Below are 66,079 nucleotides of genomic sequence, written 5' to 3'. Positions count from 1 at the left end.
CATTTAAGAAATAATCTTCTTGTGAAAGCACAGCATAGTTTAGAGTTTCAGCGCAATAAATCATTTTAATGCTAAAACAGTTACTCCTATTCTATCATTGTCCCGTAGCTGCAGAGCAAGACTCTCAGCCAGCCTGGGATGGCTTATTAATGGGTTTAGTAGGGGCCGGCTTGTCATAGAGAAGGACCTGAGAGATTTGTGACTAGAAAAATGGCGCCTGAGGCCTAAGGGCTTGGAGGAAGTTTGCTAATGTGTCCTTCAGCGAGGCCGACTGGATCTTCTCAGAACCATTAAAATGGATGTTCTGTCAGGCCAAGGTGCTGGAAGGAAAATGGTGCCTGTTAATGAAATTACTGTACAGCTCTGGGGAACCAGCCAGGGCCAGGTACATGTTTGTGTTTTTGTGTGTTTCCATTGGGGTTAGGTGTGTATCATTCTTGCGTATGTATGTGTTTGTGAGAGTATCATTGTGAATGTATGGGTATCCATGCATGTTTATGAGTTATTGAGTGATTTTATGTGTCCATGAGTGGGTCCATGTGTGTGTTTGCGCGTTTGTGTATGTGTGTGTGTGTTTGTGCCTCTGTGTGTGTGTGTCCATGTCTATGTGTGCCTCCATGTGTGTGTGTTCCTCCATTTGTGTGTGTGCCTCCGTGTGTGTGTGTGTGTGTGTGTGTGTGTGCATGCTTGTTTGCTGACCAGCTTCCCAGTGTTTTCCATGGCAGGTCTGCTGGCGGGTTTCAGTGGAAGTTGGCCTCGCGGTCTCCTGGTTGCAGGGGCTGCGATTCATCAAGCAGCCAGCGCTCATCCATCCCCCGCCCCCCCCCCCACTCAAGCCCCGACCTCCAAAACCTCAGCAGAAACTCTGCAAGCTTGTCTAGACCCATGAGGCCCTTCAAGTTTCAGTCAGCAAGGTCGTAATGTGGCTAACCATCACTCCTTAAAGTAAATCTCCTAATGATCCACGCTGAGGCCACTGCACAGCCAGTGAATCTGGCCTGGAACCAGATCCCAAGTGGTCCCCCCTTAGTACCCGGTCCCTGGCTCAACCCCTCTTCAAACCCCCCCTCTCCCCCCCATTCCACACCTTGCGGAGAGGGGGGGGGGGGGGACAAATACCACGGAAGGCTTGTATAGCTGTCACTGTTGTCGTCCAAGCTGAACAGAAGAGTTCAGAACAGAACTCTAACCCGAAGAACCCCTACAATCCGACAGACCATTGTTGGATTGGCCCACATCCCGCGGTTGAACCACACGGAGAAGCCCTTAAGATCGGCTGCTAAACCAACATCCTTGAAGGGTCGGGCAGCCAGCCAAGTCATTAGACGCTAACACGCCATTCAAACACACACTTACAATTCAATTTTACTTTCAACGGCTACACCGATTGAGTGAAAGGCTTCCCTGGACGTACATCATGGATGGACAGGATCAGAAGCCAGAGGCCCCCCCCCCTCCCCTTCCACACAGAGACACACATACACGCACGCACACACACACACACACACACACACACACACACACACATACACACACACACACACACACACACACATACGCACACACATACACCCCCCCATCACACACACACAAACACACACACACAGACAAATTATTAAATGAATGGGGAGGATGATTCCATTAATCATGCTGACACGAAAGGCTGGTGTACAGAAGAAGCTCTGTTTCTTGTGAATCTTCCTCCCAATTTGGGCCGGTGTGGTCATGGCTGGAGCACTACAGGAGAGGATGCAGACGAATTCCCTCAAACATTCTCAGCGTTTGCGTCTTTGACTGGTCCTCATTCCGCGTTGTCTTTCAATGTCCGTCTGTGTTTCCTCTAAGGTCCCAGGCTTTCTATGGCTTGCCTGTCTGGCAAGCCATAGAATCAGGGTTAGGGTCTGTCTCTGCATGGTGTATGCTGGTCCAGCTAAGTCTCTTGGCAGCAGATGAGAGGAAGATGAGGGAGGAAGACACAGAGCACAGTAATTGAAGTGGAAGTGTTTTCAAGTTGTCTCGAGATGGTTCCCATGAATCCCTTCACAGTCCTTCTCTCCCAGCCGAAGACCTTGGCCTCACTCAAAAGGGATTGGTCGACATGCAAACATTTCACTAATATTTAGCCAGATTCTTGTTTTATGTGTAAACCAATGCTAAGAATACCATTTATTGGCTTGTGTGGGTTGGTGTGTGTGTGCGGGGGAGGGTTAACTTTTAAGGTCAAAGACTTTACTTATCCTGTGTGTGTGTGTGTGTGTGTGTGTGGGTGTGTGTGTGTGTGTGTGTGTGTGTGTGTGTGTGTGTGTGTGTGTGTGTGTGTGCGTGTGTGTTAGCGAGAGGCAAGAGTGAGAGCAAGAGAGAGAGAGAGAGAGAGAGAGAGAGAGAGAGAGAGAGAGAGAGAGAGAGAGCGGGAGAGATAGAGAGAGAGAGAGAGAGAGAGAGAGAGAGAGAGAGAGAGAGAGAGAGTGAGAGAGAGAGATAGTGAGAGAGAGAGATAGAATAGCTGTGCTGAAGTGTTCAACGCTCAGGCCAATGTGCACAAAAAAGTAATTTGAGGACAGAGCGGTCAGTCATGAATCAGGTGTCATACCTGTGACCAGGTTCAGCTCGGCGCCAAAACAAACACTTCCAAAGTGGAGCTAAGTCGGCTTGGACAGAGAGCCAGGCGCCATCACCACAACCTCTTGGTTCAACCTTCTGTATGGGTACTAGTGTTGAAGCCATTAAGCAGGTGTCCATGTCCTACCTTCCCTCTTCCTGTTGGAAACACATCTACTTTGACGCTGTGATTATAAGCATGTCGGTGTGCTCAGACACAGACACGCACATACACGCTGACTAAACTTGGCTAAACTCTCTGTTACAGTTTATTTTTTTACACTAAACCCTGTTGTTAATTCAGGACGAACTAAAAATGAATTAAGTTCTTCCTCAACGACAAGGGTAACTGTAGTAACCAGAGCTCTGCAGTGGAAAAGAGTTTGTTATTTTGTAATATGGTTGGCTACAAAGGTTCAGACTTGCCTAGGAGACAATTTTAGCTGCCATGGCTTTTTTCCTGAGGTGAGGTAATGAAGTTATGAGTTGTGTCCAGAAACAGTCGGATTATGCCTGCTATAAACTGATTTACATCCCTTGCCTTCACTTCATATCCTTTGACTTTGAGACTGTGAGTGTTGTCTCCAATATTCACTCCGGGCCAAATGCCGATTTATTTCTTGTAATCAAAAACGCTTTACCAGGACCAAGAATTTAAGCTAATCCACAGAATAATAAATCTATTTAGATCGTTATACTTAAGAATGGGAAAAAAAATGCTTATTCATTTTGGTGAATACGTACGAACATCCTGAAACTCTAGTACATATTTATATCAGCACAACAGGCCATTTGATGAATAAAACTGAAGTAGAGATGTCAATCTCTACTTCAGTAGCAGGCTGATTTCTGACATGGTTGATTTCTGCACCAGGTACCTTGCTCCATGTAATGTGTCTGGGAATCTTCTCATATCCGCCCCCTCATCCCATCCCTCCCAACTTCAGACATAGTTTGCCCGGCACTAGGATAGCAATCCAATATCAAGGACCAATGACATTTAGCTTTTCAACATTAACAAACCAAGTAACTGCAGTACTGGTCAGCCTAGTACCTATATTGTCCAAACTAATCAGTTTAGATTCCTGAATATATGGTTGTGTTTAGAAATACAGTAATCAGATCCCTCGCAGTATTATTGCACCTCACAGTGGTGCAATTTTAAATTGTCAGAGCTGATTTGTTGCTGGGTTTTGCTGCAGCTGGCAACTCGCTCAGCTTGTGTCTATGTGTGTGTGAGTGTGTGTCAAGTTGTAGTCGGACTGATTAATGAAGCCAACTGGGAAGGAGAGCTCTTTGACAGTTATAGGTTTCACTGCCGATACGACCTGCTAGTTTTACAGGGCAAGACCGGGCCAACCCGAGTGTGGGTGTGACCTCTTTAGCGAGGTTACCTTGTTCTGATTAGAAGCCCACCTCCCTTTAAGGGGTGTCTGAGCACACTTGGTCACAGCCGTTTAGACGAGGAAGTGGGATTAAGTTCTGTACGTCAGTGTCATGTTGGGGTGAATGTCCCCGATTTGCAATGCCCCCTCCACCCCATAACCCCTTTGCCTCCCTACCTCTCCCGACCCCAGCACTGTCTCTGTTTCTATGCTCACCCCTCACCCCTACCTCAGCACTGTAAAGCCCTGACTTCCATGTGGGTGCACATTGCTCATTCCCGGGCCACTTGGACCCTATGTGACTGCAGTAAATGTCACCTGAGTTGCATTCCATTCACTCTCAACAGTCGCTCCTTTATAGACCAGCCCCTTTAAAAAAGACCCACGCTCACAGTTCATGTTTTCTCATTTTTACTACGTGCCAAAGACCCCTTTTCCTCCTTATATCCATCCAGCTATCCGATAACAGCTCTGGGTTTCATGTGAGTGCCTTTACTTATTTTCTTCATGAGTTATGTCCTTTTCTGTGGTTGAAAAAGATACATTGTCAGGTTTTCCGCTAATGATGTATTTTGGGGAGAGTTAATGTACACTGATCTAATGGTTCACTTCCAGGACAACCTGTAATTGTAGCTGTGAAACAAACAATTCAAGTCAATTCAATGCGGATTTTCTCCTGTGCTAACACCGCCCCCATAGTATTCAATCCATAAGAAAGCCATGAAGACCGCATACTAAAGAGGATAATATGGCGAAAGTACCCAGCTTTGTTTTGCTTTGGCTTTACATTTGGAGTGAAGCACGCCAAACTCTACATTTCCAAGTGTTTGCTTGGCTGCAGTATTCACCAGTACTGTCCCTGAGGGCCTCGGTTTGGCAGTGACGACAGAATGAGTAATGCCTTGCTCCATGCCCTCCTGCAGCTTTTTTAGTGGACATCCATAAAGTGAAAGAAGAGCGCCTTTCAAAAGCCAGCTAAGGGTGCTCATCTGAGTGGAAAACTGACAGTAAGGCCATCAACACCTTGTTTATGGATGTGCTGTACATCCAGACAGATTAAATAAATACTGGATACAAGGACCTATGTAAAAAAGATTGTGAATAAGACGTTTCCATCATGTGCGCCATTCGAGATGAGCGGAAATGTCTTATTTACATTCTTTTTTCAAACAGCTCCTTTTATTCAGCGCTTGTTGTACAAAGCGCTGGTCTTGATTAAGCCAAGTAGGTGTAGTGGTCGTTATAGGAAGGAGTCTCCCTCGGAAAGCCACTTGGGTTGTTTTAGTACGCTGATTAATCTTCCGTCAGCTGTTATAAAAGAGCCCAGTGTGGACTGTCTGTCTTTACCCAGCGCTTGCCAAGGACCAAATGGTCAGTCTGGGTAAGAGGAAACCCATCTTGGCACCCTTGAGCCGTGTCCGCTCCTGCCAAGGTAAGCTATCAGAGTGTAAAAGACAAGCCTCTCGACAAAGCACAGTCAGAGAATGGGCAGTTTAAGACTCTACCAGAGAATATCATACAAACATGGAGTTTCCTTACAGGAAAAACTCTGCCCTTTTTGTATTATTCTTTCTTCCTTTCTTCCACTATAAATTTTATAGTGGTTATATGATCGTCAGGCATGTTTAATTCTATGACACTGAAACATTGTTTAGAGAAATCGAATGCCCACAAATGACTGAATGAATGCCTTGACTTGATTCTTGGTGTTTTACATGTGCTTTATTATCTTCAAGGACCACGTATTCGATATGCCTCTGCATGTCAATGGTACGTGTAAACCTCAAAGTCACCAACACATAGAACAGAAAGCCAGGAAAAAAGTATTCATGCAAAGCAACCTTTTAAAAATATATATAGCCTATGAGTTGTACCTGTCGGTTTACAAATGAAATAAAAAAAATCAAAATTCAATTGAGATTCAATCTTCCACACTGTGATTAAGCAACGGGCAAAATACAATCTAAAACTCCTCAAGCCAATCAACTATTGCCACGCGTGCACATCCACGTCCCTCACACACTGATCTTGGCGTAGCAAGGCGAGCAGTAAGCCTTTCCCTTGTGCTCGTTGAACCGTCCCTGGCTGAGTGGATGCAGGCAGAAGCTGCAGACAAAGTGCTCGGGGTGGTACTTGCTCCCCAGGGCGGAGATGCAGCGGCCGGTGATGGGCTGGTGGCAGCCTGTGCACAGCATCCCCTGCCGGGTGTGGAAGTGCAGCGAACAGAAGGGGCGTCCATCCAGCTCCATGAAGCTGCCTCCGGCGAAGGGCTTCAGGCAGTCCTGTTAGCAGGAACAGAGGCTATTCACCCATTCAGCTGGGAGAGCGACACAACTGTTTGAGTCACTGTTGGAATGGATCTGAAGTCCCTGCGAGTTGCTGATTCAAGATTTCCCGACAGTAATTCAGACAGACGACATTAAGGAACAGGTAAGGGGTTATAACATCTGGTTAAAGGATGCCTATAGGTGGACTGAGGACAACGGGGAACCAATCAAACCCAGAACCTTTCAGCAGAGAGTGAAACACTGACGACTATTCTTCCCCTGGTCAGGATATAGAGAGAGCAGCTATGAAACATGTTCTTTTTTATAGAGGCCTCAAAGGAGGATAATATATATTAAACCAATGTTCGTGTCTCAATCAATTTCCAAAGTGATGTTTTTTAAATGAAGTCTCATTAATTATTACTCCTGGTCACATTAATAATGTTTGACATTAATAGTGTTGTTGCAACGGAAGCAAAAGTGCAAATTCGGTTAACTGGGACCAGGTGTAAGGGGTATTCAAGCGTGCCTATGGATCTCATGTAAAAGATACCTACTACACTCTTGATTTTAATTGCGACATTTCACAGCCTGTTCATCGGGCACCAGGTTTTCATTAGCCTAGGGGTGGTCAAAACTTGAAGCAAATGAAAAGGCATGTGACTATCATTTCCATTCTGCCCTCCATCTTGGACCGGAGCCATACCAGGTTTTGTGTGTGTGTGTGTGTGTGTGTGTGTGTGTGTGTGTGTGTGTGTGTGTGTGTGTGTGTGTGTGTGTGTGTGTGTGTGTGTGTGTGTGTGTGTGTGTGTTTGTGTGCAAGCATGCATGCATGTGTGTCTCTTGTGTGTGCGCATGTATGTGTGCGTGCGTTGGTGTGCATGTATGTATGTGGGTGTACATGCATGCGTGCATTTACGTGCATGTGTATCAATTTGCATATCTGATGCTGTGACCGTGTGTGTTGGTGTGTGTGTTTGTGTGAGTGTGTATGTGGTCTGTGGTGAAGGACTCACAGCGCAGACAAAGCACTCTGGGTGCCAGGTGCCGTTGGCTGCATTCAGGTAGTTCTCCTTCACCGGCTCACTGCAGCCGGAGCACTTGGGAGCAAAGAGGAGGTAGAAGTCTCTGTTACAGTACGGCTTCCCGTCCTTCTCCAGAAAGCCTATTGGATAACAGGAGGAACCTCATTGGATGGCTGGCTGATTGGATGTCTGCACCTTGGGTTAACCATCCACACCCTACTTTGTGGAAGCTTGCCCAAGACAAAGCACAGCTCTCAGAGCGCAGCTGGCAACACATAGTGTGTGATTGCATTACCTCCGTCTGTGCCCACATGTACATTTGACTCTTGTGTTGGTAGGGTACAGTGTTAAATGACACAGTGTACACAAGTTATAACCGCAACACCTGTGGTTAACCGTGTGACCAGTGTCGAATGAAAACATTGTTTTTATGATTCTAACCAATATGTTCCACCGAAGAGAGATGGATGACAGACAGACAGATAACACGAGATGACAGGCAAACAGCTAACACAAGGCAATGATATAAGATACAGGTTATCTGACCTTCCGACCCAAACAGATTCCCACAGTGGGTGCAGAAAAAGTGTTCAGGGTGCCAACTCTGGTCTAGGGCTGTCAGGATATTCTGCCAGAAACCACAAATGTTTGGGAAATCAAGCATCAGTTTGTCATGTTTCTTGTGAAGTCATTTGTTGATAGCTACATCACTATAAGTAGAGGAACCTCCATGATTGGGCCCTTGCAGTATCCACAGCGAGGGGAAAAGAGACGATGGTAGTCCTTCTCACAGTAGGCCTGTCCTTCTCTCTCGAAAAACCCTTGGGTGCCCAGCTCCTTGTTGCATGACATACACACAAAGTGCTCCGGGTGCCAGACCTCGCCCAGGGCTTTGATGATCTGAAAAGACGTCAGAGAAAGGACATGCAGAGATTTAGAAGGAGATGTGGAACCTCCGTCTGTCATGCTGTGTGTGTTTTCATACCTCTTAGCCAGCCACACGTAAGCTCAATAAACTTAGTAAACATCTTGAAGCACCAGTCAAAAAATGATAACTTCAATTTGGCATTAATTAACATTTCATAAGACACTTGAAAAGCTTTTAATTCACTTTTTTTTTCCAATGCTGCTTGAGTGCTTTCTCTGCTGATTTTATTGAAGTAATCAAATAAAAGTATTTAGAGTACTTCAATCGCCTTACCTTCTAACTTGTTGAGTAGGCTACTTACACTTGCTGCAGCGCAAAGACATACATTTCAGAAAGTGAGATACCTTTCCCAGGATGCTCTTGCCACAGGAAGCGCAGTTGCCCTTAGCGACGGTACGGACGCCAATTTTCTCCAGGTCAGAGCTCAACCCTCCCAGGAGGTCATCAATGGCGTCTACTTTATGATTGGAGGTTGAGGCCTTCCTGTCTGCGGCTGCCGCGGGGGACGCGTCCGCCTTGTTCTCGTGCCGTCCACTTTTCGCTTCCCCCTTCAGGGACTTCTTCTTTGAAAGCGGAGGAGGGCGTGAAGGCGGAGAAGACGGAACCTAATTGATGAAAATATAATATAAATGTTGTTCTTTGTTTTATTTGTCGAGTACACAACGACCTGTTGTGTAAATGACCTGCCATGTCATTTACATTTTTGCTCCGTCATTGAGCCGGAGGGTTATGCGCGGCAGTGTGAAGGGCCAGGCGTTTTCAAAAGCGGCTGCTGCTGTGCCCGCCGCCGGAAGTTTCAACACGGGGATAGCTGAGCGGTAGGGCAAAATCTGTGCGCGTTCACGTGGGCGGCAACCGCTTCCTGGTTTTCAGCCGCTTTTGTAACCGCCTCCCCTCTGCCGCCCTTCCCTCATTGAAATGAATGGAGGCAGAAGGGACGCTTCTAGGAACCACGTTGAACACTTTGCGAATACTGCCCTCTTCTGAAAAATCTGGGTAATGTGTCCAAAACGTTAAAGCAGTTACAACCGTTCAATGATTTGGACTATATTATTGCTCTTGTACCCACAGTAGAGGCCTGAAAACTCTTCAGGATAAATTACACCCCCGCTTCCTCAAAAGCACATACTGCAGAACCATTAAATCTCTTAAAGGACACATACCATAGATGAGCAATGTTTACTTCAGTCGACTGGGTAGGCTGGTAGACTGATCTATCCAGCACAGATCTAGGTGGACACGCCCACTAGTGATGTCATATGGGGCAGATTTTCGAAACTGCTTGTAAGGCTAATCACACTCACACCTGGTAGCATATGTCTCCTTTAACAACTCTACATCCCTACACCAGTATATCAGGAATGCAGACTCCCGCAGTGGCCCTGTATAGTATAATACGCACAAATCTCTACTCTAATTATTGTATTCACTTTTGGTGGTGTTTTGAGTTGTGGGTGGGACCAGCGAAAACCTGGGGTTTCTGTCCTGTTAGGGGGGAGGGTGTGACGGCTCTCTGGCCTTCGTTTGTCCTAATGCCTAATGCCTTCGTTTGTCCTAATGCCTGTGATGTTCTTGCTTCAATCAGGGGTGTGGGCATGGCTTATTAGGCTGATTGGGCGCCCTGCAGCCTCCAAAAGATACTCCGCTCTGCCCACCGGTGTGTGTGTGTGGGGGGGGGGGGGGGTTGGGCAGCAGGGCCACACCCACCTGACGGCTAGTTGGTCCTGTGCCTTTGTCGGAAGGTGGACGGCTACCGTAGCTCATTTTGTTCGGTTGTGTTCGTATTCTGTCTGTTTTGATTTGGCGCAGACGTTTTGCGCATTTGTGGTTTTGTTAATCATTTGCACGCTGGGAAGACAAAATAAACCATTGTTTGTTCATGGTGAACCCTACTCTCGCCCGCTCATTTATGTTGCGTCCTTCTCGGCTGTGCCATGCAGGATACTGCATGGATGAAATCATGTTCTATGTTTTATGTGTCTTTTGTGTGGGTCTTTGTTATGTACTGTCATGAGCACACTGAAACAAATCCCTAGCAACTTGTAAAGAGTTGTATGTCAATAAAGTATTGAATCTTGAATCTCTCTTCGTAGGCAGTAAAAAATTGTCCAATTGAATGAAATTCTGTACGTATTTTTTACTAAGCTCTTAAAAACGTGTACATATGTGTTCCAGTGGGTGCACGCTTTTTATATTGGAAATATTTCTGGATCAACTGAAGGAGTCAATACTCTTACCCCTTGACCAAGTCTGTGCAGTTCGTGCAAGATGGAATCCAGCTCTTTATCGGCAGAGTCGGGGCTTGGTGCTGCCACCACGGGGGATGGCAGGAAACTGCAGAGGCAGAGGCAGAGGCATAGAGAGCGAGCGAGAGAGAGGGATAATAATATAACATGTTACATTTGTACACACATAGGTTACGTCTATCATTATTCATATTCATACTTAAGGTCCAAATCAATATGGTTCAACATTTAATTTAAATGAGCAACAGAAGCAACCTTGAGTTTTAAAGGTTAGTCTATTGTTTAGATGCATGATCAGTGAGAGAGTTACAACCTGTACACATTTGAAGCACAGGGTTTTCTGCTTTTTTCAAGCACACTGGGAGGCCCCATGTCAACACCAGCTCCTGCACTCTGAGATCATGACATATCATGACACATGTGGTGAAGTTTAGGAAGGCAATCTCATGATGCATATTGATACAATAAATTGCATTTTTAATCATTAAGAGATTCTGTATTGATTTTTGTACTTCTCCATGGCCGGAACTGCTTGTATTCAGTGGCACCGTTTCAGCAAAAGATGAATTCACAGCCAACTGCTCCAATAGCAAATCTACATTCCGAAAATAACGTAGACTATGAGAGTCAACACATACATGCTTTTTTGTCCCTCCCTTTCTCGCTTAAACTATCACTGAAAATAAAAATGTACAAGCTGTGGTTAAATGACCCAGATTGTTAGTTGCTTGCTCTTGCAATTGAGGCTGCTTCCTCAGGAAGTGACACAAGTTGTAGGTAGAGAAGTGAAACGTTCCAAGATGTTGCATACAAGATTGTGCTGCCTTCATTACACAATCAGCCATTAAAGGTTAAAAACAGATTTCATAATATTTTTATAAAGTGGGTACATTTTTCCAAAGGGGAAGTTGACTGAAAGGGTGTTGTTCTTCTAGAGGCAAAATATCAGTCTAGCTCCATCAAATATCTACAACATCTACATCTACAACATCTATAACCATATACATCCACATCAAGATGTAATTCAGTTATTTTCTTGACCTTAATCGTTTTGGAAAGATTATGAGGTATCCATCCCAACACGTGAAGTAATAAAAAGCAGTACCAATTCGTTTCAATTGGAATGCTGGAATGTAAGTCAATTTTTCTATACATTTTTTACAAATGAGAATGCATTCTAAAAAAAGGTTAAATGACATACATAATCTGTATAAAAATACATGGCTATTCATGAACCAATAATAAAAAATACATATACTGCTTAGCAAATAGAAGAAAGATATGAAGTAAAACAAAACGTCTTACCAAGTTCATCCAAGTCCATGTTTGCACTTTGTCTTGTAAGCCTACATGAGTTGGCTTATATATACTCATATGCTCATATCTCTCGCTCTAATTTTCTCTCTCACTCTCTCTGTCGCTTTGCCTGTGAGTTAGTCACAATTTGGTTTCTGCAACAATCACCTGACCATGCGCACACCAACACAAACAGGATGATCTGTTAACGGATCCTGTTGTGTAATTTTGTTTGTTTGTATGTATGAATGAATGAATGAATGAATTATTAATATTATTATTATTATTTTTTTTTATTATTATTATTATTTTATATATATATATATATATATATATATTTAAAAAAAATATATATATATATATATTTTAAGTATATATATATACTTATACACACAAAACACAAAAACATTAAATATATTTGTTTTGGTGTGTGTGTGTGTGTGGGCGTGCGTGCATCGTGCATGCTTGCGTGCGTGTTGTGTGTTTTGATCGCACATCCATGCGTGTGTTAATGTACGTGTGTTTACCTTGCGAAGCAATTAATTCAGCTCAGCGTAAACTCGCACCATCCTGGTTTGAACCATTGCCATATAATGGGGAGGCTCATATGTGATTTTTTTTGCATTGTTTTGAATTTATCCATATTTATAAGAAACGTTTTAAATTTGACACTGAACTTACATCTAAATATTACTAAACGTGTAAAAAAGAAATAGCGTGACTATTATTGTCGAAAGTATTAACTTCCTTTAACACTTCGCTCACCTAGATTTTGGTTCAGTCGCAGTCGGTTTGACCGGAAGAAATTGTGTTTACAGCTACACATCAGGCTTTGCACCACGTTAGCATTGCTGTCCGTCAGTCAACTCCTGTATGTTGTTTGAAATAGTAACCGTTCGTCTCACACATTGGACAATTTCTTGGAAATATTAAATGTGGATTATTTACAGCTATCTCCTCCGCTGAAGAGAGACTGACCATCATTGCAATGACTTGGTGGCTAACGTAGCGGAGTTAGCCAGCTAAAGCTAGTAACTTCTCGGAGCTAAGGTAGTTTACATACAGCTATAACAGGTAAAACATGTCATTGCACTATACACGGCGGGTGTATTTGTTACTGTTCTAATAACCCTCGAGCTGCGTCAAATGTCACTGCTATATATTTATCGGTCGTGCTTTTCAGCCTGGACCTGGGGTGAGCCACAATGGGCGCAGAGAGCAGTGCTGTGAAGAGTTGCACTCTGGAGGAACCTCTCCTCACTCTGCCCTCTGGGCTCACCATGCACTCGGCACTTCTCCAGGATGGCAAGCCCGCGTCGGTGTTTGTTCACAAGCAGGGAAATGAAGACAAAGTCAACAAAGCTGCTAAAGTAAGGCTCTCTGATATCAATTTTTGCTTACCGCCATACAAGTTATTCCGAGATGATTCATTTGACCTAGAAACATATTTCTTGTTTCATCAGCAAGATTGTCGTATGATCTTAAATGGAATTGAATGTCTATAGTTGTAATTTTGATATATTATACTGTTTAGTTATTCAAGAGATGCAATCATCCGAGGCTACAGCTATTGCACATACATTTGATTTCAGGTGGAAGTTGCAGCTGGTGGTGGATAGGTATCTTGCTAAACACTGGCATTATCAGGCAGGATATGGACATTTGGGGAATCAAATCCAGATAACACACCATAGCACAGTTTGAATCAGTCACCCAGAAGACGACTCAAGTTTTGAGTCGTTTAGCCCCAGACCAAAAAGTCGACATTTGTCTTTTTGATGTTGGTGTCCTGAAGTCAACATAGTAAGCACTGCATTCACTTATCTATTATCCTGCTATAGAAATCTGGTTGGTCAGACCCTTCTCTCTCTTCTCCATCAGCACCTGAAGACCTTGAGGCACCCGTGTCTGCTGCGCTTCCTGTCCTGCTCGGTGCAGAACGGCGCCATACACCTGGTGACGGAGCGGGTGCGGCCCCTGGAGCTACTGCTGGACAGCCTGTCCCCGGAGGAGACCTGTGCCGGCATCTATGACCTCCTGCAGGCCCTCGTCTTCCTCCACGAACGGGTGAGGGCAAAGTGTGAGGCTTAGTTATGAGACGAAGGAGATGAATCCACTGGGATTGCTGCTAACTACTCTGTTGACAAGTCTGTGTTTGTTTTCCGCAATGACGCTTATTTTACATTTTTTGTTACCCAATTAATTCACTGTCTGTACACACTAAAATGGGCTTTGATTTCCATCTGTGTTTTGGAGCTGGGTTTCCTGGTGGAGGAGTTTGGACTGCACTGAGAATATCATTAGAGAATTTGTGTTGTTGTAAAAGACTTATTAACAATGTCAGTGAAGAAATTGATGAAAGTTTAAATTCAGACGGCAATGACAGACATATGCCCCAGTCAGGACTAGAAAATGATTGTTTATACAATTAGTTATGAGCCTAGTCACACAATGTTGGATAATATCCTTGCTGTTAATCATTGGTCACGTTTAGCCTACTGTTGCAGCTTCTTATTTAACCACAAGGTGTCATTAAAGTCCACGTTTATGAGAGCGAATGTACTGACCCCTTGGAAACTGGAACTGGGTTCCCTCACTGGGATGGGGCACAGGGGTCTCTATTTTGCCATTACAGTTGCCTGGGTGAAATCCAAATGTACCCAGACTTAAATGATGCTGGGGGATCTAACAAATGCCCACGCTCTGCTCGCCGTTCTCTACCTTACCGAGAATGGATTATTGCTTTTGGTAAAAATATTTGTGTTGAAGCAGATGCACAAGAGTTTAAGTTACAATTGCAAACCCTTTCAGTGGTAGAAATGGGGTCCCAGGCCAAAAGAGGTCAGTAAACACGTCAAGGAGTACATTTTAAGAATCTGCTTTCCTTTGTCTCGTTTTTGTAGGGAAAATCAAGTCACAACAACGTGTGCATGTTGTCCGTGTTCGTGAGCGATGATGGCCATTGGAAGCTGGGAGGGATGGAGACCGTGTGCAAGTTCTCGGAGGCGACCCCCGAGGTAAGAGGTGGAAGGAACCCAGAGGGGCCCCATCGTGGCCCCTCCTTGTATTATGTTACCATACGATTCCTGGCTGGGATATTGGCTTATTGTTTGCGATTTATTATCGCAATGTATTATCGGGTTCACACTACTATCAGTTACTTTTTTACTGTGGCATGTAAAACACTTGAATACGTTTTATATAAATCGATTGCACCTTGTTTATATTAGGGATGGGTCAGAATATTCCCGGGGGTCAAAGCCGATTTTTAACATTTGGCCCGTTAACATTTTTTTCCATTCAAATAAACAAGAATTAACGGACGGAACTAATGTTGGTTCTGTAGCACTATTAGTATTTTTATGATTATTATTAATCATGTACAGAAAAACAATATACACAATCATAAGTAAGGGATAATGCCCGACGAGGTGTCCATTATCAGGAATTAACGGATGACGAACGGTTGCCACCATGAAGTCCATTCATTCCTGATAATGGAATGAATGGAGGGCATTATCCCGCTTATACCATGATCACTTGCCAAAGAAAATAAATTAAGACCATTCATATATTTTCATGCGTTTTACAATCCAAATATAAAGTTTTTCACAAGCCATAACTTTTTTTCCCTGATAACGCCTGAGGGTTTGACTAATACCTGGAACAATCATTACCCTCCCGTAAGGTTCTTATGCAACGGAAACGTTGTTCACTTCTCCAGTAAATAGGACGGCTACGACTTGGCAACGGGAGGTATTCTAGTCCGCTCAGCTATGAGCCAGAGAGCTAACGTTATGTATTCTACATATTTATAATTCGAAATTCATCCCAGGCTTTATACCACAGATACTCTAGGGCAGGGGTCGGCAACTAAGTTTGGCCTCGAGCCATTTTTTCCAGCCAGTAGGTGGCGGGCCAGAACATTATCAAAGGCTAGTTCAAGAAATTCATTAATCAAAGTGCATCTTGAACTGCTACGCAGGCCTGTCGGCTGGCTTAGTCATATGCCTACCAAGCACTAGATGACTCTTAAAAGACGTACATATAAACAAGTGTATGCCCTAATCAGGTAAATGTCATGCCTGATCACGTTATAAACAGAAAACGCGATTGTGATTATGCATTAAAAAAAAAAAGTTATTTCATAATGTAGCCGAGCGGGGGACATTCCGTTGGTATTTGAATGACTTTATTTGCTGATCTTGTCCCCCAATAACTCTTAGTCTTAACCCTAAATATGAAGATAAAGTGAAAAAGTTGTGCAGTTGTCAGCCTGGTTCTCCAGCAGAGTCTGCTAGGTAGAAGTGGCCGTAGAAAGGGTCTCATATGGCAAGGGCCACGCATAAAGCCGCTCCTCCTTTCCTGTCGGCATATTTGGCAGTGTATATGCCGTGTTATGCACACCTTTTTCGCTGTACGGGGGGGGTGGGGGGGGTTAAACAGCGGAAACAGTGTTGCTGCGCTGTTTCCACAGAGACAACGCAGCGAAATCATCATGAGCAGTTCCAACTGGAGAAAAGTGAAATCCGCAAGCTGCTGATCATGTGAGAGAAGGTGATGTAGTCGTATTAAACAAAGACGTTGAAAGATGGTGCGATCTACGAGAGAGACGCAGAGGAACTGTCCTTACGAGGCTTTTGTCGGGATAAAAAACAAGTGGTCAGCAAAATAAAGAATATGGCGTTTCTGCAATTGTAAATAATTGCGTTTGTAGCCTACACTCAAACGTGAACTCATTCTTGCATGCGGGTGTCTTCATTTATAAAAAAATAAAGACATTCGGGAATATGCAAATCATTCTAAAGAGGTCAAGACTCCGTGCGCAGCCCCACCTTCTCCAGTGAACCAAGAAAGCCTGCGCCGTGACGAACGGGGGATTTTACCCCTTGGTTTTACACAGGAAACTTGAGATAAGATGGTGAAATCGTGCCAAGCTTCGACCGAACCGGCTTGGCAGTGTAGAAAGGCCTTATGCTGGAGAGAGGGCAGTAGTGCGCACCTAAAAAAGCAGCCAACCAACAGTTCACACAAGACACACACCACGGCGGGTGCTGACTGACTGCGCGCACACACACGCACACGCAAATATACACACACCATGGCGGGTGCTGACTGACTGCGCACACACACAAACCTCCGTTCCTACCCTACTCACCGTTAGAAGAGCTGTAGGCAAAGTAGCCTCATCATACTCTACTTGCGTTAAACAGCAAAATCTCAGCTTGGCGTCCTAAATCTTTTGTGGACTTTTGTTAACAGCTCCTGCCTTTCTCTGCGTGCAGTACGTAATGCTGGGTCACCATGGTTGTTGTATATAGGCCATAGAGGGGGGTTCCGTTTCATTTAATATTGCATAGTTTCCATTAACTGCCGCTCAGCCCCTCGCAGCTTACGCGTGACCGTGACGAGTGTGTCTCTAACCTTCCGGGAGTAGTAGCAGGATTTGATACATTTAAACTCAAAAATGGTTGTGAAGTAAAAAAAGTTCACTGTATCCGGCCCTTTACTTTTAAGCTAACAGATATAGATATTCGATATTCAAAAAAAAAAAAATAATAATAATATAACTTCTGAATACTCTGGCGGGCCAGATATTATGTCTTGCGGGCCAGTTATGGGCCGCCAGTTGCCGATCCCTGCTCTAGGGTCTATAGCATATATAACCACGTTGTCTGATTACAGTTTAATTCATTTTTCATAATTTACCAGCTCTCATTTGAAGACCGAATCACCGCGTCATTCGTTTCAATGGGAATCGCGACGGTCTATACTTTCAACATAAAGTGTACATATTTATAATTTGAAATTAGTCCCAGCCTTTATACCACAAATACTATAAGGTCTATAGCATATAAGCGCGTTTTTTAATTACAGTTTAATACATTTTTCACAATTTACTAGCTCTCGTTTTGAAGGCTGAACAGACAATTTGACTGGAACTACTTAGCAGGTAGTTGTTTATTGCGTTTAAGATAGTAAGTGATATCTTGCCGATGATCCATGGCTGCCTTTGTGAATGGCGGCACACATCAAATTATTCGTTCATACCACCAACTGATTATTTGACCATGAAAAATTTGAGTTATTCACATCCCTAGTTTATATTTACTTGAGCTTTATGAATGATACCTAAAATAAATATCAGATTTTGTTCTTCATGTTAGTTCCTCAGCAGCATCCAGAATGGGAGAGATGCCAGTTCTGTTCCTCCAGAGGAGCAGGTGAGGAGACGGCTACATGCTGCTTTAACGTTCTTCCTTCAATATCACCCCCTTGTCTTGAATAGAGCGAGGATATATAAAGCACTTTGTATTTTACAGGTCGAGGGCTTCAAAACACTGCCTGATAAACACGCACATTCTCGGGACTGTTTCTCCTTCGGCGTGATGGTGGAGACACTTCTTCCCCTTCTGAATGGCTATGGTGAGTACTGACTGGCTTGTCCTTATTACATTCATCGCTTTCCTCTTTTAATGGAAGACAGGGAATCATGCCCAAAGGATATTATAAATCCAGTGTCCCTTGCTATTTTTCCCACTGTGTATTCTGCTGATGTTCAGTGTCGGAGGAGATGTCGGAGAGCCTGAAGACGACCCTTCAGACCAGCCTTTTGACCTCCGACCCTTCCTCCCGGCCTGCCCTCCGCTCTCTGCTGACTCACAACTTCTTCAGGTTTGTCTCGTACAACTTTCCCTCACTGCTCGGCCGCAAATGGAACAAAACAACGGAAAGGATTGTAATAACAAAGCTGTTTTTTTTTACGCCTTTTTTTTTTAGAAATGACTTTCTGGAGGTTATGAATTTCCTGAAGAGCCTCACCCTGAAGACGGAAGAAGAGAAGAATGAATTTTTCAAGTGAGTGAAGAGTAAACAAAAGTAAAAAAAGGCATCATCACACACACACACACACACACACACACACACACTCACACGCTCTGTTGATGTTGGGGCATGTCAGCTAATTTTCATGGAGAACAAGTTCCGTCTACTGGAGACATTATCCATGGAGGGTGTTGTGATTTATTGCTTTTGGTTTAGGTTTTTGTTGGACCGGGTCCAGAACCTTCCAGAGGAGCTGATCGCCGCACGACTCGTCCCCAAACTCCTCAACGGCCTGGTGTTCGCAGAACCCATGGCAGTCAAAAGCTTCCTGCCTCATCTCCTAAAGCCAAAGACGGGTAAGTAGTCAACGCCAACAAAGCAGCTCCAAACAACCCCAATTTGTGATGACTCTTAGATAACCTCATACCCCCCCCCCCCCCCCAAAAAAAAATCCATAGTGCTGATGTAAATTAGTTAGTTCAATCAACTAATGAAAAATCACCTCATCAAATTCCCAACCATATTCCTCATTGGTTTTGTTGGAAGAAATTCAACAAAAGCTTTTCTGCCTCATCAATAATGACTTATAATGTCAAAGCATCCCAGTTCAACCCCCTATGAAAAACTTCAGTGGACAGGGAAACGGGCTGACCGTCGCGTTTTAACCCTCTGGCAACCGTGATGTCCGATCCCTTATTCCTTATCCCTGGCGGTAGATCCCAGCAGTGGAGAGAGCGACGAGCAGTGCCTGCTCTCCGTGTCCCTCTATCGGCGGCACGTGGTGCCCCAGCTCCTCAAGCTCTTCAAGGTCAAGGAGGAGCACGTTCGCACCGTGCTGCTGGCCCACATTCACGTCTACGCCCAGCACTTCTCTCACGACGAGCTCAAGACACACATCCTGCCTCAGGTGAGAGGCTCGAGAAAAATCGAGGTCTCGCACACGCTGCGGGTTTTGGTCACTCTGCTGTTGTCACAACTGCGACGGCTGACTGCACGCACGCACACACACACACACACCACGGCGGGTGCTGGTTGACTGCGCGCACACACACGCACACGCAAATATACACACACCATGGCGGGTGCTGACTGACTGCGCACCCCCTCCCCCTCTGACGGCAGGTGTTAGTGGGAATGAGGGACACCAACGATTATCTGGTGGCCATGACGCTGCAGAGCTTGGCGGTACTGGTGCCCTTGCTAGGCGCCCAGGTGGTGGTGGGCGGGGAGCGGACCAAGGTGTTTAAGCGCACCACGCCGAACTTCAGCAAGTCCACGGAGGTCACTCCTGAAAGTAAGCAACGCAAGCCACGTCGAGTGGAAGAGGTTTCTCGTTTCGATATTTGGTGTTGGTCTTCATGCCGTTCAGAGAATGGCGCCGCCTTCGAGTAGGGCTCTTACAAGTGTTTTGGAATCACTTGAGCCCTTGCCGGGAGCAGAAGAATTTGTTGTACACAGCGTTTGCCGGTTTTCAATGTTAGCTGTTTGTGCTTGGGAAAATACCCTTTATAAAGATGTACTTTTTCATGGACATCATGCCTGTGTTCCATCTCATGACGTCCCTTTTCTTCTCCAGCATCTCCTATCCATATAGTTAGCGGGCCCCTTCCCCAGATTGCACAGCCTTCAAAGGTCTTGAATCTGCTCTCCAAAGCGATCAGCGTTGGGGGGCCGGTCCTGGGGGACTTGAGCAGGCTACATGATGGTAGCGAGTCCCATCGTGGCTCCCCGAATCCAGGCCAGTCAAGTAAGCAGACCTGGCCCGTTTACCATTGGCACAAACGTCGGATTCTTGCCAACACCTTTCCAGTGACGTAATTGCCACAATTTGTCTTTCAGCCATCAGCAGGGACATGTCTCTCCCACTGAACGGCTTCCGCCAAGACAGTGAGCTGGAGTCCCCGACCTCCAGCTCCGACCAGAAAGAGACGGTGGCTAGCCAGCGTGACGACTGGCCTGACTGGAGTGACTCGGAGGAGGGGGAGAAGGGGGAGACCGGGCTGCCGGTCCAGATTCACATCCAGAGAGATCCTTCAGCCAAGCTGCCTCTCACACCCTGCCTCGTGGAAGGGGAGCCCTGGGACGATATCGAGGACGGAGAACCAGCATCTGACGCCTCCCCGACGGCTCCCTCACCAGACCCGATCATCCGCCCCGCACCTGCCGGGGGCCCGACGTCCTCCGCACCTTTAAAACAAACGGTGGAAACCCTCCGATTGGGGCTGGCCTCCGCCAAAGCCCTCAGACTGAGCTCCTCCTTGCAGGCCTCCACACAGAGCAAGGTCTCCTCATCATGGGCCAACGGGTGGAGTGGAGAGGACAAGGACTTCCAGAAATCGCCCCAAAACACTTTGTCTAAATACAGAACCAAGGGCGCGGCGCCCAGGATAAACGGGGCGTCGGTGGGCGGGCTCGGGGAGGAGTTCACCATCGAGGTGAAAAGGAGGCCGGACAGAGACCCAGAGCTGGACCTGTTTGCGGACATGGTGCCGGACATCGTGATGTCCTCTCCCACTTTGGTGCTGCCCGTTGACGGCGGTTTTACAGACTTTGGAAAGGTCACAGCTGGACTCCACGGTGGGCCCACGCAGCCCGACACATCCGTCACAATCACTGGCAGGTTCGCAGCGACGGAGACAACAGAGGTGAGTGTAGACTGGACCATGTTGTCCAGTTGTCAAGTATTCATTGGTGTGATGGGAACGGGCTAAAGGGAAGCGATTCTGAGTGATGAATAAGTCATGCATTGAAATTCAGTGATATCTGAATCAAAGTTGAATTTTTAAGTAAATTGATTAATTAAATCAGTATTCTGCGATTTAAACAAAAAATGAAATGCACTATGAGCACTTACTGCTCACTTACACATTTCTGCACATTTTTCTCCCCACAGACTGAGACCGAGGGCTGGGGTGATGGAGATGACCTCAACTGGGAGGAGGAGAACGTTTGGTAGTGACACTCATCCAGAATAACATTATGAAAGATGAACCACTGGAATTACAAATGTCCAGGGCGTGTCTGCGTCATCTTAATGCAACACATTGCTCTAATAAGTCATCAGTGAACAGTAATTTTCCTCCCAATATGAAAGGTGTTCGATCATCGTTTGAAATGGTGATGCAGTGCTACCAATGATTGGTTGGTGGTGTAGAATGCTTACATTTTGCGACATACTGTACATACACGTATGTATTGATGCCAGTGTCAACATCAGGGTACTACAACTTTTTGTACTGGAAAGAGAGGCTTGTGGTGGGGTATAACCAGCTAGACTGGGACGGGTATAAGATGATATTTTAGTTTTTTGCCAAATTATGATTAGAGCTATAAGATATATGAAGAATCAATACTTCAAGTTGGGCTTAATGACTTTGTTTTCCATCTGCCTTGTTTCTTTTGTGCCATAAATGGGATTAGGATAAACTTGAGAAGACATGGCTTGTCCAAGGTTAATTGAACGGTTGGTGAAATGGCACTATGAATGTTGATTACAGAGATGGATTTAATTTATTAGCTTTCTGGATTGCTGGAGAAATAAACTTTATGGTATAGGATACAACGTTATTGCCTCGTCTGTAACGCGTCTAAAGTCTTACATTTTCGTAATCGCAATCTATATCAATGGATGCATTTAACAAAGTTTGGTTTTAACTGAATAAAATGTGTTTCTTCAAAACTAGTTTGTAAATTGCATATAATGTATTTAGTGTATTCATTAAGCACCCACTAGAGAGATCAAAGTTGAGCTGTGAAAACGCATGACTCTTCTCAAATAGACGGTGGGAAGACGTTTATTAAAGTAAACAACCAAATCAATAAATTAAAATGTTTAACAATTCACTACATGTCATTCAAGACTGTCAAGAAAAAAATGAAAAGCAATAGGTAATATCCTGTAAAATGAAAGTCACGTTCTTGAGCATATACCCATAGGTAGTAGGGGATCACAATGGATCCATAAAGGAACTCTTTTACTTGCCTTAGATGTGTAATTTGATATTGGGGGGGGGGGGGGGGAATCATGGCCCTGGGCTGATCTGGGCTATCAAAGTCTGCAGCTCTCGTAGTCTGGCCCCAAGCCACTGCGGAGGCTGTGTGGCAGTGGTGTCCTGGCTGCCTAGGGCCTGCAGGGCCTTCAGAGCGCTCTCTGCTGTCTGGACGTAGAGGCTGTACTCCTCTTCTCTGCCGGTCTCCTGTCGAGCTCTCTTAGGACAGGGCTGAGAGAGAGGACAACCCTGTGTGATGAACCAACTACATCTCCAGCTAACATCAGGCAGACAATCTAAATTATATTTAGTCATTCCTATTTTAGGAATAGCCACGGCTAAATGGAAACCCTTTTGCCTATTCAATGAACACTAAACCTTATACCCCGCTATAAAATAAAGTGTGTGGCACTCAATGGGTATTAGTTATTCATCCTTCCTTTAAACAACCACTTGACCTGTCAATGGGCATGCATGTTTATTATAGCCTTACAGGAATGATGCATTGCAAAGCTTGCTGAAAAGGTGACTTAAGGTCACTTGTAGGGTGATAAAGATTTTGTGGGTGACTAAAAGAATAATTATTTGAGTAAGCAGAGCCCATTGCTGTTGTGTTTCTTGTTCTTGTTGACTAATGCAATGTAACGGCTGTGCAAAGTGGCCAGGCAGGAAGCTGGCAGAATAGGCAAGAGACACTCTGTGGCGGATGAGGAGGCAAACACTTTCCCTGAATAACAAGTACCCCCTCACCTCTGAGTCAGCAGGGGCAATCACGGTTGACCCACTCGAAGCACCGTCCAACTCTGTCTCCAGCCTCCTATTGTTTTGTTCAATCAAGGGTGACTCCATCTTTAGCCTGTCCAGCCGTCTCCCCCCCGCTTCCTGGGTATTAACGGTCTGACGAAAGAACATGTTAAGAGTCTCCCGGGCGATGCCCTTCTATTGTTCCCATTACCGTGGAAATTCACTCACCTTGCTGAGATAATTCACCACTTTGGCCTTGGTCTCTTCGACGGACAAGCTGTGGGAGATCACCTTCTCATGATTTGTGATCTAGGAAAAAAGAAGAGCACAAATTGTCAACAAACGTGTACGCTTTATTTGTATTTAGTTATCCAATCCAGGGATTAAAATTAACGACGTCCCGGGGACGTTAATTAATTGTCATCGGGAGGATTTTTATTCTCTCTCGGGTCGACCTCGGGACGAAGAGAATTTTGTGGGCAATGACTTCATTTTTCTGTTTAAGTGTTCAACACTTTCTGCGAACCAGAACGTGTTCGCGGTCGGTGGAAAAGACTTATTTAATGGAAAAAGGACTGAGCTTCGTTCAATTGGCTGGCGCACTCGCGTTTGTGTTGTTCAGTGAGACTTCTCAATGCCATGGAACGCTCCGTTCACTTGCATGGGCCCTTCACAACTTCCGGCGGTGAATTAGAAAATATAATTCACCGTTGCTAAGTATAATCATGAGTATAATTGATCGCTGTCAAGGAAAACAACAGATTTTTCGCATTTTTCAGAGCAGCAGGCTCTCGCACTGCTTGCCGCTCAAGCAGCGCGAGACTGCCTAATATGCCATCTTACGCCTTTTTCGCGGCACGGTCCACAAAACTGTGGTCACGTAGACCACAGTTCTGCGACTGAGGGTGTTGCTTGTCATCTGGAAATAAATATATTATTTCATCAACGTAATGTATTGTGTTTTTATTATATTATCAGTAAGAAACAACTCAAAATGAAAAAGATTTATGGGAAAACATTTTTGAACCGGAGGTTGACGGTTCAAAATGTTTTTCGGGACGTTTCCGGGACGGTGGTGAAAAAAGTTAATTTTAACCCCTGATCCACATCAGCTGATTTAGTTCCCCTCACCTCTGCAAAGTGAGCAAAGGCCTCCAGGGCGTGTTGGTGTAATAACCAGGACCTCTCGGCCAGCAGGGATCCGAACAGGCTGCCCAGCCAGGGCACAATCTGGCCCTGTGGGCCAGAGAACCACAGGGAGGAGGTTGACGTGAGAGATATCTTTGTTGAGTGACGCATGCATACTCAAAGGGTAAGTGAACCCTAGAAATAACTTTAAGCTGGTTCAACTTTTTTTTTTAGATTCGGTCTCAGTGTTGGTGAACAACTCTCTTACTTTTCTCAAATACATATAGTTAGTAAACAAAACTTCTTTCCAGCAAAAAAAAATTACTTTCCCAGGTTAGCAGTTTTATATTGGCTAAACTGTGCCCCACAAGAGGGGGACTGGATGCCAGTTTTTTCAAAAACTTTACGACAGCGATAACTGCTTAGATCACATTTGTTCAAACTTGTAAACAGGGTTTACTTACCCTTTAAGCAAACAATTTTGATTATTTTCAACCTTGAACCAAAGTCAATCCTGATTCCCTTGCACACCATTACAGTCCATGCCAGTACCTATTTAACAATTATCTCATCACTATCAGTGAGCAGATATAAATCATTGCCGTTTTGCTATACATTTCACAGCAGCATGACAGTCAAGTGTAGAACTATGACAAAAGGGCAAATGCTTTTAGTCCACTGTACCTGGCTGTCTTGGGAGAAGAACACGTTGCCAAGGGAGGCCAGGAACTCTAGGGCAGCCAGCGTCACCTCATCCGGACACTTCTGAGAGACTAGCGATGCCACACACTGCAGGGCCTGAGATACACCGGGGTGTCAACACGCAAGGATTCCCTCCAGGATGTCTCCTATATACACACCTACAGACCTACTGCTACATTTTAAGACTGCTTAAAATTGTCCATTCACTATTTAGTCATTTAGCAAATGGTGAAAAGAGAGACCTGATGGATGGTGTTGTGATCGATGGTCTTCACCAGGCTGGCTGATATCAGCAGCAGCCATCGCAGGGTACACTGTAGTACAGGATGGGCCTGGACCTGATGTGAAGCAGACAGATCCATCCATGGGTCTTATGGGTGTGAACACCATACATCAGTGCAGGCAGTACAAAACGAGTGACATGACGTGTGCAAATGTCCTACCTGCACAGGACACATGCGGGACCACAGCCGGGTGACTAGACCCCTCGCGGCTGCGGACACACCCTCTCCCCCCGAGGATGGCTGCCCGCGGACCACCACTCTGAGGGCCTTCAGAGCGGTGTTCTGGGAGGGGACACGACGTTAACATGGAGCTCCTGCCAATAAAGGTCAATCTACCTGAAGGAGGATCTTAAAAAGGGACTCGGTCAAGAAAACACTAATCTATTCCCTCATAATTTTGTGACTTGTTTTTTTTGCAGCCAGTGTGTCGAATCCGACCCCTTTTAATCCTGCCCCCGACCCCCCCTCTTATTATTAAAGGTCCCATACTATATCACCAGCTGTGAGTGTGATTAGCCGTTACAAGCCGTTTTGAAAATCTGCCTCTTCTGACATCATTGGATGGCGTGTCCGCCTAGATGTATGACGGATAGATGAGCAACGTTTGTTACAGTCCACTTGGTGGGTTGGTAGACTGATCTATCCAGCATACATCTCTCTACACGCCCAAAACAGCTTTTAACAGATAATCACAACTGGTGGTTTAATGTGTCACCTTTAAAAGGAACTTGGGCAAGAAAACACTCAACTATACCCTCATGATTTTATGACTTGTTTTTTTTTGCAACCAGTGCGTTGAATCGGATCCCCTTTAATCACGGCCCCCACTCCTCTTCTTAAAATAATGGCCGTCGACTGTCCTCACCACTTTCTCTACTTGCCCCAGCCGGTAGCCTCCGTCCCGCCAGTGATCCAGGGCTTGCTGGGTCAGGGCGGTGACGTCCTCTTGGAGCCTGAGGCTGGCGTCCGGGGACAGGGCTCTGAGGAGGACATGGTGCCACACGGGGAGGTTCTCCACCTGGGACGGCGGGAAGCGCTCCACCAGCGCCATCTGTGTGATGGTGAGAGAACAAGAGTTTACCTCTTGTTCTCTCACGCCGGCGTGAGAGAACGCCGGCGAATCAGAGCCGTGGCGGGGGGGCACGCGAACGCCATATGTCAACCGGGTGTAAGCCTTCCCTGGGGTGGGGGGGGAGCGCCACAGGGTGGGACTCGGCGCGGCGAGGGTAAAGACTCTGAGGAGAGTGAATGTCGGAGGGCATGGATTTCTCACTGTAAGACCCGTCTTCTTTGTAATAAACAGGGTGGTTTTGATTGAATCGTATCTTCATTGTGGCTGAGAGTGGCTCTTGCCTATTTATGAACGGATCATTGTTTGTTCGGTGATCATGTATACAAAGAAAATTAATCGTTTTATCCAAAATATAGAAATATGATATTGAAAACTGAAATTCTCCAATCGAAGAAATTTGTTTAACCATGGTTAAACAACGGTTTCACAGTTTTATCACGGTTTTCAGTGATAAAAACCAAGCAGGTAACTGATTCCTGTGGACTATACGGTGATCAAGGCATGTTATCTATGGATGTTTAACAAAAGTGTTCATTCTCATTTCGATATTTTCATATTAGCATATTCATGTTTGTTTGTTTCGGAGCATTACCACTAAGCCTTTTATGGACATGTTGAGTGTAACGCAACTAGTCCGATCTGCTTTGAGTCTTTACATATTTTTAACCTCTGTAAACTACAGAATACTTTTTAACCTGGCGGCAGTTGGATAAGGACCCTAGGGGATGTGAAAGGTTTGCATTGGGGTGTTTTTGTTTCTGACCTGGTGGTGGGGTGTCATGAGGAAGACCATGCGTCTGAGCAGCAGGCCCAGGTGGGACGACTGGTACACCCCGCCGGCACACACCTTCACCTGGGGGAGGGCAGCAGAGGTGAGGGCTAGAGTCAGCGTGTTGGCCCAGGAGTAGAGGAAAACCATCCATAAAAAGGAGAGGAGGTGGAAGAGGCCAGGGAGAGGTGTAAATGTGTGACTTTCAGGCTTATTGTGCTGCAGTGTTGCACAATGGGCCGCGGTTAAGGGACAGGTGTCACCGGGCCCCCCCCCCGGGCCCAGAGACACCAATTGTCACCTCGGCTGGAGAGCCGCACAGAACAAAAGCCCTAAGCCGAGTTTAAACAGGTTTGGAGATTCTTAGGTTGTTCCGAGGGGATGGCAAGAGACACCTACAATTTAGATACTAAGCACGAATAAAAGACAGGTAGTATTGTAATAGACTAATTGTTCTAATTCATTTGCACATAATGTATACTTTTTATTTATGTCAGCTTAAAGCAATAGTTCCTTCTCTTTGCCAAATCCCATTTCAAACATTAATATATATATATATATATGTCTAAAAAAGGTACACTTATTGATCAACAAGCTGTGTTATAATGTCCCCTGTAGACCTCTACCCACCAGGTGAGCTATGAGCAGGGTGTGTTGCAGACAGAGTTCTGCAGTTCCGTACCTGAGGACAGAGAGCACTCCATTAGCAGTGGAATAAGACCCCAAGTGGAACCTCAAATTATGTCTTAGCTTTTTTTCTAATGTTTGTACTTTGTTTAGAGATACTTTCACATTTATTTTCAAAAGAATAATGTGTATGTTCATATTCGTCCATTAAAAAGTGAGAAGCTAGAATCGTCCGTAGTTTGCCAAGTAGAAAAACCCGTTGGGAATCACCGTGCTGTGAAACACCAGACGTCAGTAGCAAGAAGGGCTGTCTGCCAATCAGACTGCAAGACGGCTTCCACCAAACAATGCTCCTGGTGGGGACAGGAGAGGAAAAACCCACCAATGGAAAGTGGTGAAAAATACACCAGACATAAAATAAAATGAAAGTAAAAGCCACTAACATTGTTATTAGTAGGAAATCCTTTTAGAAACTCCCACTGCTTTTGATCAGTGGCAAGATAAATCACGGATCCAGTCTTTATTTTGGCTACCTCATAGCCCTCGTGCACAATCAATTCTCCAGCAATCTTAACAAAAGCAGCCCAGCACTCTTTTATTCCTATAGTTTCATGGAAGTGAGGTGGTTTCCATACCAGCCCTGGGAGGTATGATGGTGGGAGTGAGGCGACGCTGGCACACAGATGCACACACATGTGGTGATGCAGGCTGACTCTTCCCTGGGCCTGACCCTTCATCATCACCCCTGGCAACAGCACGGGTACCATCCGCTCAGTGCAGCACACCCGGAAGACGTTCATGATGGCCTGATAGATGGGGAACCTGCAGTAAACAACACGCTTTGTGTCATGGTAAAGCGCCACAGGGAAGGTATTGATCAAGAGGGTGTATAGCCCAAAGTTATAATCAATGGTGTGACACGCCACAGCATGCAAAGTAGCTGAGCAGTGCTACAAACGACAACCAACACTTTGACTGTACACAAACTTCAAAAGTGAGCTTTCTGGTAAAGGAAAAAAAAAGATCCTGTTTGAATATATGTCAAGCTGCCTGGGGGTCTACCTGGGGGTCTCCTCAGGGAAGAGGTTGCCCTGGTGCCAGAGCTGCAGGGTCTCCTCTGGCTGGGGGGGCAGGTGACCCAGGACGCTCACCAGCAGCAGGCACTGAGGGAGCTGCTGGTCAGCACTCAGCTCTGTGCAAAAAAAACAGTCAACACAAAAACCCATTGCAGTTTCATTACCTTGAATAATATCATGGTAGGATTGCAAAAGCACACTGTATATACTAGCACAAACTAGGTTTTTTGGTGTTTTTGAAGAGCATACTGCAGAATGATGGTTTGTAACTGAACTTTCGGTTCCAAAAACATTTTCAAACAAAGCCCACCATGGACCAACAAAGCAGCTATTCACTGAAACAAGTGAAAAAAGGGACCGGCATTCAGCAATAACAGGACTGGCGCCAAAAACCACACAGGAAGGGACATGAGGACGCCAAGTCAACAATCCAACTCACGCTGTTTTTTTCCGAGAACAGCCTCCGCAAAGGGCCGCAGGGGCAACAGCTGGATCAGGAGGGCCTCCATGGGTAGCAGTGCTGCCACACTCAGCTCCTCAGACAGCGCTGGATACAGGCTTGGGGCACACAGGCTGGGCGGGAACATACTGAGGGGAACCACACAGCCTGGAGCTCAGAGGTTGTCTGTATGGTGTCCAGTATTACTGTATATATAAGGTAAATCCCCCTTCCTTAAAGTGTGATCGAATGATATTAGATCTCATCTCATTTGTAATATATACAAATATTTTGTTCAATACATTGACCTACCTGGTCATTTGGAGGTAGAGCTGATGAAAGCGGCAGCAATATTTTGACACGAAAGAGCTGAATTCCTGTTAGAGTGACATGGTGCAACTTGTAACAACATCATTGGTTTTCTATACAAAACATGAAAAAAATAAATAAAAAAATTAGAGAATATCCGGAAGTTAAAAGAAAGGCTGTGCCAAAGGCCCAACATTTGTCACCTTTATGTAATGGACTAAAGTGTTGGCAAAGAATCTGCACATCTTCAGGTTTTTCTGAAACAGCTTGTATTCCGCACATTGGGTCATCTCCTGAGATTACATGAAAATAAACAATGGTGTCAGTTTGTGTCCTTTACTTCACCTGACGCCTGACCTCAGGTTCAACACCTCTCACCTCAATCATTGTACTCCAGAAAAACAAATGTGCATAGCAAGCACAGAGCAATACTCAGAAATGAAAATATGTCACACTGTATGGTGAAAAGTGTTAGTTAGTTAAGTTAACTAACCTTTTTGAACAACTAGTCTATAATGTTAACATTGATCTTATTCACATTATAGACATTTCACTAAAGACCATACACTTTTCGGCATCAAAACATGCTAGCCGAAGCAGGAATGGCTTCCCAAACAGTCCCAAATAACAGGGACACGAGCAATGTTCCTGTGGGCATGACCAAAGTGGAACAGAAGCCAGCGACCGGTCCTCTACCTGCACTGCGATGTGTCTGATCTGGTCACCCAGCTCCAGACACGTGCTGAAGGATGCCAGCAGATTGTCACACAGACAGCTGCTGATGTCACCGTGGCGAAGATGCTCCTCCACAAACGATTGGTGCTTCACGCTCTGTCTAGACCACAGGGATGGCACTCGTTTTATTCCAGCCATTGCTTGTCATGTATTACTGAGGTGATGGGATGATGGGGACGCGGTGGTGCTTACTTGACTATGAATTTCCACGTGTTGGCGTGCAGCGCCATGTCCAGGTCCGAGATCACATAGCAGAGATCAAGCAGGCTGTGAATGACTAGAATCAAAAAGCAATGGTAAATATCTTTGGAGAAGTAACCCCCCCCCCCTCCCACACACACACACACACACACACACACACACACACACACACACCTGTGACAATGTCAGTGACGTCCTCTTCCGTAGCCTGAGTGTCCAGAGAGATGCGATCCAGCAGCTCCATAAGGCCCTTCTGGAGGGAGTAGGCCTCCTTGAAGAGCCCCTGCAGCAGGTCTGCGACCAGGGACAGGCGGCCACAGTACACCTCCTCACTCTCCTGGGAACCAGTCAATCAATGTGTAAATCAGTCAGACCTCATTCCTAATATCTGTCAACTAGAAACCGCTTGAATTCAGCCAACAAGCGCTGGAGGCTAAATGCTGGTTGACCAGGTTATAATTAGATGGAATGTATTAATGATGCAATACAACATTTAATCATGCACAAAATATGTGCCTCGTTTAACCAGCATCAATCTCAGTGGTGCAATGTATGAAGGGAGGTTGACGTATACCTTGCAGTGTTGGAAGGTCTGCTTCAGTACTTTGAGGATACACGATGGTAGAGAGCGGATGGCGTCCAGTTCTAATGCTTCGTCAAACAAGCAGACACGACGAACACAAGCAGACATCGCTTCGATGATCTGCACCGTTGCCTGGCAATGAAAAGAGTAATGTCTTTCATATATTTATTGATATTGGCCTATTTGTTTTTTGATCAATAGTGAAACTTATGCTGCTATAGGGCCCTCGTTTTCTTCTTCAATACTGTTTAGGAAAACATTATTGTAACAAAAATGTAAATATACATCCCAGTATGGCCCGAGTGCTATAGTATGTTCCTGTAAGATCAGTGTTTTTCAAGCTGTCATTGCAAAATGCCTGCATTGACACAAAAAGAACACGAGTTGTGTAATACAAGAACACAATCCAATTTTTCTGTTTTTGGATTGAGTAGAGGCTGTTTGGTTTAGTTTGGTTTAATAGGCCTGGGCTGACTGGCCACTTTGTAATTCTGGGAAATTACAGAAGGGCCGTCAGCCTGGCCCATGCAGCATCAATCTGCATCTAATTTGATTTTTTTATTTATTTATTCTTTGATTAATTCATTAAAAAGCCCTAATGCAAAAAAGTTACAATCTTACTTTTTACAGGAACGCCCTATGGAAAAAATATGTTTGAATGATTGCCAATAACACGTTATTATTTGAAATCATTTGGGATCTTTCTTTGAAATCATTTCTGGATACTAATTTCTTCTTCTGTACTGAAACACATAAAATACAAGGCATAGTTAATTACAAATGATAGTTATTAATAAAGCACCTCCAGGAGTTTTCTCAGTAGGGTACGCAACTCTGTGTTTTGACTGGACATTCCTCCAACTTGGTTTGAGATCTCCTTCATCAAATTGTCAAACATGGTGACAGCCTACAAACAAAGACAACATGTGTGGGATATAGAAATTGCCAGTTCATGTAAATGTTAAAAGACAATGCCCCTCTGATCCCTGACACACAACACTGATGTGATCAGATGATATTCACCTTAGGCAAGACTTTGGAGAGGCACGCTTCCACTTCCTTCAAACCAATGTGAGGGAGGAACATCTCTGTGATGACTTTAAGGATACCTGAATGGAATGGCATTGCTATTAATCCTCCGAGACGTAGGTAAATACAATCACCCTGATTACGACGAACGAGCGGTTTACGGATCAAATAAATGCACTTACGAATATGCTCATCCCAGCTCTCAGACTTTTCATGTAGAGAGTGCAAATGGTCAAGGAAGACCTAAATGGTTTGACTCTTTCTGACATGTTAGTATTTATTCACGACTCGTGTACAGTGTTTAAAAGCATTCTTGAGACTTGCATAACTATTGCATGTGGGAAAGTACACATTCAGGGTTTCCAGCTCCACAAAGGAAAAAATGAAATTAGATGTATTAGATGCTTGGGTTCAACTGCGATAATTGTCATGTTTTGGAACACACAATTAAAATAATCAGTCAATTAGTCAAACGTGTTGTCACAGTGTACTCAACATGGGAGGATATGGTAAGTTCAGGCAGGACAGATCTGAGCTCTTTGCGACAGGTTTCCTGACTCCAGTGTACCACCTCTTCCAGAAGAGTGGTCTGCGACATGTTGGGAGGCAGGGCTGGTCCGATGAGCTGCACAAACAATGAACATTAACGGAATCAATGCCGAATATGACCAATTGTAATAGTTTGCCAGATGGTGTTAATCGTTATTTCGCTGGTACGTTTTGGCATAGACTAACGTTAATGATAACGTTAGTCTTCTAAACCGCGTCAGAGTATACAACAAAAGTTACTTACCATTTAACTTTTACTTTCCATCAAAGGCGAATATCCTGTATTCCGTAGTATAAATTATCCGCTAACTCTGTTTTGTAGTTACCATTGTATATGGTATGTAAAGGACATAAAACAATGTAAACATTAGATGTACAACGTCAACTAGTCGCATATTCCAATGGTCGTAAGGCGCGCTGTTTTTCGCGGAAGTGACGTAGAGCAATAGGGCTGTCTGATTGGCTACAACTATTAAAGCTACTACAGAAAGTTATTATCATGAAACATACATTATTTGATGGAATACTTAAAAAATAAAAGTAATTCTAAACAAAACAGATAGGTTTGATTATTTATTGATTAGAAAGCTTTACACATCCTGTAATTATAAATTGGAGAATCACTTGTCATTCTTTGTGCTAAACATTATTTTATTTTTTTTAGGCTTATAAAGAGTAATAAGCCTAACTAGAGTTATCGCGCTCAAACTCTAGTTGTAATTAACCCATAGCAATAATGTGGAAACCCCAGTCGATAATGTAACAATTTTTGAGCGCATAATATAATTACATTTAACCTATAATTTTACAACGTATAACATTTGTTCACCACAAACGACTCTTAAAAGCAGTGCCAACATTTAAATATTTTTTAACCATTCAGCGAACAAAAGGCAGCAGGCTGATTATCATTTAGGGGGCCACTCAATGACATTCAGATGCATCATCAAAACGCCCACTGAAGTGTTGTGAGAAATACCGACCTTCTACTACTCATTCACATATAAGGTAATTTATATTTCCTACAGAGAAAATACTACCTCAGGGGAGTATTATTCAGAAGATTTTCAGGGTACAAATGTCAGGATATGTTGTTCACACATACAGCCCATCAGGATATCAGGACTTACACGTGTGTCTGAAAGCAGCTAGTGTGTGAGCATTTGATAACATTATAAAATTAGTCAATTTATAGTAACAGGGGTAATTGTTTAATGGAAAGTGTAGTATACTGTGCATGCAAATCAATTATTAAATAGCTTTGACTGTTATTCAGGGATGAAAAGTGTATTGACATTTTAAAATGCAAGGCAACTACTATTGGTTAGTTGAAAATAATAATCATCATTGAGATTAAACATCTCTTCCAGTGTCCTGGCCAAGACAGGCAGCTGTAGCCTACAGTCACACATAGCATACACAAAAAATAAGAAAAATAAAACAACTAAAACAGTCTGCAGGTGGGGATATCAATATCGCAAGACATTTGGGGAGGCTCAAGGAGGCGAATAATAGTACATTAGAGTGTAGTCTTGTGGTGGACGCTATCGACATTATTCACCATACTGTGTTATTGACGTGTTTTCGTTCTGTGTTATTAGTCTAGCAGCAGAAGCCCTCAGGTTTTGAGATACCCCCACCCGACTTAGAACTAAACGCAACCATCTTTTTTCTTATCTTTAGGGTCCCCCATTAATGAAATGGAGTGTTGCGAAGTTTTCTTTTGGGGGAAAAATGTGGTTTTGAGCTATTCTTTAGACCTACCCCAATCTCTGAAAAAGGCTAATCCGAATAGGACAAAGTTGACAAAAAGCCTATAACATGAGAATGCCCACTCTTATCTCCATCAGAACTGCTGAGGTATGAACCAGGTGTCTACCCTACATCACCAAATAGTCAGAATGTAATTTACCTGAAGAAACACTGATACATAGTCCTTTAAACATACCATTGTTTAGGCGGAACTGTACTTTTGTGGTGGACTCCTTTACCTTATCGCATTTGTCATGAAAACATTTAGATTTATGTCAAGTAAGCTGTTACTGCTTTGCCAAAGATGCTGTTAAACAACAGCCAGTGATTGTGTGGAGAGATCTTGTACAGTTTTATTGCAAATCAGACTTCTTTAGATATACCATTCTCTGAGATAGTCAAATTAAGTAACTTAATGGAAGATAGTTGACATACGGTACTGTAAACTAAGTTGATGATGGTCATTATATTTTGCTAAAGAAAGTCCAGGTGCTTGTACACTCAGAATGTGAGTAACCTAATAGGGTAACTACATTTAAGGTCTATGAAACAAAGACAGAAATACAAGGCATGCATAGACTTCTGAGTTTTATTGAACCATTTAAATCAGCATCTCCTATCTCAATGTCATGTTGATAAAATACAAACAAAAATTATAGTGGGTAATAATAATACTAAGGGTAATAATAATAATAATAATAAATCTCAACGTGCCTTATGCCATTTCAGAAAACACAAATAGGAAAATCAAATGTAAAACAAACAAAACATATTTTTCTTTGTGTGTGTGTGTGTTTCAGTCAATATTAGGCTCTTCACTGTCTTCTTCATACACATTTGGTGACACATTTTGACATTCTGCACAGCAGTTGCAGAACTCCGTACAGGGAAGGCCAACATAGAGGCACTGGCACTTTCCACTCTCTCTACAATTTTCATCTTTGCAGTACAAATGAGTTATGTCTCTCACCTCTGTAGGTGCGGGGGGTTTCTTAAATAGGACTGCTTCAATGGCTCCATCTCTGACAATCCATCCGTTGTCAATAGGACTCCACAACGTGGGTTTAGGGATGTGACTGTGGCACCATATCGCTGTCTGGTACATTGCTCTTCGTACATGTTGTTCAAATGCATCCTCTGTTGGTGGAAGATTTGCAGAGGCTGCATCTGTTGTTGATGCAATTATGAACCTCAGTTCATCCAAGTTGGTGCACATTCGTCCATTTTCTTTTTTCTTTTTGCTGTAAAGTCGAAGTGCATACTCTCTTGCTACTGGAAGGGACTTTTCCAAGCTTGCAGACACTCCAACATGGGCCAGATCTTTGAGTTCACTGAGATGAGACTTCAGTTTGTTGAAGGCTGTACTTTTTCCAATCCTGTACAAACTACTGGTGGTGTCACAGCCAGTGAGTGCATGACAGGCTGGTAGACAACTGGACAGGTCTTTTCCAATTTTCTCAGATATGGTATTGATGGGAACATATCTCTCCTTCATTCCATGCCCTGAATGCATGAACACTGTAGATGAGCCAAACATGCCTTTGCTTGCATAATAAATGAGCAGTACTTCCACATCTGTGTCATCACATCGCACAATGATGCGAGGATAAGACTGTGCAAGATCTATAGCATGTAGCACCATTCTTGTGTCCGCCTCCTCTTGATCACTGTACAAAGATGTCAGACTGCTCACTCCTGCATTGCATATGCTCTTCACCTCCTCACCTTTATCAAATCCACCTGCCAAGATGATGGAGTCGTCAGAGTGTAGTCTCTGTGGGCCTGCAGTGATGATGTAGTTGCTCACGAACATGCACAGAGCAGTCTTGTTTCCACTACTCTGCAGGTACTTCCTGTAGTTTGGAACATTTGTGTTGCCAGTGATGGCATGTGTTGGTCTTCCATCAGTTGCACCTCTCCTTTTCCTCTCCAGGCCTTTGATTGACAGTGGGTTGTCATACCTGTCAAATACCATGACCACACATTTCATTTCCTGTCCTCTTTTCAAAAGGTACAAGATCTTCTTCAGGATACATTCCGCTAGGTCACTGAATGTCTGAAATGCAGAATCATGGAGACTTTGAAGCATAGCCATGCCATCAATTACACATGCAGATTTATCTGTGCTGTCAGGCAGCCCCTGCACCACTTCTACAACAGACTCCAGTTTCTTTGAAAGGTCTGCTTTAGTGGTCTTTCTCATTCCGCCATCATCATAGAAGAGAGAGGGTGGGACAGCAGCCAGTTTGTGACACATAACCATCTCCAATGACACGTCTCTTTGTTTTGAAACTGCCAGGAGTCTCCTGAAGAGCACATCTGAATTCAGGTGAACTTTATTTGTTTGACTACTTGCAAGGCTTGCTTTCATATCTCCAAATGTTGCCAGTTTCTGTCTTTTTTCTGAGTCCCAGAAACTTTTGGTTGTTTCACTCTTCAGTCGCTCATCGATGAAAGCTGCATTTCGTGTTTCTCCATCTTCCAGAAAGCTTGAGAGATCTTTTGCCACCTTTTGTGATGCTACTTGTCCACTTGCGATGTTAATTAGCTCATCTGGAACAGTATTTAAGTCAAATGGGTTCTGCCTGTCTTGCACATACTCCATAATCTGTAGAATCTCCCTCTCATCCCTGTCCATGCGGGCTGCTCCGTGCTCTTTGTGGGATTTCTGTGCATGTGCCACTCCATCACAACATCCATTCATGGCTTCAGCATATTCACTGGTGACATGCCTTGTGATGAGCCATCTCGTCAGAGCTCCCTTTCGGTGTGTGAAGCCCACAATGCCTCCTTGACTCTTTCCTTCTTTATTTATCGTTTGTTCCAGTGCTTGATCAGTGGCAACACTGTTGAATTTTCGCTCCTGTGTGTGTCGCACAACAAACCCTCCTTCCATGAGGAATTTGTATGAATCTGGTTGGCTATTTTCAAGGGCTTTCATTTCAACTATGTACACTGGCATGTACTTGGAGTAGTTTGTCCTGCCAGCAGCCCGGAACCATGGTATTGCTTCTGACATGCAGTTGAGATGAAGTTCAAAGTTAGCGTCACGCTCTGAACGTAGCATTCTGAGTAAGAGATCAGCCCCTTCGATGAAATGTAGCCATTACTTGAAAGTTTCTGATTGTTGAATTCCACTCTCTGAAAACTGCTGTATTTTAGTCTTCAGATCAGGAAGGCTGGTCTCCAATTCTTTTAAGAGGTTCATGGCAGAGGCCTTATCATTGCCATGGAAGGCATGCTGAATATCTTGCAGAAGTTGTTCTTGTGCATCAGTCATTAGACTTTGGCCTTGCTTGTCAAGCCAGGATGCCATCGCTGTCCAAAAGAGCCTAAACAGAGCCTCTGATACGAGCTTGATGCACCTAACACCTCTTGCGAGTTGTTTCCCCTGAAGCATCTGTCGAGCTGATGCCTCAGCATACACACCAGACTCAGTTATGATGTCAAAGAGACCACCGTCAGCAAAAACCTTTCCAATGCTTGCCAGAAAGGCCATGGTTATGTGCATGCCTCCCATTCTCATTGTAACCTTCCCATCTAAAGTCTCAGGTTTCCTCCATATAATCTGTTGCGCTTTGCTGTAGATGGCAAGATCAGCAGTAACAAGAATGTGGCTCTGTCCAAGTTCTTCAGCAAGCTTTGTCAGCTGCAAGAGGGATGTGTATATGGTGGACAGGTCAGATGGTGAAGCTCTTATGAAGGGCATATATAGTACCGTGGCTACTGGGATGTCTGACATCGATATGTATGCATTGAAAGCAGACCATCCAGGAATCCTCTGCTCTCTCTCTTTCGCGATACGGCTCACCTTCCAAAGCAAGTCTTGGTCCTCTGCTCCTTGAGCTTTGGTTTGGTCTGACTTGAGGAGTTGTGGCTGAACCGCCGGAGGTTCAGGTCGCCTTGGTGGCTTGATGTACCTGAAATCAGAAGGAAAGGATCTTAGCATCCGATACATATGACATGAAATAACAAGGACAATGAAAAATATTATATTTTGACATTAATAAAACTTAAATTTGCTTTAATAATAATATAATCTTTATTTATTTATATTCATTTTTGTAAATAGATAACAATTTGACAACAACATTTACCTATGAACTTCTTCAATGTCCAAATCACAGTTTAGAGATGTGAGAGATCTTTCTGGAATTCTCTTGATGGGGTTGTGTACTGTAGTAACATCACCTCTTCTGTACACAACCATTGCCATGGCATGTGTGGTATTCTTTCCATCCAGTGTCTCTTCATTCTGGTCAAAGTTGTCAATAGCAGCATCAATTATGCCATGATCTGTTGTACTTGACAGGCCATTTGGGATGTAAACGCCTTTGCTCCTCTGCAATTGATCTGCTGCTACAGATGTGAGAAACTGCCGCACTTCAGTGTAAGAGACACAATGACCCATTGTGTGTAGCTTGTTGATAATGCTCTTGCTCCCAAACTCATGATGGATCATGACGCCCAGTCCAAGTGTGATAGGTGTACGGATGTTGCAGCACTGGGCAATTAGTTCATGACAAAATGTTATAACACGTATGTTATCTTTTGTCGCTGGGTCATCATTACAGGTCAGCACTTTTTTAAATGCATGTGGACTAACACACCAGTTCACAAAATCATATAAAATGTCTGGTACATATTTACTGCACTCGACTGGGGACATCTTATCACTGCTTATGTAGAATTGAGGCTCATGCTCTACATTTTCCATAGCTTTCCTTAATATACCTGCAGCCTGGTGTAGGATTTGTGTATCAGTTAGAGACTCTCTTCTCTGTGGCGGCAATGTCTCCCTATCTTCTGTAACTTTTTCTCTGAGAAGAGCCGCTTCTTTCATTGCTTGACCAACTGTAATGGCACCAGAACAGATCAGATCTGATTTTCCAGGACGTTCAATGAAGATAAGTTTCTCTCCATAATGTTGGTTCAACTTTGCTTTGAGTCTCCAAGCTGGATACTTCGCAGGTTCTTGAGTAGTGCTTATTTTTCCCACATAGCTCTGAGTTAGAGCACTTAGTGTGGTAACTGTCATCTTCTTGGAAAACAAGGTCTTACTTAATTCTTCAGTTAGCTCAATGAAAGCTTTTTCATGTTCATTTAATTTATTTTCTGAAAGATGTTTGTTTCTGGCTGCTGTGATGTTATTTTTTGAAATGTAGTGTCCTAGGCAGCTATTGTGGTACTTTGCATCATACGCAAATAGGTCGACATGATTCAGCATGCGAAGATGAATTTTCTCGTCAAACCTCTCTGCGGCTGCATCGAGGACCTTTGACCTTGTGCTTTCTCCTGTACCAGTGCTTATAGGGGTCAGGCCTTCTTTCTTTGTGGCTTTCTGGCTGCAAATGAAGCACTGGCTGCGGATGTCAAATCCTGGCTCTCTGGTCAGTCTTTTGCTCTGATATTGCCCCTTGGCTGGTTCTTGCTCAATGGCAGTATGCTGATAGTGACTCGAACTAGAATAACTAGCCCTGCATGACTTGTGATATGAAGCTTTAAACTTAAAGGACAAGATGTCATCCGAGTGGGGGGATATCCTCTCATGGACTTCATCACCACGTTCCTGAGCAACCTTCAATATTGTTGTGAGTGCTTCTAAGGTAGGTTTCCTGACATATGGATTCTTCTTATCTCCTTCTAGAGGCTTTTCACATATTAAGCACAACTTGTCATCAAGTTGTGCATTGCTTGCCATCTCTGTTGGATCCATTTTTACTGTGAACTGTGAAAAATATAACTATTAATTTTACTCATGTTCTTGGTAACATAAAATAGGCCTCAAATTTAAACTTTTCAAAAAGAGTAGTATTACATTTGTATAAATTTGTGTCTTACCCATTATCGGTCATCTTATTGGTGGTCCTTGGTTAGATTTTCCTGGTTAGATCAGTGCATATATCTCCTCTTGGACAGCCAGGTGTAATGATTTAGCTAACAGCTTATTTAGCTAACAAACCACAGTTCTTCCCCTGCTGTCATTGGTTGAACTGAATTGGCTTCAATTTACTGCTTAAAGTAACTACTAAATCTCAATCATCTATTTGTGATTGGCTCTCTGTATTTAGGCCCCTGCAATTCTCTGTGCACCTTTGGATAAAACATATATTACTTCTGAAATCATAAATTAATATTTCCACTATTTATTACATGGCTTTATGTTGCCCCTGCCGCATACATCATGTGTGATTGAATATGGCATTGTGCTTTGCTCACATATATAATTGCCTCAATCCAGGGATTGAGTACTGTATGTAATCCAACAATGTCAACTCAGACAGAGAACAGTTAGTCTCATTTTCTATGCACTCAGTACAAGATATCTTCACACAACCAACTTGTTATTGTTTAATAGCATCCTAGGTGATGGAGTAGCAGCTATTTGACATAAATGTATGGTTTATCCGCCTAAACTAAAGTTATGTTAAAGGACTGTTATTCAGTATTCCTTTTGGTAAATTACATTCTGACTTTTTGGTGATGTAGGGTAGACACCTGGTTCATACCTCAGCAATTCTGATGGAGATAAGAGTGAGCATTCTCATGTTATAGGCTTTTTGGTCACCTTTGCCCTATTCAGATTTGCTTTTTTCAGGGATTGGGGCAGGTCTAAAGAATAGCCCAAAAACACATTTTCCCCCCAAAAGAAAGTTTCGCAACACTCCATTTCATTAATGGGAGACCTTAAAGATAAGAAAAAACATGGTTGCGTTTAGTTCTAAGTCGGGTGGGGGTATCTCAAAAACTAAGGCCTTTTTTGACATCTTGCTACTTGACTATATAGGGACACTGTCTCTTTAAGATTCCGTGACTTATGTGTTGATATGCCGGTCGGTGCGATGTTGGAATTTAACGTTTTTTATATGACAATGGTGGAGCCATTGTCATCGACACACTGCGCGTGTGACGATGGCAGAGCCGTTATTTTTAAATACATAACGTCTTATTAACTCAGCGAGTGTGTCGCTGCCTTTGTCTTGACTTACGGTGTGTGCGAGTGCGTGTGTGTGTGCGCTTCCGTGTATGTGCTGCTGCCTTTGTCTTGACGTGCGGTGTGTGCTCGTGCGAGCGTGTGTGTGCGTGTGTGTTTGTGTGTGTGTGTGTGTGTGTGTGTGTGTGTGTGTGTGTGTGTGTGTGTGTGTGTGTGCGTGTGTGTGCATTTACATGTATGTTTGTGCGCATGTGGGTGTGTGTGCGGGGTGTGTGTATGCGGTGTGTATGTGCATGCTTGCGGTATATGTATGTGTTCGCGCATGCTGTGTGTGTGTGAGAGCTGCAGGCTGCTTGGCACATGCGCACATGAGTAACTTGAGTAACTGGTGCGACAGGCCTTCTGTTATAGTAGTAGGGTAACATAAACCACGGAAAGAACCTGCTCTGGCAATGTTTATTCAAATCTTTACACAACGTCTGGAATATTAGTTTAGAAGTCTGGAAACCCCATTGGCTCTTGTCCCGGCGACTTCATGTGGCCAGTGTATCCAAGGCTATTGTTTGAGTAGATAAGATCTTCATGAAGTGCACGTAAACCAACTCCCATTTTGTCTTTCCTTTGTTCCCGGCAATCGGAGGTGATGGCTGCTGTTGGTGCAGGAAGTGAAAGTACAGAAAACTCTAGTCAATTACGCAGTGACTAGTCCCTGCAGATTAAACTTTTGAATCCGTATGGCCACATCTGATTATCAATATAAAGCCATAATAATAATGACATGTATGAAATTTGGACAAAATGTTTAACAATAAATTGTCTTCACATTTGACCCCCTTATTTGACCCCCTACACAGAGGGTGTAAAACTGATGCCAAGTGATGCCAAAGTTACGAATGACGTGCTTAATAATTTTAGCATGGTACAGATGCTTTATAAAAAATACTCTCATTACACGTACTTAACTTAAAATGCATTGCTCCTAGATTGCAGAAGGGGTATGATCTGTCATATTTATTTATAAATAAATATAAATAAATAAAATACTATATATGTGTGTTTCCTTAGATGTGACCATGAGATTTTTATTTTTTTTGTTATACAGTATTTCTCAGTTATTCTTATCACTAAATGTATTTTATTTGGAATGAACGTAAAATATCTAATCTTTTCTGCGGAAACAAAACTTTCAAACAGAGGTGGGGATCTGGCAATGCCACTTATTTCTTGGCAAATGGAAAGGACATCCCGAGCAGGAAACAAGCTACTGATCTCCTGGGGAAGGAAGGAAGATGTATTTTTTTTTAAATGTGGTTCCAAAGGTGTCCCTTTGAAGGTAAGGGTAAAGTGGACAGCGTTCCATTTTTTTTTTACTTTTGTTATGCTAATGTAACCCAGGCCGTGCGAGCTCACGCCACTCCACACCCGGACTCTGCGTTGTGTTTGGTGTAGGTGTTGGGGGGGGGTGCGGAAGGAGGGACACACGGATGGTTTTCTTGATTTATGGCTCGGACCACGCCGCCGTTTATTTCTCTCATTCACAGCTCAAACGTTCAACCTTACGGCAGAGAAACAAACAACTGACAAAAATGGCGCTTGCGCGGGCGAATCCCTGCAACAAAATGGTGGCCTGTAAGGCCAAAAGGCCACAATCGCTAAACCGCTGAGGACCAACAACAACACAACAGCGCCATCCATGGTCGCGAAAAGGCAACTACCCTACACTAACATTGTTCCAACGTATCAAATGCATCAAAACAAAAACACTACATGAACAAGGCTTTTGATTTTAAAGAAGGGAGGTAATGATAAGTATTCATTAACTGCACTTTGTATTTTATTCTAGAATTATCTCCATTAACTCAACTTCAAACTTGAAATGCGACATCACTAAAGGAGATGTAAAGTTTGTTTTATTTTTACGTGATATCTGTTTAATCAGTGCTTTATAGGCATTCACTCATTATTTTTCCTAATGAGAAAATGGTGAGGGAGTTATAATTACATTTGAGGTAGCCAACCACCTAGCCAAGATCTAAGTAATCACTCACAAAATCTCCCTTTCTATTCTGCAGCACATCTGATTAAACCTAATCCGTTACAATTCAGGGATTCCACACAATATTTATGAAAGGTAGTCCAAAGTCAAGCTTTCAAATTGCTGTGAATATTGCAGTATATAGTATGGTTTTCAATTGAACTGATCCCATCTTTTGAAACATTCACAAAGAGTCTCAAATCAAATAAGTAAGAGCATTTTCAAAGAACTTCGTCATTTTTTTTATGAATGGTCTTTTTTTTTAATCAAATCGTAACTTTCCCTCAAAGTAACAGGAAATGTTTTTTTATACTATCTCACTCAATCCTTCCTGTGTGGATTTCCTGCTTGGCTTATATCCTGATTATTTGACAGTTGTTGGCAAGTTGCCTAAACGTAACACAAAGGAATGAGATCTGTCTATATCTTTCCTGAGAAATTAGACAATACTTGCACGTCATTTAAAGGAAAATCATACACCAAAAGGCCAAGAGTTTTATTTGATCAATTTACAGTGTAGACCACAGGCCAGAAAGGTGCAATAGTGGATACTAACCTTTCTGACAACATAATTACAATTACAATTAGGGTATACTTGATCACATCTGTGATCAAGTATACCAAGAAGAATATCACAAGATTTATTTGTCCGTCTATTTCTTGTCATCAGACCAGGAGACCTCATAGTCACTGTAGACACTCTTCAGCAGCTCTACGGACACAGAATGATCGGCTTTTCCAAAAGCCTAAAGAGGGGTAAAAATAAATATAAAGAGGATTGCAATTATGAACCGAAACCACGCCCACTTTAACTGTGAGCCCGTGTGCACACGCAATTATTTAATCATTGAATCGGTCGTGTTTCCCTCTTACTCCAGCCATGACTTACAGTTGATTCTCCAAAAACTCTGAGTTTTCTGTCTGTGCTGTTGTTCTCTATCTTCCCTCCACCGAGACATTGACACATCAATCCCAAGGACTCCATCGCTGGACTGACCTTCTCAAATATGTGATCTGAAATCAACACCGAGGTAACGTTAGAAAGGTATATACAGGCCAACAAGACACTGGCGGGTACAAAATCGAAGTGCCTACATTGTCTATCCGGTTTAGACATAAAATGTGGTCAAAGTTAAGACGTTCAGTGAGCATAAATCTGTCGTTTGGCCGAGTTTCTGCGATCAACGTAGCATGCCTGCAACAGTGAACTTCAACTTACTGTGATATTCAGCACTTTTTGTGCCTCTAATTATATTTTTATTTACGTCTCCATCTTTTACATTTACTCTTACTAATATATATTTAAAAGTTCCTTCTGGATCTATCTCTACATTGGGTATTTTTGCCAAAGCTTCAGCCATTGCCAGTGCGACTGCTTTCTCTGCGATTGGCAAGTGCGGCTCCTGTGACTCGACGGATACCGATGAGGACCGCCGTAAATGGACCTGCGGGACTTCTTAAAGAGACAGACAGTGGACAAGTGCCATCGGTTTCCAATGGGGAAATGAACGATATGCTTGTATTGATAGTCTATTGTTTATAATCGGCCAAGCATGCTTATGGTGTAAAGGCGATAGATATCTCGAGACTAATTAGGCTACCAACTCTCTCAAAAAATAATCATTAATGAGCAAAGTAGAACCGTTGCCATTTAAAAACGTATTCATATGTACTTTTAATCATTCTTAAAACACGGGGACATTATCAGAAATGGGGACTGTCCCCGGAAAACGGCGACGTCTGGTCACCCTTTTGGTATAAAGCTTATAATAGTTGATTGCTCATTTAAGCGTTACTTTAGGTTTGGATGTTGTTAGTTTATCATTTCACACTCGCTTGGCAATATTATAGGCATAGTTGACCCATGATTTAAAATGGCAAACATGTCATCAGTCTCCGGGTTAGTACAAGTCAGACAGGAAGGATATGACTAGAAGGAGACAAGGGCAGGCGCCTCAATTACTGTCCCTTGACAGTGACACTTTACCGGTCACACTTTCCCATTTCCCTGAACTCCTAATAAAATGCCGGGCTTTGTTTGATCTTATTTTAGGAATAAGCAAATACTTACATTTATTTATTCTTGTACTGAGAACATACATAACACCAGCAGATATAATTTTAGTTTTCCTTGTTTGCAGAATGCAAGAGGTCCCTAGCCTTTATTTCTCCAAATGTCCGCACTAAATTGACATATTTGTTATAAGAGAGGCTAAACTGACACATTTGGCATTTCCCCAGCACAACATTTATGAGCGCATTTTCCCAAGTTGAAGAACAAACTGGAGACATGAACAGGACTTATTAATTCTCCCATTATCTTTAGTTAACTTTCTTGTTTACATTCTGTTTTCATTGCCTTGTCATCTGGTTATAAGCAAGCACAATTTAACTACATAATAATTCCTATCACTGTTGAAATTGATCTTGACCCTGATCACAACAGAAACACAGGGTTCTTTCACCTGTTTCCAACGTTATCCCTCAATCGAATAAAAACGGGTGAACGAACAGTACTTTCAAGAGATTAATAAAAGATGTGATTGTGTAGCTACTGAAAGTGATGTAATCCGTGTATGTCTAAATAGAATTAAACGTTATGCCTCAGACACATAAAGGGCTGCTGCTATAATTAAAACACCATCTCACTTTCTCTTTTGCTACAGACACATGTCAGGGACCATCTAATGAGTCACAGTCTGTTTTGGGAAGAGGGCTGAACACACTGGGGGACGGTTGTGATCAACATCCCAGAGAAACACAGAGGCTTAATTATATGTATCTTAAGGTCTGAGCTGTGCAGTGTATCATCATCTCTTACCTGTTTCAAACATTCTCGGATCCTTTGCAAGACACTGCTCTAAAGTATCTCTTGAAACATGTCGGCTGTCAGTGAAACATACTTGTGTATTATTTATTTTATAATTACTATTATAGTTATTATTAAGTAGTAGTACTGATTGGAGTAGTCTTGTAGTCTTAATGCTGGTAATAATAAACAATAATAGTTATCATATTCCTAATGATATGTTAGGGTCTGTATTTTAAGCCTTATGAGAAGAAAGGTGGTGGGGGGGGACTGAGAAAGAAAGTTAGGATGGGGGAATTTCCAGCGAAGTAACGTCCATCCTGGTAGATTCCCAGAACAGCTGACCCGGATCGTGTATATAAATAGTCACAAGAGTTGAGCAGGCACAATAATCTTCTCTGAGAGTCTAGAGCGTTAGACAAGCTGTTCTTATATTTATTTCATACAAGCCAACAGCAAGTTATCTTTCACAAATAGAAAATGGTGAGTGCGAAACCGGTTTAACTTTTCCTAACACAACAAATGGTTATGGGGGATTTTGTTGTTTATCGATATTCTCCTTTCTTTGTACTTGTAACGTGACCACATTTCTTTTTCATTTGCAGAAGTCTTCCTTTGCCTCAAACCAAGCAGGTGGATCTAAACTCATAACCTCATGGATCATCTATCTTCATCTAAGTAAGCAGAATATTGCGTGGAGCATGTCTATACTTTACTGTGTGATGTGTTTATTGTCATGACTCTAACCAGGACCATTCCTCTGTCTTTACCCCAGTGTTGTGCATGTGGATGGGGGGGGTGTCCGGCTGGTCGTACTTCTACTCCAGCACCACCATGGACTGGGGATCTGCCAGAGACTGGTGCCGGGAGCGCTACACGGACATGGTGGCCATCCAGAACCAGGGGGAGATTGCACACCTCAACAGCATGCTGCCCAGGATGCCAACGTACTACTGGATAGGGATCCGCAAGGTGGACAACGTGTGGACCTGGGTCGGCACCAACAAGAGCCTCACAGACGAAGCCACTAACTGGGCGATGGGGGAACCCAACAACGCCAAGGACAGCAAGACGGGGGGCACGAGCGAGGACTGCGTGGAGATGTACATCAAGCGGGATATACAGGCGGGAAGGTGGAACGACGAGCGGTGTGACAAGTTGAAGACGGCCCTGTGCTACGCAGGTGAGCCACGCTCGTTCAACCTATGACCTTTAGTTTGTTTCGAAGGAGGAGACCTTATTTGCAATGGATGGGGTTGGCTTTGTTAAATTTATCCATTCACTCAAAGTTTGCTGGAAGATTCTGTGCCCGTTCAACATTTGAACATGTTGCCCCTTGCTCTTCCACCACCAGCTGCCTGTCAGAATGACTCCTGCCTCCACGGGGAGTGTGTGGAGACCATCAACAGCCACACGTGCCAGTGCTTCGAGGGCTTCTACGGAGACACGTGTGAGCAAGGTAAGACAACGACACCTCCGGTGGGCATTTTTTAACCACCGTTCACTCAGGCTTACACTCAGAGAACGTCAAGTCTAATCATGTCTGGTTTTATTTTAGTCGTGCAGTGCGATCCGGACGAGGTGGTGGCTCCAGCCAAAGCAAGGGTCAGCTGGTCTCACGCGCACGGCAGCTATGCATACGGCTCCCTGGCCACCTTCTCCTGCCAGGAAGGATACGAGCTCAGCCATCCTGATCCGATGAGATGCACCGCAGCCGGCTCCTGGTCGGAATCCCCCACATGTGAACGTGAGTCAGTGCTGCGCACCGCGAAAACAGCATACATTGCTCCACACTCGCGAAAACAACATACATTTTCCCCATCAAATCGTTGTTTGTTAACGCCCTTGTGTGTGGTTTCACAGTGGTTCGGTGTGAAGAGCTGTCCCGACCGAGACACGGCGCCATGGAATGTGAAAACCCACTCGGAAATTCCTCTTACCGGTCTTCCTGTGTGTTTTCCTGTGAGGAGGGTTACACCATGCTCCCTTCCCAGTCTGACAGCCTGCTCTGCGGAGCCTCCGGTCGTTGGAATGACTCGGTGCCAGTGTGTGCTGGTACGGACCCATTTCCTTTTCACTTCTGTTAACAATACTGTTTGTATTGTAAACAGCTTTACAATATTGTTTGTTACTGTCTGTTCACTGGAATTGCAATACAATGGCATTAGAAAGGCCAGATTCGGAGGAAGCATACTGATATGATCACCCTTTCATGATCCGCAGCTGTCCAGTGCCCTGCTCTCTCGGGGACGGACAACATGGCCGTCCGGTGTGAAGGGGACACGGAGGATGGGTTCGGCTATGGCAGCAGCTGCAGCTTCACGTGCACACGGGGCTACCGCATGCGGGGCGCGCACACCACCAGGTGCACGGCGGCGGCGGCGTGGAGCGAAGCGGTGCCCAGCTGTGAACGTGAGCACATACCTATCAGGCATTTATCTTATCAACCATCGTGCAGTTTGACTGTGTTCATTTAGAAGCGGTGCGTACCTTTGATGTAACCTTCCCGTTTTTTGCGTTTCAACAGGCATCACCTGTGCGGTACCAGAGGCTGATTCGCAGCACACGCTCACCCAGTGCAGCGACCCACTGGACCAACTGCAGCCGGGCTCCACCTGCAGCTTCAGCTGTGACGTAGGCTCTGAGCTCCAGCTCCAGCTCCGGCCTGTGATTCAGTGCACTGAGGATGGGACATGGAACGCAAGCGCACCCACCTGCAAAGGTGAACAAAACAACCGAAAAGTGCATGCATATCTATCATGTATTATTTTTTTAACCACTTGAACTGTGCACAGAGCAGCCGGATCTTAATTATCCCTTGTAAATTCCTTGTTTGTTTCTTGGTTTTTAGTGGTTACCTGTGATCCAGTCGAGGTACACACTGCCGGACAGCACTACATCGCCCGGTGCTCCACGCATGGCAGTTTCCCGTACGGCACAATTTGCGAGTTCTCGTGTGAAGAAGGGTTCCGGCTTAGCGACCTATCCCAGAACACCATGGAATGCACAAACAAAGGGACCTGGTCACAACCACCTCCTCTCTGTGAACGTAAGTGAGGTGGAACTGTAGAAACAAACTATACAAAAAAATATTTTTATAGGATGATGTGGAAGGGCTTTATAATGACATTCTGCCGTCGTTACTACTTTCAGCGCTGCAATGCTCTCCACCCGTGGCTCCAGAGTGGGGTCAAGTCAACTGTCAGCGGTCCCTCTCTTCTGCCCTGCCCTCCTCCTACCCGCAAGGCTCCGTCTGCAGCTTCGCTTGTAATGCCGGCTATGACCAAGAGGGGGCGCTCACCACCAAGTGCACACAGTCAGGCCAGTGGAGCTCCCCACCGCCTACCTGCACAGGTACTGATGCCAATGAATGGACACAGATTCTTTTTGTTTTGGTCCGATTTATTTGAAAAAACTTCAAAACAAGCTTTTGTTCTCACAAATTACAAAAAACTCTTTCTGTCTCATGCTACAGAGATCACATGCCCCGTGCTGGATGCTCCAGACAACGGCACTCTGAACTGCACACAACCGGACCGGACACACGCCTCTGAGTGTTCCTTCGCCTGTAACCAGGGCTACACCTTACACGGACACCAGTTCGTCACCTGTGGTCTCCATGGCAACTGGACTGCGGAGACACCCGTCTGCCAAGGTATGGGGCATTAACGAAAAAATGCCACACATTTTTGGGATTGGTGGAAAAAGGTTAAAAGGTGAATTTGAGTAAAAGTCAATAACGTAGAATTGTCTTCTCAACAGCTGAGCCCCTGCTGTGTCCCACTGCGATTGGGTTAGCCGTAGGGGGCGGCGCGTCGGTGGTCGGTCTCACTCTGGCGGTCACTCTATTGAAACGACTCAGGAAACTGAAGGGCAGGAAATTCTCTCTGGCCAGGTAGTTCACTTTAAAATCACCGGTACGTTGAAATTAGATAAACAAAAGGTTATTTTATTGGATTGATTTTTTAAACTTTGTGCTTTTACCTCGCAGCAATTCAGACGCAGAAGACCCCCCGCAGCATTACAAAAACAGCGTTGAGAGCCTCATCTAGACTTCGGTGGTCCATGGAGTCCTATGGAGACATCGTCAGCCAATACAAAATGGCTTATCAGTTCACAACGGAGACAGACTGTTCGTCCCCAAAGACTCCCTTTTCTTCATCAAGCTTATTCAATATTTATTTGCATTTGGTTAAACGATTGATAATTCCTATTTTGTGTTAAGCATGAAGGAATGGTTTCTCAGCGTCATTGTGATGCTGACTGGGGTGTCAGTGTTGGTATGTGCGGTTGTTGTGTTTGATGAGACACGTTTTCTGCAGTGTTATCCACGCATCTTTCTCCCAAAGGGAGATGTATTTTGAACATATTGTTCTGCAAATGTCCAGCATGGCCTGACATTATGTATAGTTTTTGTGTATTCTACCATGAGATATGAGATATTTTCTTTATTTCCATGTCCGAAATGTGAAAATAATTTAATGTATGTTCTGTATATTTGAAACTTCTTTATAGCTGACTAATGCTTTTACAATAATAACAATAATTATCAGTTTGTCTAAAACCTTTTCTATTGTATTTTGTTGTGGTCAAATTAAGTGAAACTACAAAATCAAATAAACTATTTTAAATAATCTGCAATCTATTTTCTTCTGAATACCCCTTCATTTCTCATAATTTGAATTTGTCAGGGTATAACAAACACTGCTTTCTTTTTTTAACGTACTAAAAATGACCTCACACACAGTAACACCAGACCCACATGCAGAGTGGCTGGTCCATTCAGACAAAAACAACATTTGTATGGGCCTGGCAGGACATAGATATGGGTTGATGAGTCAACTTTTCTGTAGGAAATGCGTAAATTCAGGGTTATTTTCACCCTAGTCTCACAAATCAGACTTTAGAATAATATCCACAGTCCGATGGCAAACTAGCTCACATCTAGTGGAACGTTGCCTTTCACTTTTTCTCGCTTTATATTTGTTTCGACCAATCATTTAACTTGAGGCAGGGAAGCGTGTAATTGGCGTGTAATTGGCTATAAACAGTGAACACTAGTAATAAGCTGTGAATAATGGTCTGTAAAATCTTAAAGCAGCCTTTTTATTTGGCCACTGTAGAAATACAGGTATTGAGGCTTCGTCCACTCGGGCAAATGAGTTTTCTTTGGTATATTATCTCTGTTAAGTAGCAGGCAGGTTTTGGCTCTGTGCCGTCTCTACCCATAGGTTCTGCTGTAACACCGTAAGACTGCCGGGTCTGAGATTATTTCCATACTGATCCATGTCCTGTGTAAATCTGTCACCCTGTTTCCAGAGGTCAAGGCACATTCAATGTGATACATAACATCTAAAAGGTGCAGCATCAGCAGTAGTGAATATTACACCATATTCCATTTTTTTTTACATGGCCATTGTTTGTATCGCCATATATAGAGTCTCTTATCTCTGAACCGCAGTTAAGAATAACTCTGGTGTCTTCAGTTTTTCTCTCATGAGCAAGGGACCTTTGGGTCATTAGTTATGGTTGGACATACCAGGAAGCCAATACACTCTACAGTAAATAATTTGTTAATGTAATCAATACCTCTGCCAATTAGGGAATCAATAAAGCTTTAATATTCAAGTTGGATTGGGTGATATGTAAACTCTAAATAACTACATTGAAAAATGGGTTAAAGCCCACTATCATGCCATTACACCGATACATAGCGTCCTCATTTGAACACATCATTGGTAGCTCAGATCGGGTTCTTTCCACCCCAGGGTTGGTGTGATTATCGACATTATCTGCATGAGTAGTTAAACGTGACACATTTTGAAGCAACGGCAAAACCGTTTTCAGGGCCGGCAGAAGCTTCTTGTGAGATCATCATGTTGTATTACGTGTATATATTATACATATACATAAATGCAGACTTTGCATGCTTATTATCATCTTGCAAAATCTGATTTACCTGAAATACTATGGGTCAGTTTTCTGGAATTTTCTCTATTTATACCAAGTCAATGAGTGATGTAGTTGACTGCTCAGCAAGGTCACTCAGCAAGCCCTTTCAATCTTGTCACACATCCAGTGTGACAAGATTGAAAGGGCTTGCTGAGTGACCTTGCTGAGCAGCAGACCGGAGGCTCCGAAACATGTCACACATCCAGCTATTCTTCGGCAATGTTGTCCTGAATGTTTCCGGGGATTTGTATAAATATAAATGCCTGACCCCCATACACCACATCTGGAAGTGCAGTGCTACATACAAGCATTCAGAATAAGGTAAGATATAATTCAAAAAAGGTTTTAGATATTTTTTATAAACATTTAAGGTTTAAGATTTAAAAAGGAAATATGTGTATGTTGGTTTGTCATTTTTTATTACACATGTATATGATCCCTTATATCAGTTTCTAACCAAACTCTAAGAATTTCAATGTTAATTCTCCACAGTTTTTTCTGCTTATGACTTGTTGCACAGAGAGCAGAGTTCCATCTGCACCAGTTGGAAGATCCTTGCGGTTGTGAAGCACTATGAAGTGCACATTGATCCTCTTCATGTGTCAGTACAACCCCTTTACAAGTACAGCTTATGAATTAATTTAGAACATTTTCCAAACATCTAAAGAATAATAAAAAAACAAAAGCTAAATAAAAAAATATGCATTACAGTAAATGTTGGATTTTCCTGTAATGCCTTTCCATGCGATCAACAGGCTACCTGACTGGCCGGGCCCATGGCTGGCGGTATTACCCCTCCACAGAGCCCAAAAACTGGACCCAAGCCAGGGAGTGGTGTCGGGAAAAATACACTGACATGGTGGCCATCCAAAGCCAGGAGGAGAACGACCATCTGGTCTCTCTGCTGCCCAACAGAACGGAGAGTCCGCATTACTGGATAGGAATCACGAAGAGCAAGAAGAGCGACCCGTGGACCTGGGTAGGGAACAACAGCACCTGGATCGGAAATCAGTCCTGGGCCACCAATGAGCCCAACAACAACCACATCACTGAGTTCTGTGTGGAGATATACGTCAACAACCACAAGGAAAACAGAGGAAAGTGGAACGACGAGAAGTGCAGTAACTTGAAGTACCCCGTTTGTTACCAAGGTGAGATGTGTGCATCATCACATGATGAACTCAGTGTTAAATGAGGAAAGGTTTGCTGTTGCATGAATTCAGAGGAAACCTCCCATTTTGTATGAGTTAATCTTCTATCCCACCTATTCCTGTGCAGCCCAGTGCAATCAGACATCCTGCGACAGAGGGAGGTGTCGTGAAACCATCGATAACATCATCTGCCTTTGTGAGCCAGGCTTCGGAGGGGATAGCTGCCAGACAGGTAATAATAGAGCTAATAATAGTATTTTAATAATTTATGAGCCATTTATTAGCATCTCTTGTATTTTGATGGCTCCTTTTCAGGACATGCCGATGACAAGGATTTGATCGATGGGGCATGGAAATTGGGAAATGGGGCATGAAAACCTAATTATCAGGAAAAAGAAATCACTTACAAAAACACACAGTTGTACTTACACATTAAAATACCCTAGTCACATGGTAAGGTATTGTCAGAGAAGTGATTGTCTTGCGAAACATTCTGTCCTGCCTGTATTTCCTGGCAGATGTTAACTGCTAGGAAATATTTAGGGTCAGGTGTGAGTCTTAATGGCCGTGCGATGGCAAAGATCTTGTTGTACTCTCAAGATAAATTACCCCATGGTGTTTGGCTCAAACATGCATGTGTTAGCATGTTTTCAATGCATTTCAATTGTCTTCATGCTGACCTTGGGCGCCAACCCATCTGCTTCCTGGATTTCCTGGGGTCAGACTGATGCCGACCTTCCAATCTTTCTTGAACATCAACATCAACAGCGGGTTAGGGAGATAGTGCTTTCACGCGATTAACCGGTCATGCAACCACAGGAAACCCTTGATCTCTTAAACTTGAATCCCCTGATCCTCACAAAGGCCAACTCAGGATTGCATACCTCTTTATCACATCGACATTTTTTTATATTATATATATGGCTTCTTATAACAGCTGGAAGACCGGAATATCTCAACCATTTTGTTGTTAACCTTAGTTTATATTGTGCTCTTATTTATGGGGCACTTAGATTTAATTGTTTGTTGAATTCTTTGGTTGGTAGCTTTGTTTGCTATCTAACTGAACCTGACCAGATTCGACTTGAATATGACTGTTTGTGCCTCCTCCAGTGTTAGGCTGCCCCCCTCTCTCCCGACCCCTGTATGGGGGTCCAAACTGCTCTGACCAGATCCACGCCTTCAACTCTACCTGCCCTGTAGGCTGCCCCTTTGGATCCATCAAGCTGAGGTCAGGCCAGGTCACCTGTAGCAGTGATGGGACCTGGCATGGGTCGACGCCCATTTGTACAAGTAAATGATGTTCCACTAACATTTATGTCATCATGACAGCCGAATAGGTGACTGAATAACCATAATTGTAATTTGTTGTGTTGTGAGTTTGTAATGATTGGGAAGTTGCATTTTAATCTACATTCTGTGAGTGTTTTGACTTTAAGTTATGATTTAGCTACCCAACTAGGTACGTTTCAGAAATACATTAAAAAAAGAGTTGGTTCTGATTCTCAATAGAAATATATTCTGTTTTGCAGACTATAAACATGCCTTAATGGCTCTGGCTGGTTGCGGGGCCTTCATGATGAGTTGCATCTTTTTTTTGGTTATGAAGCGCAGAAAAAGTAGGTATCATTGGGCTTCAGTATTACCAAACTCCAAATTCCATGCAATGTTTTCGCAACAAAGACTAAGTCAAATGTTGTTCTTCTTTTCACCAGATAAGAAACTTTCCCAACAAAGGTCAGTGTTGAAATGTCAAGTTTTGCGGCCCCACCCTTACACCCTTACACCACCCTGAACATCGCTTGATATGTTGCCATCCCTCTGGGAAAGATTTCTTTACAGTTCATTACCTTTGTATTAATTTAGCAATAGGATAACAAAGAATAGAACGTTTGTAGTTCAATTTTTCATTTAAACCTGCACTATGCCTCTTCTTCACTGCCGCTGTAACATGTACCTGTATGTGTCTTATTCACAGGGAACATGAAGAAGACATAGGTTCAGGCAATGAGCCTCATAGCTGAAGGAGGAAGAAATTATTCTTCAAACATAGCATGGGGCAGCATGTATCACTGTGTTTATCCTTAACTCATATTGTTTAGGAAAATGAGATATAAAACTATGTTAATCTGAATGACTTTTCTGGAGATGTATTTCATTAAATAAATACAGAAGTTTTCAGATGGTTCATTGCAAAATATGTGTGTCTAAGTGTGTGAGCAATGTGGTGTGTGTGTGTGTGTGTGTGTGTGTGTGTGTGTGTGTGTGTGTGTGTGTGTGTGTGTGTGTGCGTGTGCGTGTGTGTGTGTGTGTGTGTGCTTGGATGTGGACATGTCTGTGCGTGTGTGTGTGCTTGGACACGTGCGTGTGTGTGTGTGTGTGTGGGTGGACACGTGCATGTGTGTGTGTGTGTGTGTGTGTGCTTGCTAGTGTGTATATGTGTGCATGCTTGTTTTTATGTGTGCGTGTGTGTGTGTGTGTGTGTGTGTGCTTCTGTCTGCATATGTGCACATCGGGGGGGGGTTGGTGGTAGACCTTGGGTGTAAGAGTGATGTAAACCTCAAAGGAAGTCCTGGTCTGAAAGATATTACAAAGCAGTGTTGGCTCAGCAGTAGCCCAACAAACTGTGTCTATCAAACACAAGCACTCTCGCCTGTTAAAAAAATGGTAAGTAACCACATTTCAATGTAAAACGCAAACTATATTACCTGCAGGGTTGCATGCATTGTCTTTTCTTGACCGAATGTTTCAGGAGCCAACGCGTCTGAACCCAGGTCCCTACACCCTGCTGATAGTAGCCACAATGACTGTACTCATTCAGGGTAAGTTTGCGCGACTATCACACTACCGCCAAACACAGTCTAGCTCGTGTCCACATGAAGCAAACACGCCTTTCCATATATCTGACCCCCAGATCTGAGCACCACAGGAGGGGCCAACGCGTGGATGTACCACCACAACAACAACCCACCTCGTACCTGGATCTCGGCCCGAACCTGGTGCCAGCAGCATTACACGGACATGGTGGCCATCCAGAACCAGGGGGAGATCGTCTACCTCAACCAGATGCTGCCCTTCAACCCCAGCTACTACTGGATCGGCATCCGCAAGGTGGCGGGGGTCTGGACCTGGGTGGGCACCAAAAGGAGCCTGACGCCAGAGGCTCAGAACTGGGCGGTTGGGGAGCCAAACCACCCGTTGGAGGACTGTGTGGAGATGTACATCAAGAGGGAAAAGGACACGGCAAAGTGGAACGACGAGCGGTGCAATAAGAAGAAAGGAACCCTCTGCTATACAGGTAGATTGTTCTCATGTATATATTATACTTAGAAAAATATCTGTCCTTCAAAAGCAGTTAAATTAAACATAAAATACTGAGAAAGTTTAAAGTATGTTATGATGTCCGTCATTAGCTCACATTCCATGATATTCTGCTATGTAATTCGTCATAGAGTACACATGTACTGGACGGTCTGCGCAGTTTGACTTCTACCTCTCGGTGGTTACAGCCTCGTGTTCAGAGGGATCCTGTGGTAACCATGCCGACTGTGTAGAGACCATAGGAAACTTTACCTGCCAATGTCACCCTGGCTTCCTAAGCCCTCGCTGTGAAGAGGGTGAGTAGATGCACAGTTGTGATCCTGAAATGAGCATGTCATTAAGGCGCAGGTCAAGCCTCTTGCTCGTGCCTAAAGGAAAACTGTGGACACCAGGGTTTGGTTTGGAAGCTGAACCCCCTCCCCATCAGACCCTCCTACCCCTTCAGTCCCAATTTCATACAGTCTGAATCATATTTGAAATATCAACATTAAAGTTAAAGTCAAAGTCAGCTTTATGTATATTCCAAGATATGTGCCATACAAATTGGCACACAAAAATAGCTTTTGTCTCCGACCCACGGTTCAATAAGTATCATCTACTATGATGAATCCTCAGCTGAAAATATACATTTCATGCCCTTTCCGTGCTTCTGTCCGTCTCTCCACCCGACCAGCGGTCAGGTGCGATGCCCTCTCGGTTCCCCAGCACGGCCGTCTCCAGTGTAACGACTCCTACGGACCTTCACGCTTCAATTCGTCCTGCCGGTTCCACTGTGAACTCGGGTACCACGTGGAGGGCCCGGAATGGCTGCAGTGTCAGGCGTCCGGACGCTGGGACCACCCGGCCCCCCGGTGCCAAGGTAAGGGGTTACCGGTCAGGAGACGGCCTCCACTCGACCATAACATTTTCAAAGTGGAACTAACTGCAAGAGAACAATTGGGGAAGAGACAAACGAACAGTTGTATGTATGAGATGTCATTGTTTTGTAATTTTTAGAATTGAGGGATCTCAATGTTGAAGATATTATAGCAGACGTCTATGGGTGTGCACCGGTTTTTGTTGTATCTTCTGTCTTGTAAAAATTTTTAGAAAAATGAAAAAAACAATCAAAGTTGATTTTTAACATAAGCTTTTCTTCCCCCCGATAGTGGAACGGTGCGCGGCTCTGAAACAAACGTCTGACAGACTGCTCAGGACCTGCCGCCATCCGATTGCCGATGACAGCTTCAACTCCACTTGTGCATTCAGTTGTGAGGAGGGTTTCGAGCTCAGTGGCCAGAGCGTGACGATATGCGACCATGCGGGTCGATGGACCGCCGAGGTCCCGACGTGTTCAGGTAAAGGTACCCTCTTTGTTAATTTTTTATTGTTAGATGTAATAATCGACATCATCGTACGTCATAGTTCCACATTGTAGATTAGTTGTAACTCGGTTGATAAAATGTATTTGTTGTCTTTTGCTTTTCCAATATTAACATAAGATGCCAATTAGACCTATAATCTCTGTGGTGCAGATACCACAACTCTTCCGACAGACACAACCTCTCATGCAGAGTTACTTGCCAGACATGACCCCTCAATGCACGATTGACCGTGCACAACATCAGCCATGACCTGCACGCGAACAAACCTTTTCTAGTCACACAAACCCCTTTGAAGATTCAGGATGCTGGTCTAACATCCGCTAATTCAGGCCATCGGTTTACAACATAGAAACACAGCCTGCTGCCTTGACAACACTAGTCCCAAAAGTTCTGAATATTTGGCAAACAAACGCATGATGAATGAATGTAATTCACTGTGAATAAGCCCTTGCCATTTCCCTCGACTATAAATCAAGTCAACATCATTATTGTTGTTTATATGAAACCGCGATACGGTGCACTAGCTATCAGCTTCCATTGAAATCATACATAAAAACACAAAGAATAAGGAATGCATTCCAGCCTCCCCCTGAATTTGTGTGTGACCCTTGGACGTATGTGATCCTCCACAGTGATTGCGTGCGCTCCCATTTCCCCTCCTGTTATGGGCAACATGACCTGTGTTGACAGCCTGGCTCCGTTCTCCTTTGGCTCTTCGTGTAGCCTCACCTGTTTGGAAGGCTACACTCTGGCCGGCAGCCACACACTGGTCTGCCCAGCCTCTGGAGAGTGGAGCCAACCCACACCCACTTGTATAGGTACGATCTGTTATTGTGGTCTGGAAATCCAGTGCAAAAAAATAAATAAACTGGAATAAAATTGAAATATATTGGAAAAGCTTGAGGAAGAGTATTGAAAAAAAACTATTTCTGGATAATGCCACATATTTCTATGAATCCAAACAAATGATCTGAATTTCCTTTTTCAAAATAATATTTTTTAATGATCGGCCTTAAATCTTCTTGACCTTCTTCAGCTGTGCGGTGCAGCCGTCTGAATGTCCCCCCTCATGCTGTCTTGGGCTGCCAGGATCCTATCGGTGTCTTCAACTATGGTTCTACGTGCACACTGCACTGTGGAGAGGGATTTAATCTGATCGGCAGCAACACCACTCAATGTTTGGCACAGGGCCGCTGGAGTCGCCAACTTCCTGACTGTCAGGGTATGATGGAAGATGACTTCCCCTCTTGGGGCACACTACCAACACACTTTTGTGCTTAACTCACTCTTGTCATTCTAATGAATGGTGCATGTTGACCAGGAACTACACTAGGATCTACTCTATACTCAAACTATAGGATCAATTATTGCATGGGAACCAGGAAGTACACTTGTCAGTTTTAATTTGAGCCAGGAATTTACTGGACGGCCAAATCTTATAATATATATTAATGATATATATTAAAAATAATCCTTTGCTGGATGCATGTAGGAGAAGCACTGGTGAATGGTTTGCTTACTCCCCACATGCACGTGCACACACACACACACACACACACACACACACACACACACACACACACACACACACACACACACACACACATACACATACAGACCAGATTCATGTTCCACCTCTGTGTGTCTCTCCAGCCGTGCAGTGCACAGTCTTGTCGCCCCCCCCTTACGGCCTCCTGTCCTGCTCCCACCCCCATGGAGAGTTTAGCTTCTCCTCTCGCTGCGCTCTCACCTGTGATGAAGGCTTCCTGCCCAATGGGACGGCCCACACAGAGTGCTCCTCTCTGGGGTCCTGGAGCCAGGAGGTCCCTCGGTGCCTGGGTAAGACACGATAACACCTAGAAACTACACACCTAGAAACACACAATCAACTAGGAGGATGATTGTAAAGTTACCATAGGAACTACACCCACCAGAAACTAGTATAGAAACTAGTAGGATGTTTGAATTGCAACTAATAATATCATTACATAGGAACCAGGAAGAGTATTTTAATAGTAGCTAGAAAGTAGAAATGATTAGCCATCAGAAAGTATACTTGACTACAAACCTGGAAGTATGTCTACACTGGAACTAGGAAGCTTACTTGACTACGAACCAGGAAGTATATCTGCATAGGAACTAGGAGGTATACTGAAATATAAACCAGGAAGGATATTCCCATCAGAAAGTATACTTGAACCGGAACAAGAAAGTATACTTGTCCAGGTTCAGATGTTAAACATAAGAACCAGGAAGTAAAGCAATCGAACCAGGAAGTATTCTTCTCTAGGTTCAGCTCTTCCACATAGGAACCAGGGAGTACACCTCTCCAGGTTCAGATATTATAACATAGGAACCAGGAAGTATTATTCTCTAGGTTCAGCTCTTCCACATAGGAACCAGGAAGTGCACCTCTCCAGGTTCAGATATTATAACATAGGAACCAGGAAGTATTATTCTCTAGGTTCAGCTCTTCCACATAGGAACCAGGAAGTATTCTTCTCTAGGTTCAGCTCTTCCACATAGGAACCAGTGAGTGCACCTCTCCAGGTTCAGATTTTAACCCTAGTGGTGTTCCACCTCTGTGTGTCTCTCCAGCCGTGCAGTGCACAGTCTTGTCGGCCCCCCCTCACGGCCTCCTGTCCTGCTCCGACCCCCATGGAGAGTTTAGCTTCTCCTCTCGCTGCGATCTCACCTGTGATGAAGGCTTCCTGCCCAATGGGACGGCCCACACAGAGTGCTCCTCTCTGGGGTCCTGGAGCCAGGAGGTCCCTCGGTGCCTGGGTAAGACACGATAACGCCTAAAAATTACACACCTAGAAACACACAATCAACTAGGAGGATGATTGTAAAGGTACCATAGGAACTACACCCACCAGAAACTAGAATAGGAACTAGTTGGATGTTTGAATTGCAACTAATAATATCATAACATAGGAACCAGGAAGAGTATTTTAATAGTAACCAGAAAGTAGAAATGATTAGCCATCAGAAAGTATACTTGACTACAAACCTGGAAGTATGTCTACACTGGAACTAGGAAGCTTACTTGACTACGAACCAGGAAGTATATCTGCATAGGAACTAGGAGGTATACCAAAATATAAACCAGGAAGCATATTCCATCAGGAAGTATACTTGAACCGGAACAAGAAAGTATACTTGTCCAGGTTCAGATGTTAAACATAAGAACCAGGAAGTAAAGCAATCGAACCAGGAAGTATTCTTCTCTAGGTTCAGCTCTTCCACATAGGAACCAGGGAGTACACCTCTCCAGGTTCAGATATTATAACATAGGAACCAGGAAGTATTATTCTCTAGGTTCAGCTCTTCCACATAGGAACCAGGAAGTATTATTCTCTTGGTTCAGCTCTTCCACATAGGAACCAGGAAGTGCACCTCTCCAGGTTCAGATATTATAACATAGGAACCAGGAAGTATTATTCTCTAGGTTAAGCTCTTCAACATAGGAACCAGGAAGTATTATTCTCTAGGTTCAGCTCTTCCACATAGGAACCAGGAAGTATTATTCTCTTGGTTCAGCTCTTCCACATAGGAACCAGGAAGTGCACCTCTCCAGGTTCAGATATTATAACATAGGAACCAGGAAGTATTATTCTCTAGGTTCAGCTCTTCCACATAGGAACCAGGAAGTATTATTCTCTAGGTTCAGCTCTTCCACATAGGAACCAGGAAGTATTATTCTCTAGGTTCAGCTCTTCCACATAGGAACCAGTGAGTGCACCTCTCCAGGTTCAGATTTTAACCCTAGTGGTGTTCCACCTCTGTGTCTCTCCAGCCGTGCAGTGCACAGTCTTGTCGGCCCCCCCTTACGGCCTCCTGTCCTGCTCCGACCCCCATGGAGAGTTTAGCTTCTCCTCTCGCTGCGCTCTCACCTGTGATGAAGGCTTCCTGCCCAATGGGACGGCCCACACAGAGTGCACCTCTCTGGGGTCCTGGAGCCAGGAGGTCCCTCGGTGCCTGGGTAAGACACGATAACGCTTAAAAACTATACACCTAGAAACACACAATCAACTAGGAGGATGTTTGTAAAGGTACCATAGGAACTACACCCACCAGAAACTAGAATAGGAACTAGTAGGATGTATGAATTGCAACTAATAATATCGTTACATAGGAACCAGGAAGAGTATTTTAATAGTAGCTAGAAAGTAGAAATGATTAGCCATCAGAAAGTATACTTGACTACGAACCTGGAAGTATGTCTACACTGGAACTAGGAAGCTTACTTGACTACGAACCAGGAAGTATATCTGCATAGGAACTAGGAGGTGTACTGAAATATAAACCAGGAAGGATATTCCCATCAGGAAGTATACTTGAACCGGAACAAGAAAGTATACTTGTCCAGGTTCAGATGTTAAACATAAGAACCAGGAAGTAAAGCAATCGAACCAGGAAGTATTCTTCTCTAGGTTCAGCTCTTCCACATAGGAACCAGGGAGTACACCTCTCCAGGTTCAGATATTATAACATAGGAACCAGGAAGTATTATTCTCTAGGTTCAGCTCTTCCACATAGGAACCAGGAAGTATTATTCTCTTGGTTCAGCTCTTCCACATAGGAACCAGGAAGTGCACCTCTCCAGGTTCAGATATTATAACATAGGAACCAGGAAGTATTATTCTCTAGGTTCAGCTCTTCCACATAGGAACCAGGAAGTATTATTCTCTTGGTTCAGCTCTTCCACATAGGAACTAGTGAGTGCACCTCTCCAGGTTCAGATTTTAACCCTAGTGGTGTTCCACCTCTGTGTGTCTCTCTAGCCGTGCAGTGCACAGTCTTGTCGGCCCCCCCTTACGGCCTCCTGTCCTGCTCCGAACCCCATGGAGAGTTTAGCTTCTCCTCTCGCTGCGATCTCACCTGTGATGAAGGCTTCCTGCCCAATGGGACGGCCCACACAGAGTGCTCCTCTCTGGGGTCCTGGAGCCAGGAGGTCCCTCGGTGCCTGGGTAAGACACGATAACGTCTAAAAACTACACACCTAGAAACACACAATCAACTAGGAGGATGATTGTAAAGGTACCATAGGAACTACACCCACCAGAAATTAGTATAGAAACTAGTAGGATGTTTGAATTGCAACTAATAATATCATTACATAGGAACCAGGAAGAGTATTTTAATAGTAGCCAGAAAGTAGAAATGATTAGCCATCAGAAAGTATACTTGACTACAAACCTGGAAGTATGTCTACACTGGAACTAGGAAGCTTACTTAACTACGAACCAGGAAGTATATCTGCATAGGAACTAGGAGGTATACTGAAATATAAACCAGGAAGCATATTCCCATCAGGAATTATACTTGAACCGGAACAAGAAAGTATACTTGTCCAGGTTCAGATGTTAAACATAAGAACCAGGAAGTAAAGCAATCGAACCAGGAAGTATTCTTCTCTAGGTTCAGCTCTTCCACATAGGAACCAGTGAGTGCACCTCTCCAGGTTCAGATTTTAACCCTAGTGGTGTTCCACCTCTGTGTGTCTCCAGCCATGCAGTGCACAGTCTTGTCGGCCCCCCCTTACGGCCTCCTGTCCTGCTCCGAACCCCATGGAGAGTTTAGCTTCTCCTCTCGCTGCGCTCTCACCTGTGATGAAGGCTTCCTGCCCAATGGGACGGCCCACACAGAGTGCTCCTCTCTGGGGTCCTGGAGCCAGGAGGTCCCTCGGTGCCTGGGTAAGACACGATAACACCTAGAAAATACACATATAGGCCTAAATGCTCTGTAGGCTTCTACTGTGCAGGTTCTATGAACTATACTTTACCATATGTTTATACTTGTATAGGGACCGCAAACTGAACTCAGAAAGTAAGTTGGAACTGACTTTGCTATTTACACTTGCATATTATACTTTGTGTTCTGTGTCTACGATAAGCCCTGAACTGCCACTTTCTAAGGACTTTCTACGTTAACGTGTGTGTGTGTGTGTGTGTGTGTGTGTGTGTGTGTGTGTGTGTGTGTGTGTGTGTGTGTGTGTGCATTCGTTTTTCTCTAAACGATGACCATTATAGTGTTCCACTGTGATTTACAGCTCGCTCCTGCCCCCTGCTGGTGGACGTACCGCACCACGGCTGGATGACCTGCAGCCATCCTCACTCGTCCTTCAGCTACGGCTCCCACTGTGACCTTGGGTGCAGCGAGGGCTTCCGGCTCAGCGGAACACCCAGTATAAACTGCAACGCATCCGGCGACTGGAGCGGCGAGATGCCAACGTGCAAGGGTAAGGTCTAAGGTGGACCTCAACTTTATTGGCCATTCGTAACAGAACGAAATATATTAAATCTGACAGGAACTTCAGAAAGGGAAACATGAAAATGTGCAGACAACGAAACAAAGAGTGCAAACCACTGAAGTGGTTGGCCGAAGTTTACCATCACTCAAAAACAGCCAACACAGATAAAAAAACCAACAGCTATGAAACACTGGGCAGACCATAGGTGTTTTTGCAGTTTTTGTGTTCCACTTTTAAACTAATACCAATTTAATAAGTGAGAATGGCGAGAAATCCTAAATCATACTAAGATCTAAGTGTATTACCATGCAGTGTTGATGTGTGTGTTATATCCTGTACCTCTCTCACACACCAGTGGTCCAGTGTAAGGCTAGCTGGCTAGCTGGCCTCACCGCCTCGCCCCTCTCCCTCAACTGCTCCCACCCCCGGGGACACTTCAGTTTCGGCTCCCGTTGTCGCTTCTCCTGTGCGGGGGGCTACTCCCTGAATGGCACTGAGGAGCTGCTCTGCTCCTCCTCCGGGCGCTGGAGCGGTGCTTTACCAACGTGTGCTGGTAAAAGACCCCTATTTGATATGAAACTTAACTTTTGATTATTGCAGTACCGTATGTTACTATTTGCCGATTTAGCTGACGCTTGCTAGCCTTATGAGGCCATCCTGATCTCGCTAGTTGGCATTATGCTTCAACTTCAACGTGTGGATGGTCTCACGAGGCTAGAGGCTTGCATCCAAAAGGCACAGAGCTCTAGGGCAGGTAGGGCTTAGGGGTTCCAGGGATCCAACTCAGGACCTTTCACCTTGGAGTCAGGGAACCTTCACACCACAGCACCATCCATACTATTCACTGATATAGTTTGCGTTCAGGCCCCACGATAGCAACGTGTCATCCCTTTTGGGTTTTGAGGTGCTTGAAGGTTTGATGACTGTGTTCCAGAGGTGGGTACGCCCATGTGGTCTGCCGTCCTGATGTACTCTGGAGCGGTGGCTGCCTCCCTCGCGGTGCTGCTCTCCGCGGTCGGTGTCAGCCTGCTGGTCGCCAAGCGCTTCAAGAAGAAAGGTGAAAGGCCTGTCTGATGAGGAACACATAACGAGTGTGTTTTAATTGAGTTTGAGAGTAACACTGCTGTTGGTTTCATCCTACAGGTTTAATGGATGGAGACAATTCATTCTGGGAAGAGAGAGAAAATATTGATTTTACATCTTGAATCTTCTTCTGTTCGGAAAACGACACAAATAATCAGGTCGATGTGTGGCGTTATTATGAGGAACACTGTTCTCGTTTGTCCAATAGTGTTTTTTGTATCAGACTAAGGGCCTTTTGAATAAAGTGTACAGGGAAAATATTCCAAGCTTGATACAAACGATAGCCTGATATTTTTGCAGATTATTTCCGGTTCTCCATTTCTTTTGGTAGATTATCCAGTGGTGTGGGGTATGTTAAGATTGGATTTTACTTCCTTAAACCTATTAAACCGATATAGTAAATAGTCAAAGGACAGCCTAGTTGTGGTATGCGGATGGTCATGTGGAAAACACGATAGCCAACTAATAGGCAGGCCGACCAGTCAACCAAACAAAAGCCCTGGAGGAAATAGTGAATGTGATGGACTTGCCAAATAGAGGGATCCAACTCACGCTGTTATATGAACAGTCCGTTTACATGCCATCTCCATGACCTCTTTCATAGTTCTTTAGGATG

The 66,079-nt window shown here is 44.0% G+C and overlaps 6 protein-coding genes across 9 annotated transcripts in view; 3 read left to right on the top strand and 3 right to left on the bottom strand.

The window, feature by feature from the left end:
• Positions 1–5,683: 5,683 nt before the first annotated feature.
• On the bottom strand, positions 5,684–11,898 carry lpxn (leupaxin). The gene is made up of 9 exons (XM_079739920.1): positions 11,755–11,898; positions 10,962–11,044; positions 10,763–10,842; positions 10,441–10,537; positions 8,548–8,808; positions 8,002–8,175; positions 7,822–7,903; positions 7,267–7,415; positions 5,684–6,265 (listed from the first exon to the last, which is right to left on the bottom strand). The coding sequence occupies exons 1-9, from the start codon at positions 11,771–11,773 to the stop codon at positions 5,999–6,001; spliced, it is 1,212 nt and encodes a 403-aa protein (XP_079596046.1). The 5' UTR covers positions 11,774–11,898; the 3' UTR covers positions 5,684–5,998.
• scyl3 (SCY1-like, kinase-like 3) lies at positions 11,319–22,232 on the top strand. 3 transcript variants are annotated; one of them, XM_079739907.1, is made up of 14 exons: positions 11,319–11,582; positions 12,929–13,115; positions 13,627–13,812; positions 14,649–14,762; positions 17,913–17,969; positions 18,069–18,171; positions 18,309–18,420; positions 18,526–18,603; positions 18,787–18,926; positions 19,287–19,477; positions 19,693–19,864; positions 20,147–20,317; positions 20,410–21,215; positions 21,464–22,232. In XM_079739907.1, the coding sequence occupies exons 2-14, from the start codon at positions 12,951–12,953 to the stop codon at positions 21,524–21,526; spliced, it is 2,358 nt and encodes a 785-aa protein (XP_079596033.1). In that variant the 5' UTR covers positions 11,319–11,582; positions 12,929–12,950; the 3' UTR covers positions 21,527–22,232. The 3 variants fall into 3 exon arrangements, with proteins under 3 accessions (XP_079596033.1, XP_079596032.1, XP_079596031.1); XM_079739906.1 differs by lacking the exon at positions 11,319–11,582 and adding an exon at positions 12,562–12,795; XM_079739905.1 differs by lacking the exon at positions 11,319–11,582 and adding an exon at positions 12,562–12,819.
• A 253-nt stretch (positions 22,233–22,485) lies between these two features.
• firrm (fignl1 interacting regulator of recombination and mitosis) lies at positions 22,486–33,173 on the bottom strand. Its single transcript, XM_079739902.1, has 25 exons — positions 33,051–33,173; positions 32,767–32,882; positions 32,440–32,480; positions 32,252–32,337; positions 32,031–32,135; positions 31,220–31,360; positions 30,820–30,982; positions 30,637–30,721; positions 30,406–30,544; positions 29,913–30,002; positions 29,713–29,777; positions 29,401–29,549; positions 28,948–29,077; positions 28,521–28,707; positions 28,156–28,238; positions 27,889–27,940; positions 27,253–27,342; positions 26,283–26,468; positions 25,577–25,699; positions 25,376–25,471; positions 25,116–25,229; positions 24,435–24,539; positions 23,532–23,612; positions 23,310–23,456; positions 22,486–22,790 (listed from the first exon to the last, which is right to left on the bottom strand). The coding sequence occupies exons 1-25, from the start codon at positions 33,051–33,053 to the stop codon at positions 22,593–22,595; spliced, it is 2,775 nt and encodes a 924-aa protein (XP_079596028.1). The 5' UTR covers positions 33,054–33,173; the 3' UTR covers positions 22,486–22,592.
• A 10,987-nt stretch (positions 33,174–44,160) lies between these two features.
• On the bottom strand, positions 44,161–44,888 carry LOC307078219 (14 kDa phosphohistidine phosphatase; the record flags this gene model as incomplete). Its single annotated transcript, XM_079739927.1, has 3 exons — positions 44,161–44,273; positions 44,417–44,541; positions 44,747–44,888. 3 exons carry the CDS (start codon positions 44,886–44,888, stop codon positions 44,181–44,183), a joined length of 360 nt encoding a protein of 119 aa, XP_079596053.1. The 3' UTR covers positions 44,161–44,180.
• Positions 44,889–46,734: 1,846 nt separating this feature from the next.
• Positions 46,735–66,079, top strand: part of selp (selectin P) — a 19,630-nt gene continuing 285 nt past the window's right edge. Inside the window, exons 1-30 of the mRNA XM_079740050.1 lie at positions 46,735–46,819; positions 46,942–47,014; positions 47,112–47,519; positions 47,691–47,795; positions 47,895–48,083; positions 48,200–48,391; positions 48,560–48,748; positions 48,864–49,058; positions 49,188–49,385; positions 49,490–49,690; positions 49,812–49,991; positions 50,099–50,231; positions 50,328–50,377; positions 56,006–56,106; positions 56,192–56,261; positions 56,354–56,737; positions 56,949–57,056; positions 57,434–57,619; positions 57,909–58,097; positions 58,757–58,942; positions 59,161–59,346; positions 59,778–59,963; positions 60,723–60,908; positions 61,924–62,109; positions 62,912–63,097; positions 63,638–63,823; positions 64,180–64,368; positions 64,736–64,933; positions 65,315–65,437; positions 65,524–66,079. The exon at positions 65,524–66,079 is cut by the window's right edge and continues 285 nt beyond it. Of these exons, the coding sequence (XP_079596176.1) occupies positions 46,817–46,819; positions 46,942–47,014; positions 47,112–47,519; positions 47,691–47,795; positions 47,895–48,083; positions 48,200–48,391; positions 48,560–48,748; positions 48,864–49,058; positions 49,188–49,385; positions 49,490–49,690; positions 49,812–49,991; positions 50,099–50,231; positions 50,328–50,377; positions 56,006–56,106; positions 56,192–56,261; positions 56,354–56,737; positions 56,949–57,056; positions 57,434–57,619; positions 57,909–58,097; positions 58,757–58,942; positions 59,161–59,346; positions 59,778–59,963; positions 60,723–60,908; positions 61,924–62,109; positions 62,912–63,097; positions 63,638–63,823; positions 64,180–64,368; positions 64,736–64,933; positions 65,315–65,437; positions 65,524–65,585 (5,028 nt within the window). The 5' untranslated portion in view covers positions 46,735–46,816 and the 3' untranslated portion in view covers positions 65,586–66,079. The remainder of the gene's footprint in view (positions 46,820–46,941; positions 47,015–47,111; positions 47,520–47,690; positions 47,796–47,894; positions 48,084–48,199; positions 48,392–48,559; positions 48,749–48,863; positions 49,059–49,187; positions 49,386–49,489; positions 49,691–49,811; positions 49,992–50,098; positions 50,232–50,327; positions 50,378–56,005; positions 56,107–56,191; positions 56,262–56,353; positions 56,738–56,948; positions 57,057–57,433; positions 57,620–57,908; positions 58,098–58,756; positions 58,943–59,160; positions 59,347–59,777; positions 59,964–60,722; positions 60,909–61,923; positions 62,110–62,911; positions 63,098–63,637; positions 63,824–64,179; positions 64,369–64,735; positions 64,934–65,314; positions 65,438–65,523) is intronic.
• Positions 52,578–55,578, top strand: LOC307078215 (L-selectin). 2 transcript variants are annotated; one of them, XM_079739922.1, is made up of 8 exons: positions 52,578–52,609; positions 52,809–52,889; positions 53,044–53,439; positions 53,567–53,671; positions 54,553–54,732; positions 54,972–55,058; positions 55,155–55,176; positions 55,418–55,578. In XM_079739922.1, the coding sequence occupies exons 2-8, from the start codon at positions 52,862–52,864 to the stop codon at positions 55,461–55,463; spliced, it is 864 nt and encodes a 287-aa protein (XP_079596048.1). In that variant the 5' UTR covers positions 52,578–52,609; positions 52,809–52,861; the 3' UTR covers positions 55,464–55,578. The 2 variants fall into 2 exon arrangements, with proteins under 2 accessions (XP_079596048.1, XP_079596049.1); XM_079739923.1 differs by having other exon boundaries at positions 52,585–52,609; positions 52,781–52,889.

This window comes from Pollachius pollachius (genome assembly GCF_949987615.1).
Source record: "Pollachius pollachius genome assembly, chromosome: 7".
Taxonomy (NCBI): Eukaryota; Metazoa; Chordata; class Actinopteri; order Gadiformes; family Gadidae; genus Pollachius; species Pollachius pollachius.
This window is presented reverse-complemented; position numbering and strand designations above follow the sequence as displayed.

Coding starts and splice junctions, on each gene's coding strand:
- lpxn (XM_079739920.1), bottom strand. Junction 10,538..10,762: donor TGTGCTTCAAATGTGTACAG/GTTGTAACTCTC, acceptor CTGCCTCTGCAG/TTTCCTGCCATCCCCCGTGG. Junction 7,416..7,821: donor GAATCTGTTTGGGTCGGAAG/GTCAGATAACCT, acceptor GTTATCCAATAG/GCTTTCTGGAGAAGGACGGG.
- scyl3 (XM_079739907.1), top strand. CDS start 12,951: ATGGGCGCAGAGAGCAGTGCTGTGAAGAGTTGCACTCTGGAGGAACCT. Junction 13,116..13,626: donor AAGTCAACAAAGCTGCTAAA/GTAAGGCTCTCT, acceptor CTTCTCCATCAG/CACCTGAAGACCTTGAGGCA. Junction 18,421..18,525: donor CTGACTCACAACTTCTTCAG/GTTTGTCTCGTA, acceptor TTTTTTTTTTAG/AAATGACTTTCTGGAGGTTA.
- firrm (XM_079739902.1), bottom strand. Junction 30,003..30,405: donor TCAGACACATCGCAGTGCAG/GTAGAGGACCGG, acceptor ATGTAATCTCAG/GAGATGACCCAATGTGCGGA. Junction 27,941..28,155: donor GTCTGGTGTTTCACAGCACG/GTGATTCCCAAC, acceptor CTCTGTCCTCAG/GTACGGAACTGCAGAACTCT.
- LOC307078215 (XM_079739922.1), top strand. CDS start 52,862: ATGAAGTGCACATTGATCCTCTTCATGT. Junction 53,672..54,552: donor AGGGGATAGCTGCCAGACAG/GTAATAATAGAG, acceptor TGCCTCCTCCAG/TGTTAGGCTGCCCCCCTCTC. Junction 55,059..55,154: donor GGTTATGAAGCGCAGAAAAA/GTAGGTATCATT, acceptor TCTTTTCACCAG/ATAAGAAACTTTCCCAACAA.